The sequence below is a fragment of the Apodemus sylvaticus genome, chromosome 5 (genome assembly GCF_947179515.1).
Source record: "Apodemus sylvaticus chromosome 5, mApoSyl1.1, whole genome shotgun sequence".
NCBI classification, from domain to species: domain Eukaryota; kingdom Metazoa; phylum Chordata; class Mammalia; order Rodentia; family Muridae; genus Apodemus; species Apodemus sylvaticus.
This window is the reverse complement of record NC_067476.1, coordinates 71,298,299-71,370,387: the sequence shown is the minus strand read 5'-3', so window position 1 is coordinate 71,370,387 and position 72,089 is coordinate 71,298,299. Positions and strand designations below refer to the sequence as shown.

The 72,089-nt window shown below is 36.8% G+C and overlaps 3 protein-coding genes and 1 pseudogene across 3 annotated transcripts; 2 read left to right on the top strand and 2 right to left on the bottom strand.

The window, feature by feature from the left end:
• Positions 1-5,380: 5,380 nt before the first annotated feature.
• LOC127684431 (olfactory receptor 4C46-like) lies at positions 5,381-6,319 on the bottom strand (annotated as a pseudogene).
• Positions 6,320-25,195: 18,876 nt separating this feature from the next.
• On the top strand, positions 25,196-26,107 carry LOC127684430 (olfactory receptor 4C46-like). Its single transcript, XM_052181357.1, has one exon. The coding sequence runs from the start codon at positions 25,196-25,198 to the stop codon at positions 26,105-26,107; it is 912 nt and encodes a 303-aa protein (XP_052037317.1).
• A 7,890-nt stretch (positions 26,108-33,997) lies between these two features.
• LOC127684429 (olfactory receptor 4A47-like) lies at positions 33,998-37,101 on the top strand. Its single transcript, XM_052181356.1, has 2 exons — positions 33,998-34,893; positions 37,086-37,101. Exons 1-2 carry the CDS (start codon positions 33,998-34,000, stop codon positions 37,099-37,101), a joined length of 912 nt encoding a protein of 303 aa, XP_052037316.1.
• Positions 37,102-44,476: 7,375 nt separating this feature from the next.
• Positions 44,477-45,421, bottom strand: LOC127684428 (olfactory receptor 4C12-like). The gene has a single exon (XM_052181355.1). The coding sequence runs from the start codon at positions 45,407-45,409 to the stop codon at positions 44,477-44,479; it is 933 nt and encodes a 310-aa protein (XP_052037315.1). The 5' UTR covers positions 45,410-45,421.
• Between the last annotated feature and the right edge of the window lie 26,668 nt (positions 45,422-72,089).

Sequence of the window (72,089 nt, the reverse complement as noted above, 5' to 3'; positions counted from 1 at the left end):
AGGAGCTGAAGGGGTATATAGCCCATGGGAAGAACAATGACTTCTGACACCCAGATACCCCAAGACTCCCAGGGACTGAACCATTAACCAAGGGGTATACATGGTTCCAGCCAAAAATGTGGTAGAGAAATGCCTTTTTGGGCATTAGTGGGAGGAGTGGTCTTTGGTCAGGTAAAGGCTCAATAGAACAAAGGGAAATGGATGGGGGAGGGGGAGCTGGGGGGGGAGGTAGGACTATGTCCTGTAGAGGGGCATACTCATGGTGGCAGGGGGTGGAAGGAGGGGTAGGGAATCGTTGGGAAGGGAGGCTTTTGGGAGGGGGGAAATTGGGAAAGGTCTTACCATTGGTAATATAAATGAAGAAGCTACTCAATAAAAATAAATAAAAATAAAAAAATATAAAAAATTGCATATTTATTAAATTTGTTATAAGGTAAAATATCTTTTATTCATCTGACATAATTGTCACCTCTCAGACTTACTGCTAAATAAGCTCACCCTTTTTAACTCTTTCTGAATTCTGGTTGGTTGGTTCAATTCAGCTCTTCTGGCTTAAAATCCTCTTCCAGCTGACTGATTCAGACTGCTTTAACTTCTAAGTGAATTGCACAGTTTATCTTTATTTTTTTTAAAGATTTTATTTATTTATTATATGTAAGTACACTGTAGCTGTTTTCAGACACACCAGAAGAGGGCATCAAATCTCATTACAGATGGTTGTGAGCCACCATGTGGTTACTAGGGTTTGAACTAAGGACCTCTGGAAGAGCAGTCAGTGCTCTTAACTGCTGAGTCGTCTCTCCAGCCCACAGATTACCTTTAAAGTAACTCTAGCAATCTGTTCTAATTTTCTGGCTCCTTCTCATTCTCTGCTTCATTCTGTCTTCACTTGTATCTAGCTTGTTCTCTCTGCAACCTGTCTCTATAAAACTGTCTCTGTGAAAACTGCCTCTGAACTCCACAAACTGAACTGCCATGATCTCCACTGTACTGCCTTTCAACTCACTGACTCAACCAAACTGAGTAGAACAGAGATAACTACATGCTTCGGTATTCTGAATACTGGGATTAAAGGCGCGTGCTACTATACTTGGACCTAAGCTTGTCTTTACCTGAAACTTGCCCTATACCAGGCTGTCTTTGAACTCAATGGTCTGCTTGCTCGCATTTCCTGAGATTAAAGGTGTATCTATATTCCAGCCATATCATACAGTTCTGGAAGGTCTTTGGATATGATCTCTTGTCAGAGCAGACATGTTGCAATTTTAAAATTCCTCAACAATACATGCTTATTATAATATAATCATAACATAATAATAATATATCATGTGATTATATAACTTTCTTTTGAGTATTAAGGATTGAATTCAGGGCCTTGTGCATGAGAGGTAGGTACTGTATTCTGGAGCCATATTTCTTTCATATGGTTATGGAAGATAAACATTTACAAGATCTACAAATAACTAGAGACCTAGCCAACTTTGTAGCATAGTTATGGTCCAAGACTGATATGAGAAAAAAAAAAGCCAACAGTGTAGTTTCAAGGTGAATGCTGGTAGTGAAAGCTGCTGTTGCTGATCAAAGACAGGGAAAATAGCTGATGTCTCAGATCAAAGGAGGTCAGGCTGATGGACAAATTAATAATTAATCCTTTATATGTAGGCTTTTAACTAATTGACAGGGGCTTTTTCCATAGAATAAGAGAATTATTGTACCTTATCCCATATTTTAAGGTCTCTAATTTTCCAGTAATATAAACCAGAAGCTGTTTTATTTATGACTTTCTCTAACATTCATTCTATATCAAAATCTTTTGTTTATAATTACTACATGTTTCTTGAATTCTATCTCAACTATTAGTTATATGAATTCTAACTATTAGTTAGTTGAATTCTAACTAAACTATAAGTTTAGGTAGAGGTATGTAGGTGGAGATCCTGAGATGGGCATTTTGAGGAAAATGAATTATTAGGAGAATGAGTTGAAGGAAGCTGATTGTAGCAGGGGAAAAGGATGTGGTCTCAGCTGCCGTTGACTTCAGCCTGGAATTTGGGAATCTTTTTGTGTATGCTGCAGACCTGTTTCCCCTTGGAGACAAGGAAATAACTACTTTCTACTTTGTATTAGACATTTGGAACCTCTGAAATAGAATATTTCCTTACTTTTTTTTCACTTGCATTGTACAGATATGAATTGGGCTATGAATTGTCAGTAATGTAGACTTGTGATGCTTGGAGCATAGATGTGTTCTAGGCTGGGAGAACAGACTTAAGCTGGATGAAACAGAATCTGCCACACTCTCCATCTGTATTCTCTACAGAATTCACACGTTAATCCTTACAGTAAGCTGAAGCTACTCTCGTGCTTCTAATCTTGTTTCTTTTATTTCCTTTTCAATGCTGTGGTTAGAGTAGATCATGGGGAACCCAGCCTCAGTGGATGCATCTATATCATAGCTCCTGCATCTATGTCTCAGGAAACATCACAGAAGAGGGGGTGGAAAGATGGTAAGAGCCAGACATCAAGAAATCTTTTGCAAAACAGTCTCTCATAGAAAGGCCCTCCTAAGCAAGACCTAGTCTTTTAAATGTATTTCTTCTTGTTGAAATACTTTCAGATCAGCTTCATGCCCATGCATTCTTCTGACCTGAAATACTTTCAGATCAGCTTCATGCCCATGCATTCTTCTGACATTGTTCTGCGTGTGTTTAGTGTATGTTTCTGCATCTTTTTACATGTATATAGGTATGTGATAGATTCTCTCATTGAACGTGGAGCTATTTAGCTTGACTGGCCAGTCAATGAGCACTGATGACCCCTGGTCTCTGCTCTATCAGTGCTGAGGTTACAGAATCAAGAAATCACGTACATATGTATTATGCTGCTTCCCCCCTTTCTTTCCCTTCCTTTCCTCCTCGCAAGCCCTTCAAAATGCTCTGCCTTGCTTTTTATTTTTCACTATTTGTTGTTACATATATCAATGTATATACATATATATTCCTAAATTCATAAATGTAACCTGCTAAGTTGGTATAATGTTACTTGTATATATGTTTTCAGGGATGGCCATTTGGTATTAGACAATCAAAGGGTGTGATTTTCTGTGAGGAAATCTATTTCTCATGTTGCTGGTAGAGTTCTGGAGATATGGGATCAGGTCCTCATGCTTGCACGATAAACACTTTAGCAAGTGAGCCATCACCCATCTTCTGATTGTTCCTAACTCTTTGGCTCCTATTGTTTTTTCTTGACATAAGAATTCTAGGGCTGCCCAATTTTGTGTTAACATGCTTTCACAACATAATGTGATTTACTGTCTTATTTATGTTATTATTTGTATTTTTTTCTTCTTAGTATGTCCTAGTAGATTCTAAGTTAAGTCAAGCAAGGACCTGGAGTTAAGTCAAGCAGCAATAAAGATCAATGTTTCTGATAGATTTCTTGGGCTCAGGGTAATTGTTCATTAGTACATAAAAGAAATAAAAAACTAGAATGTATTTATTTTGGTGTGTGTGTGAGTATGTTTGTGTGTGTATGTGTTTATGAGTGTGTGTGTGTCTGTGTGTGTGTGTGTGTGTGTGTGTTTGGAGCTGTATGTGTCCATTATTTTTCTATTGGTGTGACCAAGTACAACTTGTGGAAGGCATAGTTTTAGTTCATAGTTCCTGAGGATAAGAGCCTATTAATGTGGGAAGGTATAGAATCAAGTGTTAGATAAGGCTACGAGAACAAGGAATGGGGAATTCACATCTTCATCTTCAAAATGGAGGTAGAGACAACAAACTAGAAGTAGGACAAAGCTATGAATTCTCAAACCCACTCCCCAAAATTTACTTAGTCTAGCAAGGCTGCATCACTTCTCTAAGCATCACAAACAACTAGGAACCTGTGTTCAAGTATCTGAGCCAATGGGAGATATGTATCATTTAAATTACCACAGGAGACATGCATTTTAAATGTATCTTAATTTTAATTAACACACAGTAATTGCACATATTTCTGGGATACAGTATGACATTTTAATACATGTATATGATATGCAATATCAGATTAGTATATCTCAGCTCAGAGATACATTATGTCTTTTTATTTGGATTGTTCAATTACTCTTTATTGTTATTTTGAAAAATTCAATTCATTTTCATAAACTTTCATAACCACATGATGTTATAGAACATAAGGAATTATATGTACCTCCAATTCAGCCTCATCTGTTTATCCATTAACCAATCGCCTCTGACTCCCTCCCTTAGACCATCGCTAGGGATGAGCATACTTTGAAAATAGCTTTCAATAATAAAATGTTATTAAAAAGTAAAGTGGTTAAAATAGGGAATATTATTCTTCTGAAAACAAAATGTTTCTGAGAAAGTAGGGAATATTAAAGCAAAATGTCAGTATGTTGTGAATCTAGGTTTATATAATCATTGTGTTGTCATCATGTCATCAGCTCATAAGAATAGTCTGGAAAATCAATCATGTTTTGGCCACTGTTTCATCAATAACAATGCTTAGGGTTTTGGTAATTGCCTTAGGGTTTACTGCTGTGAAGAGACACCATGATCACAGCAAGGTTGTTTTTTTGTTTGTTTGTTTGTTTGTTTGTTTATTTTTATTTTTTCTGAGACAGGGTTTCTCTATATAGCCCTGGCTATTCTGGTACTCATTCTGTAGACCAGGCTGGCCTCAAACTCAGAAATCTGCCTGCTTCTGCCTCCCAAATGCTGGGATTAAAGGTGTGTACTACAGAGCAACTCTTATAAGGACAACATTTAATTGGGGCTGGCTTAGAGGTTCAGAAGTTCAATCCATTATCATCAAGGCAGGAACATGGCTGGGTTCAGGCAGGCATAGTTCAAGAAGTAAAAGTTCTCTATCTTCATCTGAAGGCCAGTAGATAACTGGCTTCCAGGCAAATAGGACAAGGGTATTAAAGCCCAGACCCACATTGACACACCTATTCTAACAAGGTCATAGCTCCTAATAGTGCCATTCCCCAGCCAAGCATGTACAAACCATCACAATACTTTCAATTCTGTTGGTCCCTAAAAATGTGAAGACTATTAGTACGTCCCTTTGGATTGTCAGAGAGATTATAATCTCAGCACTAGTATTATTTCTTTCCATTTTACTATATGGTAACAATATGAATACATATATGAGGACAGTGATTGAAAAAAAAGTCTAATTTTGTAAAATTTCCCAAATATGCATGGAATAAATGCTGTCTTTTCTTGCACCCATTTCTACACTCTTTAGTAAAGAATTTGTAAATAATTTACATTAACTAGTTTTCTGATAAATATATCTTGTCAAAATTTTAGAAAGTAACTGTTTTATTTTCTGACTCAGTTTAACTCATGCTATGTTCCTGGTATGTTCATTTATTACTTGCAAGAATTTTAGGGCTACCCAATTTCTTAATGGCATCTTTCATCTGAGAATTTCTTAAGGTATAGATTAAGGGATTTAACATGGGAGTTATCATAGTATAGAACATAGCAACTGCTTTATCCATGGGTAAGGTAGCTACAGGTCTCATGTATACAAATATGCAAGGCACAAAGAACAAGACAACCACTGTTATGTGTGAAATACAGGTAGAGAGGGCTTTGCGCCTTCCCTCTGCACTGTGGTTCTTTAAGGAGCGCAGGATGGCAACATAGGAGACCAACAGAAGAAGGAAGTTTAGAAAACAAATAAAGCCACTGTTGGCTGCAACAAAGAGTCCAAGAGTGTGAGTATCAGTGCAGACTAGGTTGAGCAAAGGATTAAGATCACACATGAAGTGATCTATGATATTAGGGCCACAGAAGGGTAGTTGGAAAATGAACAGGATCTGTATGGTGGCATGAAGAAAACCTCCCAACCATGACACTCCCACTAGCAAGTTACATAGTCTTCGACTCATGATGGTTGCATAATGAAGGGGTTTGCAGATAGCCACATAGCGGTCATAGGCCATTACGGTCAGCAGGATGATTTCAGCACCTCCAAACAAATGCTCCCCAAAGATCTGAGTCATGCATCCATTAAAAAGGATTGTCTTCTTTTCACAAAGTGAATCTGCTATCAGTTTAGGGGTGCTAACAGAGGAATAGCAGGCATCAATAAAGGACAGATAAGCAAGGAAAAAGTACATAGGGGACTCTAATAATGATGTAGAAGTTATAGTGACCACAATGAGCACATTTCCTGTTATAGAAATGATGTAGATAAGAAAAAACACAATGAATACAACTTTTTGCATTTTTGGGTTCTCTGTGAGTCCCAGAAGGATAAATTCTGTCACATTGTTTTGGCTCCCCATTTATTTCATGTGATGGCTGGTTATATCACCTGAAAAAATATTAATGCAACCATGAATCTATTAAAATTCCCCAACCTAATAGGCTTCAAATCTCTTTGTATTGTTTGTCTATGAATTTTCATAAGACTCAGTTCTTCAAATTGCTTCTCAGGTGACAACTCTCTTTAGTGAATCAATATGAAGAACATTTATAAGTATGCAGGACAGGAGAGAACTGAATTATTACTTTAGTAGATTCTATGCTAGTGGCAGTTAAGCTTTAATGAAGAAGTAGAAGGTGTGTGTAACGGTCATTGAATGAAAAACTAAAGCATTTTTCTGCATCCATATGGAATAAGGAAACCCAGCAGGTGTAAGAATATAAGTGGAATGGTAAAGAGGAGATTGAAGAAGGGAAAATATTGAATACTAATGTAGTAAAGTTGTATATGTGAGGTGAAAGAGAAAGTCTGGGGTTGAGTACTAGAATGGAAGCAGGAGAAAGGAGTTCAAGGCCAATTGAGAATAGAGTGTAACTGATGACAGCATAGAGTATGTAAGAACTGTGGTGGAAGGTAAAGAGCAGGGGCAGAGGAGAAGAGAGGAGAAGGTCAAGAAAAAACATATTTTTTTTTGCTTGAAAAATGATAGGAGCCTGATACTTTGGGTTCTAATAAAAATCTGAACACTAAAAAATCAAAATGGTTATTAAATCTAATGATGTCACAGTAGTACTATATGCTTTCAAGTGATTGAGTTTTTATGAGGCATGACAGCTTCCTGTACACATGTTCCTTTCTTAATGTTTATAGCAAATTGTATGGCTGACATTGTTTTATCTGTTTTTCAAATGACTCCAGAATCATGAAGATTAAATGCTATTTAGTATAACAAGAACAACATTACTTAAATGACTGATCTCGTAGTGCTTTCATTAGATATTTTCCATTTTAATTCTCATTATATTTTACAAAGATGGTTAAATAGCTATTTTTACATTATTTAAAATACTAGGAACATAGAACCACATAAATTAGCAATTGAATCCAAAATTCAAGGAAATAATAAAGACCAGTCACATTTGCATTTTAGGTTAGTATGTATTTATTTTACTTTGAAATCTTGACTTACACTCTATATCCTTATAATAAGTGAATTTTAATTGTTTTATTTAATCTTTTTATTATGATCAAAATAACATAAATATTTTGAGACTAGTCTAAAATTAAATTTATGTGGAACATTTTGGTCTCTTTCATGGTCCCACTCACCTCTCCTTTAATATAAGTAAAAAATGAAGGCTCCAGGATTGTACTTCAAAACATTTATAAGGAGATAGAACTCTAGCTTAGAAACCTGGTTCTTCCATATGCAATTTCTTTTTTATCTTACGGGAATTCCTTGGCATGTTATATTCTTATTTCCTCTACTACAAAGTGAAAATATTATGAGACATTTTACAGATTGTTATGAGAATTATTGTAAAGAACAAATAGGTAATCACACCATAGTCTTGTACAGGCAGTATAAAAAGTATATTAATAGGATAGAGAAATACTTAATTGCCAGTAAGCTTAGGGAGCATTATTATCAATATTACTCTTCTTGCTACAATAAACTCATGTTATCCACCATGGTCCTCCCATGAAGGACTTTCTATATGAATGGAATAAACCTTTGATAATTTATGTCACCTAAAATTTGTATTTAAATCCTTTCTGCATTTGGAATATACTGAAAATTTCATAATTTGTCTGGATATTTTTAGGAGGTATTCCATGGTAAATTCATGATGGTTTGTTTCAGAATGTTATGTCCTGTAAATCCTTTAAAATATTAAATTTCAATTATAAAATCATGTGAGTGAAACTTAATACTTAAGTGTTATAGACTTAAGGTGAGGATACATATATTTGAAAGGCACTGAAAACAATTATTATCATACACATAAATTGATAATACTCTATAATTATCAATATCAATATAAATCTTACCTCAGTAATCTTAGTTGGTTCCAATGATGTCTGAAAATGTTTAGACACAATATCATCTTCAAACTGACCTTCTATTTAAATAATCAATTTCAATGTGAAACATATGCCTCACTTAGAAAAAGAATCAGTTTAATACTTTCATATAAAATCAAAAGTTGAACCTGTAAATGCAAGTCTTCTTTTTAGAGTAAAGTCTCAAATCAATGTTGCAACAATATAAATCTTACCTCAGTAATCTTAGTTGGTTCCAATGATGTCTGAAAATGTTTAGACACAATATCATCTTCAAACTGACCTTCTATTTAAATAATCAATTTCAATGTGAAACATATGCCTCACTTAGAAAAAGAATCAGTTTAATACTTTCATATAAAATCAAAAGTTGAACCTGTAAATGCAAGTCTTCTTTTTAGAGTAAAGTCTCAAATCAATGTTGCAACACACTTGAGATTTGAATTTTTAATAGATTTATATGGAGACATAATATTCCATGCAAAATTGTTGCTCTTGTATGGCATAAGGTAGAAAGAATGGAAGAAATAAATTCACACAAACCATTTTACTCATGATTAATCCTGATCTGGAGATATTAACAGCAAATCTGTTTTTATCATGGACTATATAAATATTTAAAGAGGACACTACAAAGATGAAGAGGCGTTGTCTTGTACCTGTTGTTTATTCTCCTGAGATTAATTATCTCTTTTGATGGAAAGGATTTGTCTTGGAAGCAGATATTCTGGAGAGACCTATTGGGAAAAAAAAACCTATTGAATGGGAGTTGCATTTTCTGAATTGGAATGAAAGTTGGTAATATTCCTTTCTTTATATTATCTCAAGTTAAGAAATCCAAGTGTCCTATCAATATCATGGTGGCATAACTTCAAGATATTTAACTGCGTTTTAATTTTGTTGTTGAGTTGTGCCACTGAAGCAGATTCAATTTTCTTATAAATATTAAAGGTTCTCAGAAAATTTACTTTGTCTTGCTAAAACAATGATGACATTAATAGAAGTCTTTAAACTACATCTCTAAATGCCAGTTTTCTTCTCAACCACCTCTTGATATATTTTATAAAAATATTCTAAATGTAAGATTTATGGATTAATTTTTATATGTATACAATATAACAGAACAACAACACGCAAACTTAGTAGAGAATTTAGTACCTTGGTTAACTATTTTTTTTATAGAAGTAACATCTCCCCTCATGGCAAATTTCAAGTATGTAATATAGAATCACTGTGTTCAGTAACTTGACTGTACATTGGATTTCCAGATTTTTCTCTATCTTAAGTTCTTCGCAATCACCTTTATACTCTTAATGTCTATGACATGGCTATTTTCTGTTTCCAGATTATATGTGAGATTATTAGTATTTGAATTATATCTGGTTTCTTTCCCTTAGTGTAATGCCCTCCAGGTCTACCAGCATTACTTCAAATGGCAATATTTCTTTCATTTTAAAGACGTATTGAAAATTCCACTTTGTATGTGGAGTCTCCTTTCAATCATTCTTTATTAATAATCAAACTGTTATTCAGATCATTAGTATATTTATTGATGTGGTAACATTTGTATTTCATTTTTACATTTTCATATATTCTACATATTAATCTTCTGATGCATAGTTTGCTGTAGGCTCTCTCTTTAACATGCTAATGGTTTCTGTTGCTTTTCAGAGATTTATCTTATACTTTGAAATCACATTAGTCAATCCTTGGGATTATTTCACGTGCTATTAGGATCGTTTTCAGAAAGACTTTCCTATGTCTACACCATAAAGTACTTTCCCCTCACAGTTTCAAAGTTTCATGCCTTACATTAACATCTGTGATTGAGAAGTTATCAATTTACTGACCCTTTAAGTTGTAAATCTTTGCTCTCTTTTATACCTATAATCCTTAGGTTTGGTCGTCTTATTGTGTCCTGGATTTCCTAGATGTTTTGGGTTACAAGATTTTTGCATTTTCTTTGAGTGTTGAGTCAATGTTTTCTATGGTATCTTCAGCACCTGAGATTCTTTCTTCTATCTCTTGTATTCTGTTATTGATGCTTGCATCTATGACTCCTGACTTCTTTCTAAGGTTTTCTCTCTCCAGTGTTGTCTCCCTTTGTGATTTCTTTATTGTTTCTACTTCCATTTTTAGATCCTGGATGATTTTGTTCAGTTCCTTCACTTGTTTGTTTGTATTTTCCTGTATTTCTTTAAGGGATTTTTGTGTTTCCTCTTTAAGGGCTTCTACCTGTTGACACATGTTCTCTTGTATTTCTTTAAAGAATTTTTTGTTTCCTCTTTAAGGGCTTCTACCTGTTGACCCATGTTCTCCTCTATTTCTTTAAGGGAGTTATTTATGTCCTTCTCAAAGTCCTCTATCAGCATCATGAGATGCGATTTTAAATCCAACTCTTGCTTTCCTTTGTGTTGGGGTATGTGGGACTTGCTATGGTGGGAGAACTGGGTTCTGATGTGGCCACATAGCCTTGGTTTCTGTTGGTAGGGTTCTTGCACTTGCCTTTCGCCATCTGGTTATCTCTGGTGTTAATTGGTCTTGCTGTCTATGGCTGGAATTTGTCCCTCCTGTGGGCCTGTAATCCTGGTGCGACTGCAAGCTGGTACAACCACTCTGAAAATCAATTGGGCAGTTCCTCATAAAATTGGGCATAATACTACCTGAGGATCCTGCTATACCACTCCTGGGAATTAACAAAGAGGATTCTCCAGCATGTAATAGGTACACATGCTCTACTATGTTCAAAGAATCCCCATTTATAATAGCCAGAAGCTGGAAAAAACCCAGTTGACCCTCAACAGAGGAATAGATACAGAAAATGTGGTACATTTACACAATAAAATTCTACTCAGTTACTAAAAATGATGAATTCATGAAAATTTTAAGCAAATGGATGGAACTAGAAAATATCACCCTGAGGTAACCCAATCACAAACGAACAAACATGGTATATACTCACTGATAAGTGGTTATTAGCCCATAAGCTTGGAATACCCAAGACACAATTCACAGACCAAATGAAGGTCAAGAAGAAGAACAAACAAAGTATGAATACTCTGGTCCTTCTTAGAAAGGGAACAAAATAATTACAGGAGGAGAACAAAGACAAAGTGTGGAGCAGAGACTGAGGAAAATCATCTAGAGGTTGTCCCTCCTAGGGATCCATCCCATATATAATTACAAAACCTAGACACTATTGTGGATGCCAACAAGTACTTCTGATAGGGGCCTGATATTGCTATCACCTGGGAGACTCTTCCAGTTCATGACAAATATAGAGGGGGGACACTCTCAGTTAACCATTAAACTGAGCATAAGGTCCCTAATGGATGAGCTAGATAAGGGACCCAAGGAGCTGAAGGGGTTTACAGTCCCATAGGAGGAACAACAATTTGAACCACCCAGTACCTCCAGAGCTCCCAGGTATTAAACTATCAACCAAAGTGTACACATGGAGGGAGCCTTGACTCCCGATGCATATGCAGCAGAGGATGGCCTTGTTGGACAACAAAGGGAAGAGAGGCAGTTGGTCCTGAAAATGCTTGATGCCCCAGTATAGGGGAATGCCAGGATAGGGAAGCAGGAGTGGGTGGATTGGTAAGCAGGGGGAAGAAAAAGGGGTTAGGAGATTTTCAGGGGTGGGGGAGAACCAGGAAACAACATTTGAAATGTAAATTAAGAATATATCAAAAAACGAAGTTATCAATTATTTTGGGTAAATGTCAAAATAGTAAATGAATGAGATAAAGAGTCATAAAAATTAGAAAAGCAATTCTAAGTAAAAAGAAGATGATGTAAAGTAGAGAAAAAGTTATGGAGTCTCTAGAAAAGAACAAGAGATAGAAAACATGTAAATAAAATAACACTAAAAAACAATTTTCCAAAAAGAGAAATTAAAATAAAATTTAATAAATGTCCAAAAGAAAAATATAAGTCAAGTGAAGAGGAAAGTCACCGAATAGGGGAAGAATCATTGACAGCTATCCAACTGACAGAGAGGTAATATTCAGAATATGCAAAGATAGCAAAAAGAAAAAAAAACAAAGAACCAAGAAAACAAACAACTGAATTAAAAATAGGCTATAGATTTGAGATGAGAATTTTCAAATAAGAAAAAAAAATGGTGAAGAAATACCTTTAAAATGTTCAACATACTTGGCAATCAGGGAGATTAAAAATGAAAAATACATTGAGATTTAACCTAACATTAGTCAGAATAGCCAAGATCAGGAAAACATGAGGTTAGGCATAGAGTAAGGGATTAGCATGGAGGGAAGGATTTCTCAAGAAGGGGAAATAATATTTAGTTAAAGAGAACCACTGGGGAGACTTGACCGGGCAGATTTAGTGTATGGGGGTGGATAGGGGTAAGGAGGGGAGCATGGGGAGGGGATGGCAACATGAAGGACCACTTGAAAGGATATATGGAAGCTTACAACAATAGAAACTTTAAAAGACATCTACACGGAAATGATAGAAATCTAACAAGAATCACTAAATGAGAGAGAAATCCCCAATCAGACATCTCTTGCCATCAAATGAATTCTGTAGCCATGGAATACATTATATCTAACTGAGTTTTTGCCAAAGGGGTCCCATGGAAACCCCAAAACAGCTAAGGCTATTGTCAAGACTATTGGTTGTTCTCTAAAAACTGATGGCAAGGCTATATTGCTAAAGACATTGCTGACATAGCTAACTGAACACAGAGATGTTGAGCTAGTGCCTATCTAGACTTTACCTCCTACTGAATAGTGTTCATGTTCCTGGAAGGTACTCTACATGATACCAGAGGGAAAAGAAACACCAACTTTGCTACAAACTCTTTTGTATATACAGGTGACCTGCCCGCTGTTACAGGATATTTTCTTACATTATCAATGCCAAGATTGTGAACTGGAAAAAAAAAACATGTTGTAGTGGTAGTCAGTCCTATCACACATCTTTAACCCAAGAGCTTTCTGTTTATTGTAAACAAATAGCTGGACTCAGCTCTTGCACACACCTGTAACCCTAAAGCCTTCTGGAACCAAGATCTAAATAAAGTCAATGATAGGTCTAGAGGTGTTGCAAGGAACCAGTTGACAGGGAGCAAACATAAGAAAACCTAAGAAAGCATAAGGAAGGTCATTGAGTTGAAGAGTATTTAAGACACTGAGGAGAAGGAGAAAGCTTATTCCTTCTACGACACTGGTGTAGTAGGAAGCCCAGCCAGGTGCTTTCTCTGCCTCTCTGAGCTAGCAGGCTTTCACTATAGCATCTGCCTCCTGAGTTTTCATTTGGTAAATGGAATGTTTGGGATTTTGTTTTTTTAAAACAATAGCCTGCATGTTACTCTGGCACAATAGCGGCACAAATGTTGTGGGAGTAACTCATCACTTTGATTAGATTTAGGGCCCACTATGTTAGAAGAAATCTATGCCAGATGCTCGTCATGTGGCTAAAAATCTGAGACTAGATACCATGTGAACATAGGAGAAAATCAAATATTATTATTCTGACAAAGGACAGTAGCAAGAAAATGACTCCCAGTAACATTCTACTATACCCATACATCCATTCATTCACTCATCAGAGAAATTTTTCTAGTAGTAGATTCAAAAAGAGACCCATTACTGGACAACATGTAGATAGTGAGAGACCTTGGACTGCTTAGTGTTCTGTTCCTCTCTTCTATGGCAAGTTTTGATTTTTGATGCAGATATTCAGTCATTGATTTTTTTGTTTTACTTTTCTTTTTCTCCTTTATAGCAATCTTTTTACTTTTCCTCATGTAATATACCCTGTTTATGATATCCTCTCTCTGTATTTCTCCATGTTCCTCCCTACTGCTTCTTCCATCTGGATCCATTCCCTTCCTGTCTTTCATTATAAAACAGGTATACAAGACATAGTTATAAAATAAAATGGAATAAAATAAAAAAAATGTAGTAAGATAAAAATCCAGAATAGGATGAAACAAATAAATAGAAGGAAAAGAATCCATGAGAAGTCACAAAAAAATACAGATACTGACTTGCTTGTACTCTCAGGAATCTCACAGAAACACTACACTGCACATGGTATACATGCAGAGGATCTCCCATATTCACATGTTTTTTTGTGTTGTTTTTTGTTGTTGTTGTTGTTTTTTAAAGCCCACTAAGTCCACTTAGTGCTGATTGCATGGGCATGAATGTGTGGTCATCCACTGAAGTATTGTCATCTCTCAGGGACCACACCCCAACAGCTCCTAATCAGACAGAGCCCACCCCACCTCATCCATGCTGGCATTTTGGCTGCCTTCATTTGTGCTGGTTCTCACAGTCACATGCTCGTAGTCACATGCTTTCATGCCCTGAAAGCTCTGTTTTATTATTACTAGCCGCTATCTCTAGTTCATGTATTCTTTCCATACCTTCTTCAGATGCAGTTCCTGTACCTTGTGGATAGTATGTATGGTATAACTGTTTGATTTATATCTATGCATTTAACATCCCCTCATTGTCTGCATGGTGACCCATTGTGAGTCTCTATGTTAATTACCATGCGCAGACAAAAATAGCCTTTTTGATGAGAGTTGAAAGGGAAATGCAAATCAAAACAACCCTGAGATTTCACCTTACACCAGTCAGAATGGCTAAGATCAAAAATTCAGGAGACAACAGGTGTTGGCAAGGATGTGGAGAAAGAGGAACACTCCTCCACTGCTGGTGGGGTAGCAAATTGGTACAACCACTCTGGAAATCAGTCTGGCAGTTCCTCAGAAAACTGGGCACATCACTTCCGGAAGATCCTGCTATACCACTCCTGGGCATATACCCAGAGGATTTCCCTAGCATATAATAAGGATACATGTTCCACTATGTTCATAGCAGCCCTATTTCCAGAAGCTGGAAAGAACCCAGGTATCCCTCAACAGAAGAGTGGATGCAAAAAATGTGATATATCTACACAATGGAGTACTATTCAGCCATTATAAACAATGAATTCATGAAATTCTTAGGCAAATGGATGGAGCCTGAGAACATCATACTAAGTGGGGTAACCCAGTCTCAAAAGATCAATCATGATATGCACTAATAAGTAGATATTAACCTAGAAAACTGGAATACCCAAAACATAATTCATACCAAATGAGGTACAAGAAGAATGGAGGATTGGCCCCTTGTTCTGGAAAGACTCAGTGAAGCAGTATAGGGCAAAACCAGAACAGGGAAGTGGGAAGGGGTATATGGGAGAACAGGGGGAGGGAAGGGGGCTTATGGGACTTTTGGGGAGTAGGGGTTCAGAAAGGGGGAAATCATTTGAAATGTAAATAAAAACTATATCGAATAAAAAAAGAAAACATAAAAAAAGGAAAAAAAAGAAAAATGTACTAATCAGTAAAAAAGAAAAGAACATTGGATTTGAGCTAAAACTCTAGATTCTTTTTGTTAGGATGGCCATTTTCCCAGTACTGATCTTGATAATGAGCATGGAAGGCCTTTCCATTTTCTTTTATCTTCTTCAGTTTCTTTAACTCTCTCAGCTTTCATCAAACAAGTCTTTCACTTCCTTAAGTATATTTATTTCAAGATCTCTCTCTCTCTCCCTCTCCCCCCCCCTTCTTCTCCCTCTCAGGTTATTGTGAATGATATTATTTCCCTGGTTTCTTTCTTGGGATGTTTGTCTTTGGAAAATCAGAAGGCTAATTTTATATCCTGCTACTTTGATGAATAGGTTTTTATCAGTTGCACTAGTTTCTAATGGGTTTTGGTGGTCTTTTATAAATAAAATCATATCATCTGCAAATAAGTATAATTGGACATTTTCTTTTTCTATTTGTATCTCTTTTTCTCTGCCTCTTTTACTGCTCTAGCTTAGACTTTAAGTACTATATTGAACAAGAACAGTAAGAATAGACATCTTTGACCTGCTTCTGAAGTAGTGGACATGTTTTGTATGCCCCTCCCCCATCCTTTAGCATAATATTGACTGTGGACTTATTGTATATTTTCCCCATGGCATGATAGACTCCTATTCTTCTGGAGCTATAAATGGAAATAAAATCATCTCCTCACCCCAAAAGTCTGTTTTGATTATAGTCGTTTATATATCTTTATTTTTAAATTTATCTTTTTTTATCATAGCAACATAAAATTAACAAATACATCAAATAGTCACCTTGAGGCCTGGCTAACTAACATTATATTCTGCAGAAGTCCAGCGTGCTGAGCTCTCCCCATTACCAAGATCGAGACACCCAAGTGAGCTTGCAAACCGGATTTAAAGCATATTAGGGAATTCCAGGCAGAAAGGTAGCTTAGAGAACGATGTGCTATTATGGTTGCACTGTTTTGTCCCATCAATTTTTTGAAACCTAATACTTTGAAGCTGACCTTAACATGTTTTATTCTATTATGGAATGCTTATTCCTCATATTCACAGGATTGTATGACCTCTGAGAGCAAAAGAAATCTGACAATTTTTTTTTGTTGTTGGCAATAAGTTTTGAGTCACTCACAAGGAAACCAAAGAAAAATGGGTACACTTGAGAGGAAGCAGCAATTGAAGGGTCAGGGAATGTTAACTCCACGGGAGCTAATCTCTGCCGAGAAACTGATTTGCTATGAAGTCAACTGTTGACCCCAAACATATTTAGAGGTAGGTATAACCTGCATTTTCCTTATGAATGGTCTTTGTTATCCCTTAGAGCTAGTGCCTTTGTATATGCGTCAGGTTGTTCTTACACTCACACCTCAAGTCTCAGGTTCTGTAGAACTCAGATTACAAGTGCTTGCCTCTATGGGTAACTTTTTCTGAATAATATAATATATTCAGTCAATATAGATTTAAATATGTATTTCTAATATTGTGAATTTGGTCATGAAAGAGACCAAGTCACCTAATCAACTAAGAAAGGATGACTTGGAATACCATGGACTCAAACCTGATAGCCTTGTCTTATCCCTGATTTTAGTGGAAATGCTTTAAGTTTCTCTCCATTTAGTTTGATGTTGGCTATTGTTTGCTATATATTGCTTTAATTATGTTTAGGTATGTGCCCTGTATCCCTGATTTCTTTAATGCCTTTAACACCAGATTTTGTTGGATTAGGGGTATTGGATTTTATCAAAGGCATTTTCAACATCTAATGACATAGATGTGATTTTTCCCAGTTTGTTTATATGGTGATTTATATTGATGGATTTTCATATATTGACTCATCCCTGCATCTCAGAGATGATACTTCCTTGATCTTGATGGATGATGTTTTTGATGTGTTCCTGCATTCTGTGTGTGGGTGTTTTATTGAGTATTTGTGCATCAATGTTCAAAAGAGAAATTAATCTGAAATTTTCTTTCTTTGTTGAGTCTTTGTGTTGTTTAGGTATCAGAGAGATTGTGGTCTTATAGAATGAGGTTGGCAGTGTTCCTTCTGTTCTACTTTGTGGAATAGTTTGAAGAGTATTGGTATTAACTCTTCTTTGAAAATCTGGTAGAATTCTACACTAAAGCCATCTGTCCCTGGACAATTTTTGGTTGAGAGAATTTTACTGGCTGCTTCTATTTCTTTAGGGGTTATGGTGCTATTTATATAGTTTATCTGATCTTTGTAAGTTTATCTTAACTTTGGTAAGTAGTACCTGTCTAGAAAATTATCCATTTGTTATATCTCCCTTTTCATTACTGATTTTGTTTATTTGAATACTGTCTATCTGTTTCTTGATTATCTTGGCTAAGGGTTTGTCTATCTTACTGATTTTCTCAAAGAGTAAGCTCTTGGTTTCTTTGATTGTTTGTATTGTTTTCTTTGTTTCTAATTGATTAATTCCAGTCCTGATTTTGATTATTTCCTGTTTACTCCCCTTTGGTGTGCTTGCTTCTGGTGTTTGTTTTTGTTTTTTATTTTTCTAGAGCTTTCAGGTGTACTTTTAAACTACAGATATGAGAACTTTCTAGTTTAATTATGGAGGAACTTAGTGCTATGAACTTTCATCTTAGCACTGCTTTCATTCTGTCCCATAAATTTGGTTATCTTGTGCCTTCATTTCCATTGAATTCTAGGAAGTCTTTAATTTCTTTCTTATTTCTTCCCTGATCCAGACATCAATGTTTAAAGAGTTGTTCTGTTTCCATTAGTATGTAGGATTTCCAGTGTTTCTGTTTTTGTTGAAGTGCACCTTTAATCCATGGTGGTCTGATAAGATACAAGGTGTTATTTCAGTTTTCTAGTATTTGTTGAGGCCTTCCTTGAGACCAATAAATAGTCAATTTTGGAGAAGGATCCATGAGTAGACGAGAAAAAGGTCTATTCTTTTGTGCTTTTGTGAAATATTTTATATATGTCTATTAAGACATTTGATTAATAATGTATGTTATCTTAATTATTTCTCTGTTTAGTTTTTGTCTGGGTGTCTGTCAATAGGTGAGAGCCAGGTGTTGAAGTCTCCCACTATTAATGGGTGGGGGTTTGATGTGCTATTTAAGCTTCAGCAAATGTGGATACCCTTGTGTTTGGGGCAAAGATGTTTGGAATTGAGATATCATCTTGGTAGATTTATTCTTTGGTGAGTATAGAGTGTTCTTATCTGTCTTTTTTGATTAATTTTGTTTGAAAATGTTTTATTAGTTATTAGAATGGCTACTCTAGCTTGCTCAGTAGTTTAGTTTTCTTGGAAAACTTTTTCCAGCCACTACTGAAGGTAGTGTCTGTCTTTGCTGCTGTGGTATGTTTCTTGTATGTAGCAAAAAGATTGATTCTTTTTTCAAATCCATTCTGTTAGCCTGTTTTTTTTTTTAAATTGGGGAATTGAATGCATTGATGATGAGAGATATTGATGGCCAGTCATTGATATATCATGTTATTTTGATATTTTGTGTGTGTGTGTGTGTGTATGTGTGTATTGTGTGTGATTTCCTTGATTTTGCTGGTATGGAATTACTTATTCCTGTGTTTTCTTTGATATATTTATCCTTCTTGAGTTGGAGTTTTCCTTCTATTATTTTCTATAGGGCTGGATTTGTAGATAGATATTGTTTGAATGTAGATTTATTTTGAAATATCTTTTTTTCTCCCTCTATAGTAACTGAGAATTTTGCTGGGTATAGTAGTCTAGGTTGGTATCTGTGGTTTTGTAGAGGTTGCAGGATATCTGTCCAGGCCCTTCTATCTTTTAGAGTCTCTGATGAGAAGTTCAGTGAAATTCTGATAGGTCTTTCCAGAAGAATCAACCCTATACAAAGAACCACAGACAACTAAGGAATGCTGAAAGCAAGAGAAATAATTTTCTCTAGGCAAGAATACGCCAATGGATTATCCAATACCAAATAGTCAGTAGTGAAAACATACATACAAGTAGCATATTTTTTAAAAGAATTTCACAAGTAGATAAGATAATGCTGCTCCCAGAAACCATACTTTAGTAAACAAAGGCTCCAATATCTGTATCAGCCTAGAGGAAAACCAAATACTATTGTTCAGTTAAAGGAATATAGCATACTGCCATACTCATAGATCCCTGTCTCACTCACTCATTATAAGAGAAGCTTCCTCCTGTAATAGGTGGGAGCAAACACATAGACTCACAATGGGACAAGTGGCAGAGAATGAGATGCCTCAGAACACCCAGTACTAAATTTGATATCTTTGTCAAGCCTTTCCCTTCAGGACTCAAAGAACTCTGTGGAGGAGGAGTGAAAGTGATTATTAGAGTCATAGGGGATAGACAGTATCAAGGAAACAGTGTCTTTCAGTCACAACGCTGATCACATATGAAGTCACAGAGGCCATGACAGCACACTCAGGGCCAGCACAAGCATAAACCAGAAAGAATCTCAGCATTCAGATGCTGAAGTTGGTATGAGATCTCATTACCAATCAAGAAACTATCTCCAATTAACAACTTCTCAGAAAAAAATAGTTATTTTTGAGGAATTCTCACTGAGTACAGAAAACATAAATCAGATGATAATTTTCGAATCATTTTTATTTCATTTTGCTTTGGGGAACATTTTAACTTTGCTTGTCTTTTATATTTATATTAAACTTCTCAACTTTGTGTCTTTATGGATTTTGTGTGTGTGTGTCTGTGTATTTATTTATTGTGTTCTTTGTTTATTCTTTTATTGTTTTTGTTTGTTAGTTCTTTCCTTTTAAAAAAATCTTTCTTTGTTTGTCCTTTTTGATTTACCTGTTTGTTTTCCTGAGAGAGAAAGACACCATGGTGTTAGAAGGATGAAGGAATGGGAATGATATGAAAAGAGATTAGGGAGGGGAAAGTGTAATCATACTATACTGTATGAACTTTTTCAGTAAAATATAAAATAAAAACTTATGAAAAATGCTGTCAAGGATATGGGAAAATGGAACTCTCATTAAGTGTTGGTGGGATTGTAAACTTCTGTAGTCATTTTGGAGATCAGCATGGGATATACTCAAAAAGATAAAAGTAGATCTACCATGTGACCTAGCTACACGACTCCTTGGCATATATTCAAAAGACTCAATAGCTTATCTCACAGGTACCTCCTAAGTTCATTGCCATTTTACTTACATAATTAGGAAATGAAAAGAACCTAAATTCTCTTCAACTATTGGATTGGTAATAAACAAGTCTAGTACATATATACTATGTAATTATTTTCTTCTTTAAAGAAAATGTAATAATGAAATTTATAAGTAAGTATATGGAACTAAAAAAAAATATTTTTCCAAGTGAGGTAATCCTGACTCAGAAAGTCAAATACCACACGGTCTGTCAGTATATCTAGATAATCTGGAGTAACCATGGAAACCAGGGAAATAGGAAGGGATCATGTAGGAGAATGACAGAAGAAACTTTAGAGAGGAAAATAATTTGAAGGAGAAAATGAGAAAATGGGATATGGATTTAACTGGGAAAGGGAAAGGAGGGCAATACATAAGTACAGGTAGGGGAGGTATAAATAACACTAAGAATGTTTGAAAAAGCCATAGAAAACATCATTTTGTAGTTGTTTAAAAATATTTATAATATGTAGACAATAGCCTAGCATATCTGATCCCTGAAAGGCTTCAGCCAGCAGCTAATGGAAACAGATGAAGAGACCTATAGCCAAAAATCAGGCAGAGCTTGGGAAGTCTTGTGGAAGAGTGGAGGATAGGATTGAACAGGCTGGAGAAGAAAAGGACATCACAAGAAGACTACAGTGTCAATCTGGACCCATGGAACTCACAGAGACTGTACCACCAACCAAAGAACATGTAAGTGCCAGACCTAGACCCCCATTACACACTTATAGTAGATGTGTAGCTTGGTCTTCATGTGGGTCTCCTAAGAATTGGAGTGGGGTCTGTCTCTCACTCTGTTGCCTGCCATTGGATTCCTTTCCCCTAACTGGCCTTGGTTAGATCTGAGTGAGAGAGGATGTACTTAGTTCTGCTGGAACTAGACATGCCAGAGAAGGGTGGTACCCAAGGGGGCTTTCCTTTCTCAGGAGAAAGAGAGGAGGCAATGGGGGGAGGAATTTGTAAAAGTGGGTCAGGAAGGAGAGGAGAGAGATGGAGCTGGGATCAGGATGTTAATTAATTAATTAATTAATTAATTAATTAATTAATGAAAAAGAAGACCAGGAACCACTTTTGTCTATGAATATGAATATAGGTATTTAGACAGTTTGCTTCTGTGCCATTATTTATAAGTTCCTCACATGGCACTACTACTTTCCCTCTCCAGACCTGTATTGTCCATCAAGCTGACCATGTCAGTCTGTCACAATAACAATCATTAGTCCTGCTTATCCTGTGAGAAGTCAGACTGGGCTCTCACCAAACACAGCTGGTTACTCACATCACAGTCACATTTAGCTATTTAAATAACATTCACTGAAGGAAAACTGGAGATAAATGATCCAGGTTCTGACTGCAAGTTGATTGTCAACTCCGTGCTGTAGATGAATTCCTAATCAGTCTTACTCACCTTCAGAGGGATAGTAAGAGGATGGGATTAGTGGTTGACATTTTTGGCATTGACACTTGAAATTAATTGCTCTTCCCCTGTGAAAATGGCACAGGGTGGAGTTATCTCTAGTATAAAATGAACATATTTATATTCTAAGAATTTAAGCAATTGACAGTGCAGGTTGATAGGAATTCTGGGTTGAGGCCACATCAAAGGTAGTGCCTTTCCTGTCAGTCACACTGTATAGTTAAAACTAGAATTCTGAGAGGAAGAAATCTGACTCTTAGGGACCAACTGTGCTGCTCTGAGTTCCCATGGTTGCTATAAGAGTCTAAAAGAATGCATGGAAGCAGTGGCTGAAGATGCTTCTCACCCTGTGAAATGCTTTACAAGCTACTGATACATGGAAGTCCCTGTTACTTTGCTAGATTTAAAAATGATGACTATTTGTCAAAAGAATGGATAAAATGTAGGTAAATTCTATGACTTCTCTGAGTTTCACAGAGAACCAGTAGATCACTGCTGCTGGAAACAATCTCTGTCTTTTCAAAATCAGAGGCCATGAATTTAAAAGAGTGGGGTGGGTTTAATGGGAGGGCCTGGAGGGAATAAAGAAAAGAGAAAATATGATTAAATTGTCTCAAAAATATGAAGAAAAATAAAAAATTCAGTTGTATTTATACAGTGTCACGATATCTATTATCTGAGACAGTGCATCATGGGCTGGAATGAGAAGTCTCACACCTGCAGAGGGCATCAATGGTGGTAAGTAGGATAACCATACATCTCGCTCCCCTTATTTTCAAATTTTATTTCACATTTTTTTAAAAATAGAAACACCATTTTTAAAACAGTAAATCAACATGACAATTACTTTGACTGCACATATTTTTCTGTGAGGAAAATTCTTATAGAATGGTGAACCAAGTAGAATGCTTGAAGTTTTAAATATTTTCACATCTATAACTGATGGCAAGATTGTTGTTTTTAACTATTTATCGAATTGTGCAAACTGAGCCCTTTTCCTTGCTAGTCTGTTAGAATGACCTATGATACTTATTTGTTGATGTTTCCTTCTGGCGTTCATCCTAACAGCCATAACTATCAAGTGAATTTGATAGAACTTTGGATTTAAAGTACAAAAGTTGCTTGAGATATTATCTACTTCAGAATAAAATCTTGTTTGGTAAGATGAAAGTCTGGAATCCTGAGTTTGATCCCTGGAAAACTTGTGTAAAGTGGAAGGCAGGCATGAATTTATTCCACAAAGCAATCCTCTGGTCTCCTTCTACACACACACACACACACACACACACACACACACACACACACACAGTATAGAAGAATATTTTTCTCTGATGACTCTGTTCCTTCTCTCATAATTTTCTTCATTTCTTTTCTTTTTCTTACTTTTATTTTCCCCTTTTCTCTCTTCTGTCCTTACTCTTTGTTTTCTTTGCTTCGTTTCTTCTTTCTCTGTCCCCTATCCATTACTTATTACTTGCACTGCCTTCAAGTGTTTTACAGTTTCTAGGCCAGCTGTGTAGGCACAGACACAAGCCAAGCATTTATCTGCAGAGTAAACTTGGCTTAACCTTCACCTTTAGCACAGTCACCAAGGTGGAAGAAATGCATGTACTACAGATTGGCATATGGCTTTAACAAATGAATCCAGAAATGCATAACTTCAACATAAGACATAAAAATAAGGCAGTTACTTTTATTGTAAAGGATGCTTTTTTAAAATTTTTATTGTAAAGGCTGCTTTTCTACTTTTAATATGATGAACTTTATTTTTGACTTTTATTCTTTTCTGTTTTGGTCACATCCCTTGATTAGGCTATATTTTCATATTTATCCTTCAGATACATTCAAAGACTTTTTTAAAAAAAATTCTATTAATACTTCCATGACAACTATACAGAAAATTATACAGCAAAATAATAGTAAATTAAACATAATTTTAATTTTTGCAGTAATTCTAAATTTAGGTATATTTGCCCTTAGGTTGATAGTGTTAAAACTGAAATATAAAGTTTTATGTAGTTAATAATAATAGATTCAGGACTCCAAACTATACACCCATTCTTTTTCTTAAATACATTTTAAAATTTACTGTTTCTTTTCTCCCTCATACTTTCTTTTGTGCCCCTTTTCTTTCCCTCTTTTTTAAATTAAATGCTTTGGGTATTTATGTTTTGGCCACTATTACAACTATACTAAAAATAAATGTGACTAGAATGCAGTAAGATTTTTCCTTCTTCTTCAAAGTCAATACTGCTAAATGTTGACAGATGAACATGAGATAATTTCAGATATTTAACATGGCCTCTGAGCTTGTGTATTGAAGATACCAAGAAACGTCTGGATAAGCAAAGCTCATGAAAGAATTTCAGAGTGTCCCTGAGTTTTTTATGAGGCAAAAAACTAGAAAAATGGATTTTTCTCTCATATGTTCACACACTTTTAGGTAAAATTCATGGTTTTTCATGTAGCTTTTATGTGTTAATATGTGGCTACACCATGAACTGGTTTTTTAAATTTTTATGAATGATAGTATGCTTTTTTGACTTTAAAAATAACTTTTATAGATATAAAAATCAAAAACATATGAGGAAATTATAAGTAAAATAAGCATATTTTCACTGTAACATGTGCAATGTGAAAAATGAAGTAGTTATTATAACAATGTAGTTTTTTCAAAATTTTTTCTTGAGAATTTCATATATGTACACAATGAAATCTGATCATGTGTATCTCCTTACCCCTAGTCTCTTCCATATCCTTCTCAGCAGGTTTCACTCCCAGCTTTATGCACTTACTACTTTTTTAATTACCCACTAAGTCCACTGAGTGGTTTCCAAATGTGTGTGAGTGTAGGGCCTCCTACCCGAGCATGCTTAAAGAAAGGAGGCAGCCAGGGTTTAAAAATGTGAGCATGTCATTTATTTTTAGGACACTCCTCTGCCAGATGAGCTGAATCGATAGAGAAGATGAATAATATCACCGAATTCATCCTCGTGGGCTTGACACAGAGCATGGAGCTTCAGATATTTTCATTTGTCATATTTTTCATCATCTATCTGCTCACCTTGGCTGGCAACTTGCTTATCATGATCACCATCAGCAGCAGCAGGGCCCTGGGATCCCCGATGTACTTCTTCCTCTCTTTCCTGTCTCTGATAGATGGCTGTTGCTCCTCATCCATGACTCCTAAGATGCTGGCTGACTCTCTCTCTGTGAGGAAAACCATTTCTTTCAGTGGATGCATGACTCAAGTCTTTGCTGAGCATTTTTTTGGGGCTGCTGAAATTATTCTTCTCACAGTGATGGCTTACGACCGCTATGTGGCCATCTGTAAACCCCTGCACTACACGACCATTATGAACAGATTTGTGTGTGGCCTCTTGGTGGGGGTGGCCTGGGCTGGAGGTTTTATTCATGCAACCATTCAGATCCTCTTCATGGTCTGGCTGCCTTTCTGTGGTCCCAATGTCATAGACCACTTTATGTGTGACCTGACACCTTTGCTGAAACTTGTCTGTATGGACACACACAACCTGGGCCTCTTTGTTGCTGCCAACAGTGGCTTTATCTGCCTGTTAAACTTTCTGCTTCTAATGATCTCTTATATAATCATCCTCGTTGCTCTGAAATCTCACAGCAAGGAGGGAAGGCGCAAAGCCCTCTCCACCTGTGTCTCTCACATTACTGTGGTCATTTTATTCTTTGTACCTTGCATATTTGTGTATTTGCGCCCAGTGATAACCTTCTCTATTGATAAAGCGGTGGCTGTATTTTATACCATGATAACTCCTATGCTAAACCCCTTAATCTATACCCTCAGAAATGCTGAGGTGAAACATGCTATGAAGAAGCTCTGTGTCAAAGTTGATTTAAATTGAGAAAGAATGAATCACATAACATAAATTAACTATATTTCAAATGGTTTAGAGGAAAAAACATCACTCTTAAGAGTCTGAATTAAGTGAATAGCCTATGCTAAAGTGTGTTGTTAATATGTTAAGTTTTTTTTTAAAAATGATGTGCTTTAAATATGATTATAAAAATATCCTCCTTAAATTTATCCATTGCTCATTTGCTTGACAACCTCAATGTACTATCAAAGTTGATTAGGGTTCTAATTGTAGAATATAGTCCAAGAACATAGCTCCAGTAGTTTAAAGCTGAAGGGCTGTTGTTGACAGATATACCTTCATTTGTAGTATATTTTTCTGGAAGTATTAAAGCAAATGCTCTATGTTTATACTTTGAGAAATCATATACACTGATTAAAATATATTATTAAATAATTTATTGAGCTACTCTTTTCATAGCAAAACTGATGACAGTTGCAAACTTTCAATTCTTCACGAAATGTGGACTATAAGGCTGTATTCTGAACTCTATTCTGTAGTTAGGATCTACTTCCTTAGTGTCCCTGGGACGCTCACGTACAGCCACTCTTCATTATTTAATGAAGAACGACTTTAATATTTTCTCAATAACATTTAACTATCCAAGTATCTTATATGGTTTATCAATTCTGTAAAAGGGGAAGCACTGCTTCATACACTACCACTTTTCTAACACCTGGACTTGGTATAGTATAGTTACTAAATAAATGACCATCATGTCATTTGACACTTGAGAATAAACTTATTTTAAAAAGAGATCTTCTTATGTATTACAATGACCGCTTTTGATTCTTGCTAATAAATTAAAATGGATACATTAAGCTAAGTTTTGCTTAGCAGCCATAGTTCTTATTTAATGACACAGGATCACCTGTAGCATTTTACACAGGAGTGGTTTATCATGTGCAACACATTTGCCTATGAAGCTACTAGGAGGGTTAGAATCACAGAGTGAAGTGAACTTCCAGAAATTACTTGCTGAGGGACATATGGTAGAGTAGGGTTTCTGGAGAATGTGTCGTTAGTGCTGAGACCATGAATGTGTACTCACAGACATGAATCTGAATGGGTGTGGGTTTTCTGATTTGAGTTCCAGAGATTAAAATAAGATCCAAATACAGACAATCAGCTTCCAAGTCATTTACACTTTTTTTAAAAAAAGGCAAAAACAAAACAAAACAAAAAACCCCAAATCCAAACAATAATGACATAACAACAATAAATAACAATAACATTCTGTGTCTCTGGCATAATATAAAGGGTTCATCTACATTATATAGTGTTATCATAATGACTTGTGTTACATGTTCTTTCTTGCTTTTATTAGGAACCCATTCACAATGCAATTCTAGGTTTCAGAGCATTTATTCATTCATTGACTTGTAACACTCTCACTTCTCAAGTGTGCTGCAGTTTCTAGTACATGAAATTTAGGGATCATTCAAACCATAGTACCCAATGTCTGTATCCAATATCACAATGGTTAGGCTTTAAATTAATGGATTAGTTCATAATAACATTATTTTCATTCATGATTCATAGCTTACATTGGTACTCATTTGTGGTGGTATACTTTTGTGGCCTTGAAAAAAATTATCATGATACATATCTACTACCATAGATAGTATCATAAAGAATAGTTTCACAACAGTGAATATCTTCTGTGCCACACCAGTTCACTTTTCCTGAGCCAGTGGTCCTCAACTTTCCTTTTTTTTTTTTTTTGTTTATTTTTGAGACAGGGTTTCTGTGTGTAGCCCTGGCTGACCTGGAACTCACTCTGTAGACCAGGCTGGTCTCAAACTAAGAAATCCACCTGCCTCTGTCTCCCAAGTGCTGGGATTAAAGGTGTGTGCCCCCACCACCGGGCATATTTTTTTTTAATCTTTTTTTTTGTCCGCAACTTTCCTAATACTAAGATCTTTTAATATAGTTTCTTATGTTGTGCTGACCCCTAACTATAATTATTGCTACTTCTGAAAACTGTAATTTTGCTGTGTTGTGAATAATCATGTAAATATTTGATAATTCTGATGCTATTAGGTGACCTTGGGGGTCATTCAACTCCTCAAACGGGTTACAACTTATGGGTTGGGACTCCCAGGGACTGAACCATCAACCAAGGGGTACACATAGTTCCAGCCAAAAATGTGGCAGAGAAATGCCTTGTTGGGCATCCATGAGAGGAGTGGTCTTTGGTCAGGTAAAGGCTCAATAGAGGCCCCAACAAAGGGAAACGGACAGGGGGGAGAGTTGGGGTAGTGGTGGGAGTGTGTCGGGTAGAGGGGCATATACATCGAGGCATGGGTGGGAGGAAGGGTAGGCAATTGTTGGGGAGGGGGGAAATTGGGAAAGGTTTTACCATTGGCAATGTAAATGAAGAAGATATTTAAAAAAAGATATTAAAAAAAAGATAAAAAAAGAGAGAGAGCTGTCCTAACCTGATCATATCTGTTGATGTTTACTTTCTTTAAAATTTTTCCTTTAAAAAGCGAGCAAGGAAATGGAAGCAGGTCAGATGTTCATCGATGGATGAATGGATAGTGAAAATATGGCATATACACACAATGAAGTTTTATTTAAACACAAAGAAAAATGTAATTATGCAACTTTCAGGAAGATGGACTGAACTGGAAAATACAATAAGGTGACTTATGCTCTGAAAGACAAGCATCAAGTGGTTTCTTTTATATGCATGGATTAGCTTCTGATATTTATAGATGTGTATACATGGGAATGAACATGAGCAGATCCCAGGAAACTAGAAACGAGCCAAGAAATGGTGGGGAAGCAGTCTTCAATGGAGGAGTGATTAGGGAGTGTAGGGGAATTCATGTGGTATGATAGTCAAAGGAGGAAAAGTGGTTTAAGTAGGGCTCAGGAACGAGAAGCAGGGAGATGAAGAGAAAAAGAGTCTGAGGAAAACCAACAGTGACAAAAACCCATATGGAAACATCATCAGGAAACTTACTAGTTTGTAAACCAATTAAAAGTATAAAAACCAAATCCTCCAAGCGGTCTGAAACATTTCTCTTATTTCTTCTTTTTCCCCCCTCTTGCATTTTCCCTTCCATTTCTTTCCTCTCTTCTAGTTCATCACTTTCTACTGTTTTTCTTCCATTATTTATCCTTCAGTGCTGGGAATTTAATCCAAGGCATTGTATTGGCTTACCTAATGCTCTACTGAGGTGTATACTAAGTCTTTTACAATGTTGGAGCTGCCCAAATAGATTATTCATATCTCACTTATGAATTGCAGCTTAAAATGACTTTTATAATGATCTTAATCACAGTTTATCTAATTCTTTTCTGTCATAATACTTGAAATCACAGTGAATTTCATTAAGAGTCAGTCTTGGACATGCTCCAGACACTATAGTCAATGAGTGCAGTTGTCAGATATAAAACCATCCAGTGATCTTTGCACCTGCCAGACAGAATGTGCAGCCCTCTTTGTAACTGACATAATTGCTAAGAAATGATTTATTTGGCCTAACTTATGATTTAAAAAACTCACAAGAATGATTTTTCCAAGTTTCAAGTGTATGTATTTGTTTATATCAACACAGAAGTGGAGGTAGGTTAAAACTCTGGAGGGGAATTCTTTATTGAAGTTACTAGAAATAAATTAAGAGAGAAAAATATTCCTTGTTATGAAGATTAGCTGCTATTTTTATTATGTGAATACAAGGTTTAATTGAATGTCTGTTGTTATTCTAATATAAAATATTAATCATTTACATTATGTAACTTCTTTGAAGTTGTTCTATAATGAAGACAATGATTTTTGAAATATTTAGAAGTCCATAAAACAAGCCACATTGTTTGAAAAATATCAAGAACCAATTTGGCTTTTTGGCTTCTATGTGCATACTGGATGTAAGAAGATTTCTAGTATGAAATAAAAAGTCCTTCAAACTGCAGAGAAACTCTCAAAAGGTAAGATTTTAGCTATTAGTAGTACAAATCAGACTTTATAACTGAATACATTTAATTACACAGTTATATTAATCAAGTTTATTATAATTAATATGACAAGTAAACTTCTGCACCCATACAGTTACTGGCTGATTACGTGTGATATATAATGAATACAGTTTTAGAAAACCAAGGAAATTGTTAGGACTTATTTTATGTCTTTAAAGTTATATTTCCAACTTGAAAAGTAGAAGACTTATGCTGAAAGTGATTCCTCAGCCAATACAAAAGCTCCTGCCTTTAGATATGAGCCCCTGGTATAAACCTTGAGCCTATATAAGACATTGACTCTTTGTGATATATGCAAGTCTATCTTGATCATCATCATGTAATAAGTGTACCTATGGCCATTTGTTGTGCATTGCAGACTGTACAGTATTTACATGTTTCCAGTCTCTGAAATTAGTCTATAGAAAGGAATAAATGAACAAGGAGAGCAATGGGATTTCTTAAACTGATGAATAAGTAATATAAAAATAACAAAGGTGTAGAGGATAGTTATAGAATTTGTATTGACATATACTAAAGAGAACAGCATTATTTCAGTAGAGAAAACCTGGAGCAAATGGATTCATCTAAAAAATTTCAGATTTCCTTTTGCTAATACTCAATAGATATATAATTAGAAATATATACATCAGGAGAGAGAACAGTGAGATGTGCTACTTTGGAGTACTTTACACATTTATTTATGTTGGGAAAGGAAGGATACTAAGATGCTAAATGGACTTCTCAGTGACTTTGTTAGACATATGAGAATGGATTAGTTTGGGTCACACATTGTATCACATGAATTATCACAGTTTTGTTATTATTCATTCCATATATGTATACTTTGAGGCCTTTTTTTCTTTTTTCATATTTATTTATTTATTTATTTATTTATTCATTCATTCACTTTAATCCTAATCACAGTATCCTCTCCCTCCTCTCCTCCCACCCTTACACATCCCTCTCACTATTACTTCCCATTGTGCAGCACTCCAACCTGGGACATGAAGTTTCAGCAGGACTAAGCACATCCTTTCCTATTGAGGTTCATTCAGGCAGTCCAGCTGGGGGGAGGTGATCCAATGGCAGGGAGCAGTCAGAAACAAATGCCTTCTTCAGTTGTTAAGGGATTCACATGAAAACCAAGTTGTGCATCTGCTACAAATGTGTGTGGGTCCAGCCCAGCTCCAGGGTTCTGGTTAGTTAACTCTGTAAGCCTTCTTATGTATCCTTGTTCCCTTCTGCTTGCTTATTTTTATCCCCCACTGTTCCACAAGAGTTCCAGACCTCCTCCTGATGATTAGCTGTGGGTCTGTGCTTCTGTTTTTATCAACTGCTGGATTAAGCCTTTTAGAAGACAGTTATGCTAGGTTCTCCTCTTTTCACAGTAATCAAAAACTCTTTTTCAGGTGATTAGCTCCTAAGCAGAGCTTCTTTGATTGACTAGGTTTGTCCAGTTGAGTCAAATATTTCTCCACCAAAATGCTGACCTGGCAACTTACAGAAGTTTCAGAATGTGAAGTTCTTTTGTGATAGAGTCACAGATAATCAAGCTTAATGTTTTATGGAACGTAACCATTTTTTATGATTTGATGTCTTTATTATAAAGGAAATTTTGGATAAATGTGGTGGCACACTCTTACAATACTAGAACATAAGGATGTAGGAGGATCTTGAGTTCAAGTCCATTCTCAGACACATAGCAAGTTTGGGAACAATTTAGGCTACATGAGACTTGTGAAAAACAAGTAAAAATTTTGGTACAGGGAAAGAACTATATGAATGCAAAGTTATTGGTGGATATACCAGAGAGACAAATGGATCAGATGGTTTCATAATGGTCTGCTGAAGATCCTATCACCATCTCTACTTGATTTTGATTTTCTAGCATGCAGAACTTAACAAATCCCAGTTTGTGTTTCTTTTAATTTTCTTTTCCTTTTAACAGAAATTCTTGCCAAAGGATGATGATGATTTAGGTACTAAAAAGCATTGCTCTTTTTTCCCCCCTGTATTTCCCAGGGAACATAAAATGACACATAAAAATTAATTGCTACACATTCAGCTAAATGTAAATGTTTAGTATTTTAAATATATTATTTGCACTTGATAACAGCTACTTAAAAGGAAAAGCATACTTGAATCACAATTTTTTTCACAAATAAAAATAAATCAATCAATTTATATATCAAAGGTTCATCATTTTTCAGAAATAAATTTATTTCATAACCTAGTCTCAGTGACTGTTTAATACATGTGCAATGAGCAAGGGGAATGGATAATCCCAATTTCTGCTTAAACATCTCCAGGCTCTTTATATAGGATTTGTAATAACTAGGTCATCAATGTAACATGCAACAAGCTAAATGCTGATCGCATATTACTGAGGATTAGCAAATACGGCAATATAATAATGGCATCAGATAATGAAAAACTTCTAGGAAATACAGCAAAAAGAGAAAGAGTCATTGGTCCATGTAAAGGTATTGATATTTTAGTGTATTCTGAAAACATTTGTTTATAGTTCAATAGTTATAAAGTTTAATAATAATAACAGAAAAAGAATGAAAAGTTTAATGAAATGCTATAAAGCAAATATTTCTAAACACCACAAAATTATCAGAATAAAATCCCTAAGAATTCCTCTTCCTAATTATAATGTCATATTCTTGCATACCTGTGTTTGAAGTGAGATAACTTGAGTTCTTGGGAAGAACAGTGACTGCTCTCAACTGCTGAGCCATCTATTTACCACCTAATTCTATATTATTTAATTGAAACTATTATTCTATGTCTTTGATATAATTTTTAACAATTTACTAACATCTAATCTGTCTATGCAATCTTAATTTAGCCATTTCTGAGTTTTATATCAGTGGAATCATGTTGCATTTTAAAATTTGTATTTAAAATGAAATATAAAAGAAAATGATTCATGTTTAGATTTGAAGAAAAAAGTTTCGCTGCAATAAATATATAAAGCTGTAGAAGTAGCTTTAAGATTGGATCATGGGTAGATGACAGAAGATTGTTAGGACTCATGATTAAAACAAAATAAAACAAGACAAAACAAAACAAAATAAAACAACCAAAAAGCAACCAAAAAAACCTGGAGCTCTTTTGAAGAAAGACTGCTTGCTTGTAGAAGAATGGACATGGAAAGGTGACTGTAGCTAAGGGTTTCAAAACGAAAATGAAGGCTACAGAATGTACAACACACACACACACACACACACACACACACACCTTGAACAACATGTCTCAGAACCATGATGTTAAGGTAATTGTGCCTGAGATCTCATAAAAATGAACATATTTATTGTCTTATATTTGTAGTTCATTATTCTTTGAATATACAAATCACCCTAAGTGTCAAAAGTCTATTTTGTGACTTAACATAAGGGAAACCTACTCATGGAATCTCCTTTCTGTTCTCTGTTATCTCTACTTTTCTTTTAAACTTGTATAAACTTGCTTCCTCTGAGAAGTTTTCCAGTTCGTGGTAGATTTAGAATTCCCAATACTGTGACTCTATGGCAGAGCATAAATAAATGTTTGCGATGGTGCTTATGAAGCCAGGCTTTAATGACTGACCCCACCATTATGCATCAAATTACTTAGGGCATGGAACCTTGCCTTAAATGACTTGGAAATCCACAGGGAAATAAGAGGGATCTTCACACACATCTCTCTCTCTCTTTCTTTCTCTCTCTGTCTCTCTCTCCCTTCCTCCTTTCTCCCTTCCTCCTTCCCCCATCCCTCTCTGTCTTTCTCTCTTTCTCCCCTCTCTCTATTTGTATATTTATATAGATGAATAAGGAAGCACTGATATCATAATACTCTAACGATATTCTGTTTGTTTTGTAGGTAATGTCCTCTCACATGTGAAATCAGAACCAATAAAAGTAAATGGAACCAAGGAACAATGTAACCTACTTTGTCCTCTTGGGGCTTTCAGAGAATCCAAAGGTGCAGAAAGGACTTTTTGTTCTTTTCTTGCTCTCCTATATTTTGACCATGGTGGGAAATCTGCTCATTGTTATGACTGTAACTATCAGTAACAGCCTGGGCTCACCAATGTATTTCTTTCTTGCTAGCCTGTCATTTGTGGATATCATTTATTCGTCATCCATTTCTCCCAAATTGATTTCAGATTTGTTCTTTGGTCAAAATACAATATCCTTTAAACTTTGTATGATTCAACTCTTCACAGAACACTTTTTTGGTGGATCAGAGGTTTTTCTTCTCCTGGTGATGGCCTATGACCGTTATGTGGCCATATGTAAGCCCTTGCATTATTCAACTATCATGAGGCAATGGGTTTGTGCTGTGCTGTTGATATTATCTTGGATTGGAGGATTTTTGCACTCAGTCATTCAGCTCAGTACTATTTATGGACTCCCATTCCGTGGTCCGAATATAATTGATCATTTTATGTGTGACATGTACCCCTTACTGAAACTTGTTTGTATTGACACCTATGTCATTGGCCTCTTAGTGATGGCCAATGGAGGACTTATCTGCATGGTTGTGTTTCTGCTGTTACTCATTTCTTATGGCGTCATCCTGTACTCTCTAAAGAACCTTAATCAGGAAGGGAGGTGGAAAGCTCTCTCTACCTGTGGCTCTCACATCACTGTAGTTGTTTCATTCTTTGTTCCCTGTATTTTCATGTATGCACGACCTGCCAAAACTTTCCCCATAGACAAAATGTTGAGTGTGTTTTACACGGTCATTACCCCCATGATGAACCCCTTGATATATACTCTGAGAAACTCAGAGATGACAAATGCTATGAAGAAGCTGTGGAAAAGAAAAATTATTTCAGGACACAAATAAGTGAGTCTTCTACAATGAAGTTATCTGTGATGTTGTCTTCTTATGATTCGTATCTTCTAAATTGTGATGCTACCTTCCCTTATTTTAAAAACACTTCCTAAAAATGCCAATGAACTAAGTGGTTGAACTATTAATAAAATTCAATGCCATAACATAACTTCTGCAATATCTTCTTTATCACTGTACATGGACAGGTATAATGCACAGCAGGACCAATGAATAAGTAATAGATTAATGAATGAAACCTTTATGGATTGCATTGACCTGATCTGTATTTATAGTTACATCACCATATCTTGTTTTATTTTTGTCTTGGTTAATTTTTGTAGCCGTTAAATATTTAAATACTATTAGACTCTTGCCAATTTACATTACATATAGAATTTTGAGTGTCATAATTTTGTAAAATAAATATACTAGAAAATAGTAGAGGTAGAAGCCATAAAAACAGTAAAAACATAGAATCAGTGTACTTGTCCCTCATCTGGATGCCACAACTCTCAGATGCTAAGGCTGTACTGTGCTTTAAGAGTCCTTAAGTGAGAACTCTCATCATTCATGGAAAGGATGAGCCTTGAGGACAGTAGCTGAGTAATATAAGCCATAATAGGAAGACAGCACACAAAGCAATTTATATGTGGAATACAAAACAGTCATGCTTACAGGAGCAGAGACAGGCTGATGGATATTATGGAATAAGTAAACAGAAAGTGTCTGGAATGTGGAGATTTATTATGACAGACTAATAATTTCCAGAGTCTATACCATGGCATATAGTTGATCATATGTACTGCATACTTGAAATTTTGTAAAAGGGAAGATCTTAAATGTTCAGATAACAACAAAATTAAGAAAAAAGTAATCATGCAAAAGGACTGATCTTTTAGTTAGCTTAGTAATGATACATTTTGTATAGTGAACATGAACTGATTACCCCTTTACCAGTTCACTCTTAGGTGTACCATGGCACCTGAGCATATGCACATACACACAAACCAATAGATAAATAACCAAATAAATAACCAAATATATACATGCATGTGATAAAAGTTTAAAGTTATTTTATGTGACTTTAAATCTCTCAGCCATACATAATATACTTTTGATGGCAAAAGTTATGACTAAAAGTTTGAACTGCTTTTATTGTCTATGTTCTCTTTAGAACATAAGATCCCTGTTAAGATTCATGATAGTGATAGATTTAGTAAATTATTTGATAGACTGCTTTATAGAAGCAAATAATTTCAGTTTTTAAAGCAACATGTTTTCTGACACATTTGGAGTAGAATTTTGATATTTTCTTTAAAGATTTATGTGTATCAGCCATACCTAAAATTTACAAAATTTGTGCTATTTTCCAGGAATCACACTATACACATTGTTTGTGTTTGGTTACTTATTTTGAACTTTGACCTCATTATGTATATGATATTTTGAACTCAGTTTTTACATGTACAAACATCCTTCACAAAGGTTCAGAACCCTCCTCCTGGTTGTTTATATTGAGAAAAAAATGTTAAAAGCTGAGTTGCCAAAGACCCTTCTCTGTTAACATATGGGAAGTCTGATTATAAGGGGAAATTGGCTAGGACTTTTGACCTACTTAACTAAACTAAGACAATTGCCTCATTTATACATACACACTAGTGACACAATGCATCATACCACACAGGATTCCAATTTTCTATGAAGTGAACTTTAATAAGAAAAATGATGAAATGGTAGGCTGTTTAATTGCAATTATTTGTGTTTGTGCAAAATACATATTTATTTTCCCATGCTTATATGCTTATATGTTTTAAGTGCATAATTAATTTAAAGAGATAATTTTAAGTGCCAGAGAGAGATGGTTCAGAAAATAAAGGCACTTGCCACCAAGACTGATGGACCCAAATGAAATCCCTGGGACTCACATAATGGAAAGAGAGAAGTGACTGTCATAGGCTTTCTTCTATCCTCCTTACATTCACCACAGCACCTAAGAACATGAACATACACACAAATCAATAAATAAACTAATGAATAAGCAAATGAATTACCAACTGTCTTAATAAAATTCTTCTTGTAGCTAAACGGAACTCTGCCTCTAATCGTGCACAACATGGCATGCAATCCATTACATGAAGCTATTTCCAACTCTCCCTTTAAATTTTATCAGATGGATATCTGTGTAGACTATAGACCAGTTATTTTGTAGAACACACTGTGTGTGTGTATTCCAAATTGTGTTTGTCTCCTGATCCATATCTTAAGTTCAATTTTGCCTATAGCAAGAATATCTAACTATGGACATTTCTCAGCTACCAAAATAGGAGGCCCTGACTATTGTCTATATGTGAGGCTAAATTTTATCATTTGGTGATGCTGGTGTTTCCTTATTCCCCTCATTGTTCTTCTGTCATTCAGAACTTTAACCTTACCTACAAAACACTTTTGCAGGAGCTTTTGAGATTTGGTACTATTATCTCTTTTGGGGCTTCTGTAAATCTCAAGTGGTAGCCCCTACAGAATATATTGTAGTCTATAATATTTGTGAAGAAATTGGTTAGAGACAGTTTCTCAGATATGGTTGGTATATGGAGCCATATTTACTCCAAATTTTGAGCAATAAAATTTTAATAGATCACAGGCTACCTATATTGGAACATACAGGGCTTCATTTTACCTTTAATTGATACTTGTCTCCAAAGGTTTCTATCAGGTTCATCTAGTATGAAATATCAGACCATGCAGCTGGTTTGTAGTGAGCCAAAACACACAGGCAGAAATGCCAGTCAGACTGTTAACTTGGTGACATTCATTATGCTAGTGTTTCTCCTCACTCAAAGAAAAGGATATATGTCCTTAATTCATTTATAGTGTAGAAGACTTATACCAACAGAATTCTAATTCTGTTACTACATGAAGACTCACACGAAGAGGGAGAACATTCTAGTCTTAAAACGACCTTGGAGGCTTGGGTTATTTGATACAACAGGGCTAGCTTTGGACTTTACTAGGAAACACAGTCTCATAGAAAACTAGGAAAATACACAAGGTATCAACTTTACACAAAGAACCACAGGAAACTGGAAAGCTTCTGTAAGGCAAAGAACGTAGTCAATAAGACAAATCAGCAACTTACAGATTGGGAAAAAAAATCCTTCACTAGCTCCAAACTCGATAGAGGGCTAATATTCAAAATATATAAAGAACTCAAGAAGCTAACCACCAAAAAACAAACAACCCAATCAAAAAATGGGGTATAGAACTAATCTGAGAATTCACAACAGAGGAATCTTGAATGGCTGAGAAGCAAGCAACTAAAGAAATGTTTATAGTCCTTAGTGATCAAAATGACCCCGAGATTCCACCTTACACCAATCAGATAAAAACCTAAGGTGACAACACATGTTGGAGAGGATATGGAGAAAAAGAAATGCTCCTCCATTGCTGGTGGGATTGAAAAGTGGTACAACCACTCTGGAAATCAACTGAGGTTCCTCAGAAAATTGGAAATAGGTCTACCTGAAAACTCAGCTATTCCATTCTTGGGAATATACCCAAAAGATGCCTCTCCATGCTACAGGGGCATGTGTTACACTATGTTCATAGTGGCCTTGTTTGTGATAGCCAAAAGCTGGAGACAACCAAGATGTCCCATGATAGAAGAATGGATATAGAAAATGTGATTCATTTACACAATGGAATACTACTCAGCTATTAAGAATGAGGACATCCTGAATTTTGCAGGCAAATGGATAGAACTAGAAAATACCATCCTGAGTGAGGTTACCCAGACCTAAAAGGACATGCACGGTATGTAGTAACTAAGAAATGGATATTATTAAAAAAAGTACAAAACACCCAAGATACAGTCCACAGACCTCAAAATGGTCAACAAGCTGAAGGACCCATGTGTGGAAGCATCAGTGCCACTTGAGAGGGATAAGAAAGCAATCACAAGCGGGCAGGGAGGGACCAGGGAGGAAAAGTGGACAGGGGGAGGGGAAGAGGGGAAACTGATCTTATATTGGGTGAGGGAAAAGGACTGAAGCCCTGATGGCCAGAAGAAATCTCTTCAAGAGATAGGAGGTTGATGTGGGGGACCCTCCAGAATGCACCAGAGACCTGGGAGATGAGAGACTCTCAGGACTAAAAAGGGAGGGTCCTTAGATGAAATGTCTAACAATAGGGACAAGGAACTTATAGAGCCCACCTCCAGCAGAAAGACAGGGTATCAAATGAGAGAGGGAATTGCCATCCTATAGTCAAAACTCCAACCCATAATTGTTCCTATCTGAAAGAATTACGGGATGGAAATGGAGAGGAGTCTGAGAAAAGAAGGTCCAGTGACAGACCCAAAATGGGATCCAGCTCAAGGGGAGCTCTCAAGGCCTGACACTATTACTGAGGCTATGGAGTGCTCATAAAACGGGACCTATAATGTCCTATGAAAGTCCCAACAAGCAGCTGAAAGAGTCAGATGCAGATATTTACACCCAATCAATGGACAGAAATGGCTAACCCCTGTGGTTGAATTAGGGAAAAGCTGGAAGAAGCTGAGGAGAAGGGTGATCCTGTAGGAGTACCAGCAGTCTCAATTATCCTGGACCACAGAGATCTCTCAAACACTGGACCACCAACCAGGCAGCACACATCAGCTGATATGAGGCCTGCAAAACATATACAGCAGAGGACTTCCTAGTTTGGGTTCAGTCAGAAAAAATGCACCTAACCTTCCGGAGGCCCCAGGGAATTTAGAGGTCTGGTGGGGTGGGTGGTGGGTGGTGGATAGTGGGGACATCCTTGTGGAGACAGGGGGACGGGAGGGGGTATGGGATGTGTAACAGTCAGAGGGTAGACTGGGAGGGGAATAAAATCTGGAGTGTAAATAAATAAATAAATAAACAAAATGAAAGAAAGAAAGCAGTGCTAAAAGGGACAGAAATAGTGTTTTCCAGGGACAGCACACCAATTGGTTTGTCCTGAAAATATTCATACAAAAACTATATGAAATGAACAATATATACACACACACACCACCACCACCACCACCACCACCACCACCACCATCACCACCACCAATTAATTTAAATAGATGTCATGAATTTGAAAGAGAACAAGGAGGAGTATATTGGAGAGTTTGGAGGTAGGAAAGAGAAGGGGGAAATGATGCAATTCTATTATAATCTCAAAAATAGAAAGAGCATTTATAAAAAACACCTGGGAAAATAAAGAGAAGTTGTAATGTTTCATTATTAAACACAACACTTCTTTGAGTTTAAAATCTACATATTCATATTAAAATCAATCCTTTTTCTAAAATGAGAAAACAGTTCTAAGAATATGATATTTTCTGTGAAACATAAGCATGATTTGAGGATATAGTTCATCATGTTCTAATTACTACTCAGGCTTTCAGTGGGACAAATTGTTGCCAGCTGTAAGTAGGACTATTAATGTCATTAGTCATTTAAAGTCTGCAAATGTAAGCCCAAGGGAAATAGGACCAGAGAACTGCTGGTTCAGTTCAGCCAGCACTAAGTAGAGAAACCTTGTCTCAAAAAAATTGAAACACAGCATATCAAAATTACAGAATATAGAAATAAGAACACTGGGAGGAAAGTTTATGTCAATAGACATCTATTTCCCCAAATAAGAAATATTTCATGTGAATAATATAAAAATATATCCCTGAGAACCAAGAATGCAAGAACAAACAGAATCAGCTAGTGTTAAGTAAATTGGTATAGCGTACAAATCAATAAAATGAACAATAAAATTATAAACCCTTTATGATATGCAAAATTTAGGGACACAAGAAGAGATAATGATATTTGAATAAATAAAATCATAGAAGGGAAAGAAGGGAAGACAACTAATGCCAAAGGAATAGAAACACCCTTCAAGGACTTAATACACAAACATACAAAAGTAGCTTTAAAAAATCTAGGATTAATGAATTATTTTCTCCCCATATTAAAAATACGGAGACTTGACAATTATCCTTTCAAGGTCTGCAAAGAATTGTGTTGAATTTTGATGGGGATTACAGTGAATCTGTAGATAGCTTTTGGTAGGAAGACCAGTTTTACTATGTTAGTTCTACTGATCCATGAACAAAGGAGATTTTTGTGTCTTCTAATATCTTCTTCAATTTCTCTTTTCAAAGACTTGAAGTTTATGTCATACAAGTCTTGGGTAAAGTTACCTCATGATATTTTATATTATTTGAGGCTATGATAAAAGGTACTGTTTTCCTGGTTTATTTCCTAGTCTGTTTGTTATTTGTGTATGGCAGGGCTATTTTGTGTGTGTGTGTGTGTGTGTGTGTGTGTGTGTGTGTTAGTTTTGTATTGAACTACTTTGCTGAAAATATTTATCAGCTATATGTGTTCTCTGGTTGAATTTTAGGGTCACTTATGTATGGAATCATCTATTAATAAAGATAATTTGACTTCTTCCTTTCCAATGATATCCTTCATTGTCTCATTGTTCTGTAATGTGGCTATTTTCTTTCAGATTCTTTATATGGTAGACTATATTTATTGATTTCCACATACTGAACAATCTTTTCATCTCTGATCATGGCAGATCCCACTGGAGGGAGATGAAGGGGTGTAGTAGCTGGAGTAAATGGAGGATACTAGAAGAATAAGGCTTTTAAAATCAACTGAGTGAAGTACATATGAACTCTCAAAGACTGGAGCAACAAGCACAGGGTCTCCATAGGTCTGCACCAGGTCCTCTGCAAATACAGTATCTCTTTCACTATAGTGTTTTTATGGAACTCCTGAATATGTAAATGACTGGGTCTCCAATTCCTCTGCCTTGTCTTTTGTTCTGTTAGTATGTCTTTTCCAAATTCAATGTTATGGTTTTGTTTTATCTTATTAAATTTTACTTAGTTCAAAAACACTATTGAGACAAAAAAGGAGAACTTGTTTCCAGAATATTAAAATGATATATTTTAATTTTCAAAAAACACTTGCACAAAACCCAAACAAACGTAAAACTAAAAACAAACCTAAAATTCTTTTTAAAATGCTAATATATATTATATACACACACAATGTATACATACATTTTGAATTTATAAACCAAATGCCATTTATCTGTTTGAATAAAAAAATTAAAGTTGGATATATATGTTTATATTTTTCATATATATATATGTATATATAGTAACAATGTTGTAATAATAATAAAGTCTCCTAATAAATAATATCCAAAAAATAGATGCCTAAACCTCAGATTCATACCAAACTTTTAAAGTACTAATTCCTGTATTTCAACACAAAACAACTGACAAAGAAGGAATGTCTAATACTAGTGCTCTTTTGATACAAAGCATATACATCCATAAAAAGACAAAAATGAAAGTTACAGAGGTATACAACAGACCCACAGCAGCTTGAAGTAGAAGTTGTAGAGCCAGTGTGGGGACAAGATCTGACCCAGTGTGACACCTACATATGTGTGAAAGTGAACAAGGTTTGGGGAATCTAGTGTACATCAGGACCAGTGATGCATGTGTTCATTTGCCTGTTATCATCTTAATTCAATGGATATATACATCAAATTGTTACAGTTAATTTATAGAGCAATTTCCATTTAGCTGTTTGGAAATAAAATTAAAATGAGAAATCAATAAGTAAAATCACTGCAATAAAAATTATGGCAATATTTTTCTAGATATCAGGTAATAATGACTTTCAAGAAAAGGCTTAATATTGGGACCAACCAAACGTTCTGTAATATGAGTCAACTGAGAAACTATACCCATATCTACATACTGGACTTAGGGTACCCTGTGATCCATGTGGCATCAGCTTTCCTAGTAACTCATATTCATCTTGAAAAAGACAACTTTGCATATTATGGCTATTTTAATATTGTTAACTTATAATTCATTGACATGTGATATCTTTTCATTTATGTATATTACTTTCAATGCCATATATAAATATTTGGTAGACTTCATTATACATATATTACTAGCTTTCATCTCTTTAATTAAATGTCCTCCTGAATATTTAATTTCTTATGCTTCAATAAATAAAACTTATTTTGTCATCCACCTGATCTAATTTATGTTGCCTATAAACTCATATTTTTTTAATTCTTTGAGAATTTCACACATACATAGAATGCATTTTAATCATTTTACTCTGTACTCACTTCTCTAACTTAGACCATACTTATCTCTAATTCTTCCATTCATTTCAGTGTCATATTCTCTATCTACCTGCATTGGACTGGGCATGTTCTGTCATTATTAGTGCACTTGTATCTTAGACTGTCTGTCAGTCTAGGACATAGCTTCTTTTCATTATTCTCAGTTCATCATTATCCTAATGAAAGGTTCACATCTTGCAGTAACAGAATAATTTCTTATGTACAAGCTTCTGACCAAGAACTATAAACTAGACCCAGAAAAAGAAACTATATTGAACATCTCCACTAGCTCATAGACAAATATGTATTTCTCATATATTGGAATGCCAGTGTTCAAGGAAGAACTTTCAAAAACATATACCTGACTTAGATAACCATATAATATACTAAAGGTATATTCTTGTCTCCTATCATTAATTCCATAGTAAAATAATTCACTGTGTGTAAAAGTCACTTTTAGATCAAAGAATTGAGTTGATTTATTCTAATTGGCTCCTAAATGATAAAATATATAAATAATGGCAGTCATATTTTTGCTGTACAAATAATGTTTAATAAATAATAAACTTCATAAAGAATTTATGTGAAGCCCATAGTCCAAACTAAAATAGTATAGCTACTATTAGTTATACTATTAATATACATATTACTATTAATATATATACTTTTAGTATATTTTAATATATATTATAATTTATATTATATATTATATATTAATTTATAATATATATTATAATATATGTTATAATATATATTAAAATATACTAAAAGTATATATCTACTATTAGTGTATATAATAGTATATATTAGTTATATAATAGTATAACGTATTCTTTTCAGTCACATGTAATAAGCAAAAACTCAATATTTCATTAGATTATTTTAAATATCAACCTATTATTCTAGATTTACCTTTTTTAGAAAATCGAGAGTTTTTTTCAGTTAGTTTATATTTATTTACTAGAAAGCAATCAATTGTGGATGAAGAAATGATTCATCAATTAAGAACAGTTGATCCTTTTGTACAAGATGAGGGTTTTCTACTGATAACTCATGAGTGGCTCAAAACTCCTTATAACGTCATTTCCAGAGACATCTAAAGCCTCTCTGTCCCCCATGCACAATGGCTCCTACCTTGTGCACACACATGCATTCAGATACGCAGACATACTCATAAAATAAATACAAAAAAGAATAAGGCATTTGTTTATGATGATAAAAGCATGAGAGAAAGAAGAGATTTGAATTACAATCCCAATACAACTTCTGCCCTAGTAACTATCTCCAAATAATATTCAACCATGTATTATAGTTGACATCCCCATCTATACATAAAAAGTCCAAAGAGATTTAATGTTTCCTATGTATGTAATGTCTAAAGACCCTTGTTTAATTATTATTTGAATTTACATTTTTTTTCCTCCAGAGCTTCCTTATTGCATTTTTTACCTCAGAATTCCTGAGGGTATAGATTAAAGGATTCAGTAGAGGGGCCACCATAGTATAAAAGACAGCAACAGCTTTATCAATTGGCAGAGTGGTCACTGGGCGTAGATATACAAATATGCAAGGAATAAAGGATAAGACAACTACTGTGATGTGAGACACACAGGTGGAGAGGGCTTTGCGCCTGCCCTCTAAGCTATAGTTCTTTAGAGAGTGCAGGATGATCACATAGGATCCCATCAGGAGCAGGAAGTTAAGTAGGCAGATTAACCCACTGTTGGCAGCAACAAAGAGACCAAGGGTGTGTGTGTCCATGCACACAAGTTCCAACAATGGGTACAAGTCACACATAAAATGATCTATGATATTGGGGCCACAGAAGGGCAGCCATACTGTAAAGAGGATCTGAATAGTTGCATGGAGAAATCCTCCAGTCCAGGCCACCCCTACCAGGATAGTGCATAGCTTGTTGTTCATGATGGTCATATAGTGTAGGGGTTTGCAGATGGCCACATAGCGGTCATAAGCCATCACTGTCAAGAGGATGACCTCAGTAGCACCAAAAATGTGTTCTGCATAGACTTGAGCCATGCATCCATTAAAGGAGATGACTTTGTTCTCTTGAAGGGAGTCCACAATCAGCTTTGGAGCTGAAGAAGAAGTATAAATTGTATCTATCAAGGACAGGTGGCCCAGGAAGAAATACATTGGGGAACTCAGAGCCTGGCTGTTGATGACAGTGACCACAATGAGCAGGTTGCCTGAAATTGTTATCATGTACAGAACCAAAAATGTCACAAACACAACTTTCTGCATTTGGATGTTCTGTGTCAGACCTATCAAGATGAACTCAGTCACATTCCTTTTATTCTCCATGTGTGCAGTATAGTTTATTTGTTTTGAAATCCAGAAAGAAGTATTTTAGCTTTATGAAAAAAAGGAATAGACAGCTTGCTCCGGTGGCACGGAGCTTAGGGTCCAGTCCTGAGGCCTCTGGTGGGAGCCCTCAGATCTCTCTGCTTCCAGATCGAGATCAGCCTGGGCAGCAACACCACACCTCCAGGTGCTGCAAGAGGCAAGAGGGGCTTCCAGGAGGCTGACTGGGAGGAGTCAGTGTGCTCTGGTGAATCCACCAGGCCCCATCAGGAGCCTTCAGGTGTCTGCTTCCGGATCTGAACAGCCTGGGCAACAGCACCCTGTCTCCAGGCAGTGCAGGAGGTCAGCTGTGCACCAGAGGTCACCTGCAAAGAGGCAGCTTGCACTGGTGAGTCCAGCATTGACAAGACCAACTAACACCAGTGAGAACTAGATGGCAAAAGGCAAAGGCAGGAATGTCACTAACAGAAATCAAGGCAATATGGCAACATCTGAACCCAATTCTCCTTTAATAGCATGTCCTGGATACCCCATCACACTAGTAGAACAAGATTTGGATTTAAAATCACTGGTCATGATGCTGGTACAGGAACACATGAAGGACATTCATAAAGAAATTCAGGAGAAAATGGATCAAAAGTTAGAAGCCCTTGCAAGGGAAACACAAAAATCATTGAAAGAAATTCAGGAGAATACAAAAGCCAATAAGGAGGAAACACAAAAAAAAAAAAAAAAAAAAAAAAAACACTTAAAGAAATACAGGAGAACTTTGGACAAAAGGCTGAGGTCATGAAAGAGGAAACAAACAAATCTCTTAAAGAATTACAGGAAAGCACAAACAAGCAAGTGAAGGAGCTAAGCAAAACCATCCAGGATCTAAAATCAGAAGTAGAAGCAACTAAGAAAACTCAAAGGGAGACAACTTTGGAGATAGAAAGCCTTGGGAAGAAATCAGGGGACATGGATGCAAATATCAACAACAGAATACAAGAGATAGAAGAAAGAATCTCAGATGCTGAAGATTCCATAGAAACCATGGACTCAACAGTTAAAGAAAATGCAAAATGCAAAAAGCTTGTAACCCAAAATATCCAGGAAATCCAGGACACAATGAGAAGAACAAACCTAAGGATTATAGGCATAGATGAGAGTGAAGATTTGCGACTTAAACGGCCAGCAAATATCTTCAATAAAATTATGGAAGAAAACTCCCCTAACCTAAAGAGAGAGATGCCCATGAATATACAAGAAGCCTACAGAACTACAAACAGACTGGACCAGAACAGAAATACTTCCTGTCACATAATAATCAAAACACCAAATGTACTAAACAAAGAAAGAATATTAAAGGCAGTAAGAGAAAAAGGCCAAGTAACATATAAAGGAACATCTATCAGAATCACAGCAGACTTTTCACCTGAGACTATGAAGGCTAGAAGATCCTGGGCAGATCTCATGCAGACTCTAAGAGAACACAAATGCCAGCCAAAACTATTATACCCAGTAAAACTTTCAATCACCATAGATGGAGAAACTAAGATATTCCATGACAAAACCAAGTTTACCTAATATCTATCCACAAACCCAGCCCTACAAAGGATAATAGGAAGAAATCACCAATACAAGGAGGGAAACTTCACCCTCAAAAAAGCAAGATAGTAACATTTCATCAAACCCAAAAGAAGTTAACCAATCAAATTAAAAAAAATAGCGTCAAAAATGACAGGAAGTAATAATCACTATTCCTTAATATCTCTTAACATCAATGGATTCAATGCCCCAATAAAAAGACATAGACTAACCGACTGGATACGTAAACAGGACCCTACATTTTGCTGCATACAGGAAACACACCTCAGGGTCAAGACAAAAACTACCTTAGAGTAGAAGGCTGGAAAACAATTTTACAAGCAAATGGTCTCAGGAAACAAGCTGGAGTAGCCATTTTAATATCAGATAAAATTTACTTTCAACCCAAAGTCATCAAAAGAGACTCTGAGGGACACTTCTTGCTAGTCAAAGGAAAAATACAACAAGAAGAACTCTCAATCCTGAACATCTATGCTCCAAATGCAAGGGCATCCTCATTCATAAAAGAAATTTTATTAAAGCTCAAAGCACACATTGCACCTAACACAGTAATTGTGTGTGACTTCAGCACTGCACTTTCCTCAATGGACCGATCAGGAAAACAGAAACTAAACAGGGACACAATGAAACTAATTGAGGCTTTGGACCAACTAAATTTAACAGATATATATAGAACATTCTATCCTAAAGCAAAAGAATATACCTTTTTCTCAGCACCTCATGGTACCTTCTCCAAAATCGACCATATAATTGGTCACAAGACAGACCTCAACAAATATAAGAAGATCAAACTAATCCCATGACCCCTATCACATCACTATGGAGTAAAAGTGGTCTTCAATAGCAACAAAAACAACAGAAAACCCACATACACTTGGAAACTGAACAATATTATACTCAATGATACCTTGGTCAAGGAAGAAATAAAGAAAGAAATTAAAGACTTTTTAGAACACAATGAAAATGAAGACACAACATACCCAAATCTATGGGACACAATGAAAGCAGTGCTAAGAGGAAAACTCATAGCCCTGAGTGCCTCCAAAAAGAAAATGGAGAGAGCATACACTAACAGCTTAATGACACACCTGAAAGCACTGGAACAAAAAGAAGCTATTTCACCCAGGAGGAGTAGAAGGCAGGAAATCATCAAACTCAGGGCCAAAATCAATCAAGTAGAAACAAAACCAGGAGCTGGTTCTTTGAGAAAATCAACAAGATAGATAAACCCTTATCAAGACTAACCAAAGGACACAGAAACAGTATCCAGATTAACAAACTTAGAAATGAAAAGGGAGATATAACAACAGAAACTGAGGTAATACAAAAAATCATTGGATCCTACTACAAAAGCCTATACTCAACACAACTGGAGAATCTGGAGGAAATGGACAGTTTCCTAGACAGATATCTGACACCAAAACTAAATCAGTATCAAATAGATCAATTAAACAGTCCCATGCCACCTGAAGAAATAAAAAGGGTCATAGAAAGTCTCCCAACCAAAAAAAGCACGGGACCAGATGACTTCAGTGCAGAATTCTATCAGACCTTCATAGAAGACCTAACACCAATACTCTTCAAACTATTCTACAAAATAGAAACAGAAGGAACTCTACGCAACTCGTTCTATGAAGCCACAATTATGCTGATACCAAAACCACACAACGATCCAACAAAGAAAGAGAACTTCAGGCCAATTTCTCTTATGAATATTGATGCAAAAATACTTAATAAAATTCTTGCCAACCGAATCCAAGAACACAACAAAACGATCATCCACCATGATCCAGTAGGCTTTATCCCAGGGATGCAGGGATGGTTCTATATAAGGAAATCCATTAATGCTATCCACTACATAAACAAACTCAAAGAAAAAACCATATGATCATCTCATTAGATGCAGAAAAAGCATTTGACAAAATCCAGCATCCTTTCATGCTAAAAGTATTGGAAAGAACAGGAATTCAAGGCCCATACCTAAACATCGTTAAAGCAATATACAGCAAACCGGTAGCCAACATCAAACTAAATGGAGAGAAACTTGAAGCAATCCCACTAAAATCAGGGAATAGACAAGGCTGTCCTCTCTTTCCATATCTTTTCAATATAGTACTTGAAGTTCTAGCTAGAGCTATTAGACAACATAATGAGGTCAAAGGGATACAAATTGGAAAGGAAGAAGTCAAATTATCACTATTTGCAGATGACATGATAGTCTACTTCAGTGACCTGAAAACCTCCACCAGAGAACTCCTATAGCTGATAAACACCTTCAGCAAAGTGGCTGGTTATAAAATCAACCCAAGCAAATCAGTTGCCTTCCTATACTCAAAGGATAAGCAGGCTGAGAAAGAATTGAGGGAAATGACACCCTTCAAAATAGCCACAAACAATATAAAGTATCTTGGTGTGACTCTAACCAAAGAAGTGAAAGATCTATATGACAAAACTTCAGGTCTCTGAAAAAGGAAATCAAAGAAGACCTCAGAAAATGGAAAAATCTGCAATGCTCATGGATTGGCAGGATTAAGATAGTTAAAATGGCCATCTTGCCAAAAGCGATCTACAGATTCAATGCAATCCCCATCAAAATCCCAACTCAGTTCTTCACAGAGTTAGAAAAAGCAATTCTCAAATTCATCTGGAATAACAAAAAACCCAGGATAGCTAAAACTATTCTCAACACAAAAGAAAATCTGGAATAACAAAAAACCCAGGATAGCTAAAACTATTCTCAACAACAAAAGAAATTCTGGGGGAATCAGTATCCCTGACTTCAAGCAATACTACAGAGCAATAGTGTTAAAAAACTGCATGGTATTGGCACAGTGACAGACAAGTGGACCAGTGAAATAGTTTAGATCTGTATTTCTCGTGAAATAGAATTGAAGATCCAGAAATGAATCCACACACCTATGGTCACTTGATCTTCGACAAAGGGGCCAAAAACATCCAGTGGAAAAAAGATAGCCTTTTCAACAAATGGTGCTGGATCAATTGGAGGTCAGCATGCAGAAGAATGCGAATTGATCCATTCTTATCTCCATGTACTAAACTTCACTCCAAGTGGATCAAGGACCTCCATGTAAAACCAGACACACTGAAACTAATAGAAAAGAAACTGGGGAAGATCCTTGAGGACATGGGCACAGGGGAAAAGTTCCTGAACAGATCACCAATATCTTATGCTCTAAGATCAAGAATTGACAAATGGGACCTCATAAAATTACAAAGTTTCTGTAAGGCAAAGGACACTGTTAAAAGGACAAAATGGCAACCATCAAATTGGGAAAGGATATTCACCAACTCCACATCTGATAGAGGGCTAATATCCAATATATACAAAGAACTCGCGAAGTTAGACCCCAGGGAACGAAATAACCCTGTTAAAAATGGGGTACAGATCTAAACAAAGAATTTTCACCTGAAGAAATTCGGATGGCCGAGAGGCACCTTAAGAAGTGCTCAACATCATTAGTCATTAGGAAATGCAGATCAAAACAACCCTGAGATTTCACCTTACACCAGTCAGAATGGCTAAGGTCAAAAACTCAGGAGACAGCAGGTGTTGGCGAGGATGTGGAGAAAGAGGAACACTCCTCCACTGCTGGTGGGACTGTAAGATGGTACAACCACTGTGGAAATCAGTCTGGAGATTCCTCAGAAAACTGGACATGTGACTTCCAGAGGACCCTGCTATTCCTCTCCTGGGCATATATCCAAAGGATTCCCCGGCATGCAATAAAGACACATGCTCCATTATGTTCATAGCAGCCTTATTTATAATAGCCAGAAGTTGGAAAAAACCCACATGCCCCTCAAAGGAGGAATGGATACAGAAAATGTGGTATATTTACACAATGGAATACTACTCAGCAAAGAAACAATGAATTCACAAAATTTTTAGGCAAATGATTTGATCTGGAAAATATTATCCTAATTGAGGTAACCCAATCACAAAAGCATACACATGGAATGCAATCTCTGATAAGTGGATATTAATTAGCCCAGAAGCCCTGAATACCCAAGGCACAAATTGCATAACAAATGATGCCCATGAAGAAGTATGGAGAGGGTCCTGATCCTGGAAAGGATTGATCTATCATTGGAAGGGAATATAAGGACAGAGAAAAATGAGGGCGGTGATTGGAGAATGGATGGAGAGAAGAAGGCTTATGCGACATATGGGGAGGGGGAATCCGGGAAAGGGGAAATCATTCAAAATGTAAACAAAGAATATAGAAAATAAAAATATTAAAAAAAACGAAAAAAGGAATAATAAAATAATTAAATATTTCTGAAATTACGCATCTTTATTACCTTCTTGTTTCAAAGATAAGACCCCATTTTTTGAATTTCACATTTTTTATTTGACTTTTCTAGTGTTTTACTTTTTAAACTTTAAATTATTCTAATAAGACACAAGACATCAAGAAGAAAGGAATCACATTTCCTTGGGGTAAAGGAGGAATTGTGATCTCTAGTTCACTTCAGGATGATGGAGCAGTATAATTAATAGAAGGAATAATTTTAGAAATTAGAAACATCTAAAATTATATATGAAATAAGATGAATTAGAACAACAAAATAGTTCCTTTTCCCCATTCATAAAAATATAAATATAAGAGAGATAAAAGTGATAATGATAACTTATCACTATAGTGAAAAAGTAATTCAAAGACTTCGTGTTTTGCATGTTTATTTCAAGAATTAAATAAAAATTGAAAAATTTCCAATCAATTTGTATATATATATATATATATATATATATATATATATATAATTTTATAGATGTTAAATTATATCTATATGAGTTTTCTTTTCTTTACATCTTTACTATAATGGGTGGCACAAACATATCATGTTTTCTCCCATAATTGAGTACTAATATTAAAGTCACTATAAAGGTAGAATGATTACCAAGACTGTTGGGTGTAGAGATAGTAGTGATGTGGGCTTCACAGTGTAGTTCATAAGGAGAGGCAAATAATTACATTGATTGGATGACTACATACTGTGTGTTTATGTTGAAGCATCACATCATGACATACACTAGAAAAAATTAGAAAATAAATTAATATAATTAGGATATTATCTCATAATATTTCTATGATATAATACTTATATACTATGGGTAACATTTTTATATAAATAAGTTCCTAAATTTCTTCAGATTTTTTTTACTAATTTTAAAATAGGAAAAAATATAATCTCTATATTTTTCTTGGAGTCCTGTAATTGAATTCATAAACATTCAAGCTGGATAAGATTTGAGTTATGAAACAGTCGAAATATTATATTGGGATATTATGGCAGCACAGAAAATATCCTGACATGATTAAATAACATCATATAATTAAATCAGTGCCTATGAAATTATAATTACCAATTTATTAACAGCCTTGAAGTTTATAACAGAGCTATTGTCATGACTGTCCCTCACACTACTTAGCATTATCCAGAATACCATCTTTTTTATTAAAATATTTTATACCATATATTAAGATTAAATTTTTCTCTTCCTCCATCTCTTCCAAGATCCTTTTCCCTTTCCTATCCCCCCAAATTATGTTCTGTCTTTCAATTAACAGCATATCAACCTCCCAAACAAGGAGAAAACTGAAAATAACAAATGCTCAACAATACCTAGACCCAAAAAGAAAAATGCATGTTTCTTCTGACATATGGATGATAGGTTGCAAGATTTGATATGTGTGCTGGATGTCACCTTTATTATACTAGCCAAATTTGCTCTTTCATTTTAACTAATATCAGACAACAATTTTCATAGGTGACAATTAATTCTACTTTGAGTAAACAACCATAGTGGCTTGATATAAAATCTTTTATTTACTCAATGAAGATGCATATATCACTGAGACTTCAGAATAGTATTTAAAACTTCTTTGTCATTATTAAGTCTTACATTTTCCTTAACTTCAAATTCAGTACATTTTTTCTGTGTTCCTAACACAAAAGAGGAGTAGTGCAATTTGCCCCCATCTCATGTGAATGTGAAATACAATTAAGACCTTGGAAAGGAGACCATATTCTATTTGATCCCATAAATGTATCTTTGACACAATAACCTTACAGCACTGAGACCTCCCTTCTAAGTAGCCAAAAGTTTCAGATAATCCGCCTAGGAACAATACCCCCTGAGAATAAATAAAATGGAGTATATTTCCAATTGGCAGATCTTCTCTAGAGCAGTTAATCCTTGGGATAACAAAGACTGGACTAAAATGCTTTTATAGTCACTCAATTGTCTGTACCAATGTCATATTTTTTTTAATTTCTCCTGAATATATATTTTTTAATATTTTTATTTCCTATATTCTTTGTTTACATTCCAAATGATTTCCCCTTTCCTGGATCCCCCCTCCCCATATGTCCCATAAACCTTCTTCTTTCCATCCATTCTCCAATCCCCTCCCTCCTTTTTTCTCTGTCCTTATATTCCCCTCCAATGCTAGATCAATCCTTTCCAGGATCAGGACCTTCTCCATACTTCTTCATTTGTTATGCAATTTGTGCCTTGGGTATTCAGGGCTTCTGGGCTAATTAATATTCACTTATCAGAGATTGCATTCCATGTGTATTCTTTTGTGACTGGGTTACCTCACTTAGGATGATATTTTCCAGATCAAACCATTTGCCTAAAATTTTTGTGAATTCATTGTTTTTAATTGCTGAGTAGTATTCCATTATGTAAATATACCACATTTTCTGTATCCATTCCTCCTTTGAGGGGCATCTGGGTTTTTTCCAGCTTCTGGCTATTATAAATAAGGCTGCTATGAGCATAATGGAGCATGTGTCTTTATTGCATGCCGGGGAATCCTTTGGGTATATGCCCAGGAGAGATATAGTGGGGTCCTCCGGAAGTGTCATGTGACCAAAACTACATATAAAATCTAAATCTTGACTGTCCATCATTACTTCTGATAATGATGTTACATTTTTGTAAGTCTTCAAGTATTCTGAATACATTTTAATTATTTTTTTAAAACACCCGGATTCCTCATTTCCCCTCATACCATGTAGACACAAAGACAAACTAAGCAACTGAGTCATATGTCAAAACTAATGTCTTTAGTGCTTGATGGAAGAGTAAAGGAATAACTGAGTTTCATTCACTATTCTGGTTCAAAGATTAACAACATACCCTTTGGTATTTGCAGAGGAGCAAGGACAGATTGATCTTCCATAGAAGACTGTAAATGAAGAGGCAAAGATCTAAATGGATAACTTCACCGCACACTGAGAAAACCTGGTCATGCACTTAAATTCCTGTGCTCAGATACCTTTGCTTTGCTCTGCTTTTCCATATTCTTTGTGCAGGATGCTGAGGCTTACTTGCCATATGCCTGCTTCGTGTGGGACATCATTATGCTAAGCACTGGCAGTACATTTGGCAATGTACCAAATTATTGGTGTGTACCATTTCACCCATTCCTCACAGCAATGTTAAAATGTTTAGACATTATTAAATGTGCATTTTTAAGAAAAGAAGACTTACCTAAACTCCTATGATAAAATGTAGAAGATCCTGAATTCAAATCCAGGATATCTGTCTCTCGCTGTGTAGCATTTGCTCAGCACCCATGTTTCCTACACAGATCAGTTCACTTTGAAGGTCAGCATTACAGAGAAGTGAGCTAGTACCTTAAAGTCACCAGCTGAATTCACAGGAAACTCCATAGTCCTTTGCTAATCTCCAAAAGAAAGCCTTGGGTATCTTGTATTTTATCATCTTACACACATGTTAAAGTTGAGGAGCTATGTACTAGGCAGGGTAATATCAAGGAACCTGAGCTCTTCAGAGCATGACAGAGGACAAGATCAGCCTAGGTCTGCTAAACTGTAATGCTGTTATCTTCTGCCTCAGCATCTCACTTTTCTTATGATGTCAAGGTATAGATATATACAAGTACTTCATAGTTATCAATAGTCGCCTTGATTCTTTTAAAAAAAGCAAAAGTTTAGTTTAAGAAATGTGGAAATTCTACTGTATAGCAAGCGCTTTATCTGCTCTAAGAGAAATACTTCTCCACATCTAAAAATGTTTTAAACGAAATTAAAAGTGTTTTTGATCCTGAATTTTAGTATTACTTTCCATTCATGGTTGAAAGTGTATACATTCTTTTAACAATATGAATTTTTAAAGCACTAATTTTTTGATTTTAGCTTCAGAGTTGAAAGGGTTCCTTTGAGAAAAAGAGTTCAATTAGTTCATCTTCCTATTCCAATCTGTTCTCAGGGCAGTGAAAGCTAGACCTCGGTCACAGATTATTTCCAATGAGTATTTTAAACTTCTCAGCTGTATCCTGTATGTACCTCTATGATGTAAGTTGAGATTTCCCTTTTAGGCATCCTAAAAATTACTAGTTTATTTTTTAAAGAATAGGTATGACTTTGTATAAACTAATAAATTACATGGAGTACCACAAATACATGGAGATCACATGCCATACATAGGAAGAATGCTCTGCAACTCATCTCACTAATTAATTGTCTTTGTACCCTATGTGTAAAAACATAGATTCCATAAATGATATCTTTATACATATCTATAGTTAGAGGATTTAATTATATTAATTATAAACTTCTTGCAGTGAAAGAATGAAAATATGATAAACTATCTTAAAAATCAGAATTCTGGGAACCCTACCTTGGATGCTGCTGTCGTTGAGAATGTGCAGTGTGCTCAGAAATCATTACATACAGATACGTAGACAGCATTTCATATAATGCATGCATCCCAAATCTATAATGATTAATGATACTCCAAGAGGCAGACTGTCAAATAACATAAATGTTTTCAAATACATTTAACAAGTAAGTTCAAAGCTCTGATGTCTTTGTAATTATAAAAATGAAAAGAATAGAAAAAAGAAAGGAAGAAAAATGTTATTTTGAATTTGAAGCTGAAAGTCCTGAGGAAATACAAAGAATCTTTTGATTTTCTGTTCTTATAACAATTGCAGAACAAGAGGCACAAATATTTCTAACCCTTAATTTAATTTGGTCAATGAAATAAAAATCCAGCATGTTCTGGAAATATTGTGTGCAGAAAAGCTACTGAGGACATTATTAATAGATGAGTCTTTCTCACTTGTGCCCTCCCAGGAATTAATTATTTATTGTTTTTGAATATTTTATTTTAGAAACAGATATTTTCTATATTTATTTATGCAAAACTCACTGGTTAATTCTTTTCAGTGCAGTTGAAACTAATTTATCAAAAGTCAGAATCTCTGGTTTTGGATATTTTGGAATGAAGTATGTATCTCATAAGCCCTTGAGGACCATGAATGACTCCCATTACTGTATAGATAACAAGCTGGAGGTTTGTTTAGGTTGAGTCCCTGAGGAAGTTTTCTCATTCTGAGGTCATGTAGAAGACAGAGATACTTATTTTTGAGGTGAGCTAAAATGTACCAGGATTTATTCTATCCCTAGGAATGAAGTTTAGAAACTGACACACTTTCAATAAATGTGTAATCTGCCCCAGGCCACTCCCCTCACCTTTATTGGCAAATCTGTTGATGTTGTCATTGTTTAGGTATTTTTTAAAAATGTTTTATTGGTTCTTTGTGAAATTCACTTCATGCACTCCAATCCCACTCATCTCCCTGACTCCTCATACTCGCCCTCCTCTCTTGCAACCTTCCCCCCCCCCCCCCAAATAAATTATCACTTTCTTGTTGTGAGAGTGATAATGTGTCACAGTGTGTCCCACAGTACATCCTTCGGACAATATTACTTTGCTTACAAATGTTCATTGCAATAAATATTGGTTTGATTTGGACCTTTGCCTTCTGCCACACTACCAATACTGGAACCTCACTGAGACTCATATTGTATATTCTGCTATTTCCCTGTGTCATGGAGATCCTGTGGTTTTGGATATATAGGACTGGCCCCTTCATATATTCCAGCAGTTCATCATTGGGGTAGGTGTTGGGGTGAACCAATTTAAAGCCCACCAGCTCCGAGAGATATCTGAGCTACTCAGCCCACCCTATCTCCTTCACCCAGATCAACAGGGCAAACTATCGCAGCTAATTCATCCAATACTGCAACCAGCAAGGGGCAGAGCCAGGTTTCCTGTTCTTACGCCCTTGGAGCCAGATCATACACTCCCAGCTGTCAGGGCTATCTATACTATGCTACTCAGACAAAGTTTAGGGTCTGCTATCCCAAGTAGTGCAGCTGATGAGGGGCAGAGCCAGTCTCCCACTCTCACGATCCTGGTGTTGGCCCTCTCACATGCCATGGATGACTGGGGACTATGGAGAGGGTTGAGATGAATCTCTCCCTTGTTACTGAACTACTGCATAATGACAGACACATTACAGAGCCAGTTCTTCTACACTCCAGCCCTTGGAGCCAGCTCACCAGTGCCCCTGCCACCAGCCTCAGCTCTCCTGGGCTACCCAGCAGAGGTATAGAGCCTGCTCTTCTGAGTGCTACAGCAGGTAAGGAACAGGTAAGGACTTTGTGCCAGCTCTCCGGCCTACTGCAGCTGGCAAGGACAACAAGGGGGATAGGAGGGCAGGGGGCAGGAAGGCAGGAGGGCAGGAGGGCAGGGGGGCAGGAGGGCAGGGGGGCAGGGGGCATTTCTTTCTTGCTCATGTCATTGCACAGCAGATAGGAGGCAGGGATAGCTATCCTGTGCTCATGCCCGTGGTTTAGGCATAATAACTAGCCATATTGTGTAGGCTTGCATTTTTCAAAATGTACTTCAATATGGTTTTTTAAATGTTTTAACCTCTCTTCTAGCCCATCACCCACTAGAGGTAGTGGGGAAAAAAAGGTTAACAGGGCAAAGGACTTGTTTGTGGACTTGTTTAGAAATAATTCTTTGGGGGTAATTCCAATTTTTGTTGTCAGGATAGCAATAGTTTATTTCACAGGATTAAGGTAGATTAGGTAGCTTGATCTACTCACAAACACTATTCATGAATCACCAACAGCAATTCAATCCTGAAGAAACCATGAGGCTCTGCCAACTGACCTAAGTCTATAGAAGCTTCATGAAGCTACCAGAAAACCACCAGAAATCCTTTGGTGTGTTTCTCTCTACAAAGTCACTGCAATACATATCACTGCATTGAGGATAAGCAAAGAAGGCAAGGTTATCCCATGCCACAGTATCATCAGTAAAGACCAGTGTTGTTGTAAGATATTCCCTGTCCAATCACATTGAGGCAGTGAGAGGTCTGTTATTGGGCAGGAAAGAGGAGGCGGAGCTAGGTGTTGGGATGTGAGAAAGCAGATGTGTGGGTGAGGGAGAGATCAAGATGGAATCAGATGTTAGACTATCTAAAGGTTAGAAATTGGGATAAGACTTTTATCATTGTAAATTGACATCTTGTCTTTGTGAGATTAATGTACATAAATCTTTGGCTAACTATTTAAGATTAGGAGTCATGCTTTACCTTGTAATTAGTGGGTAATGAGTGGGTGCTGGGTGGAAGTGCGCGATGAACATGCGGGAACCACACTGGTTGCCCGAGACCCCCCCCCCTCGCTGTCAGGACTGCTGGGGAGCTTAGGTGATGCAGAATGGGACACTGCCAGGACATAGTGTTAGAAATTGTCATGCTGGTAGATCTTGGAAGCATGGTCTGGTGCCTCTGTGGAGAGTTGGCGGGTAGGTTCATTTTTACTTATTCATGGTACAGCTGGCATACCCAACATGCTGGCTGGACACATATCCACTAGAAATCTGAGATTATTAACCTGAGAGTTATAGTTTTATTTTGTTGTTGTTGTTATTAAATGGGTAATTAAAGAGCACTAAAATCAAGTCATGTGACTCAGGCATGCCAAGTTGAAATAAAGAAAGCAGCTCTAAGGTCTCCTGGGTGGAGAGTTGCAAGCTGCTCTGAGTCAGGAGAGAGAGAATAAAGGTGATATAGCTTATTTACTTATCAGAGAAAGCTCATATTCTTTCTAAAGTGAACTGTCATGGGAATTTTGGGTGACATTTTCCAACATGGCTAAATACAAATGCCTAAGTAGAGGCTCATACAGTATCTTAATTTATTTCATTGGTTTTAGATTGTTTTAATTTGAACTCAGATAGAAAAGTAGTCACTGACTTCTAGAGTAAAGAGTGTAGTGACAACAATTGCCTGATATCAACAGGTATTAATCAAATAAATATCTGAGGCTCCAGGTAGAGAGCACAAGAGACAGATGGTAAAACAAAATGGCTAATCTGGGCAGAGAGCCAAATAATAAGAAGGTATGAAGATAATTTACTTAACTAGCCAGAGGAAGCTCATATTCTTTCTAACATGGTCTCTGACGAGAATTTTGGGTGACGTTTTCCTACTTGGCAAGATAAAATTGGCCTAAGCAGGGGTTCATGCAGTATCTTAGTTTGATATGGCTTGTTTACCAGGCACAGGAAGCTCATATTCTTTTCATGTGACCCACCGGTAGAATTTGAGTGTCTGTTCCTGCTTTGCAAGATAGTAATTGCCTAAGTAGAGGCTCATACCGTATCTTAGTTTCATTAGTTTTAGATTCTTTTGATTTTCACAATGGGTGTGATGTTGAGTTTTGTAGTTATGTTATTCCTTTGTGGGAGAGGTCAAAACAAAGGTTTTTCTAGTTACTAGCACAGTGATATGCTGATTTGGGAAAAAGGTTTTGTCTTTGTGTTTTTAAAAAGGGTGATTAGACTCAGGATATCTTCCAAGCTATTTGGATCAGAAATGATAGAGGGAAACCTCTAAGAATCCAGATCAAACGGAAAATCTATCTTTGTGATACTAAAATTTTGTTTTGAGACTTATATATTATAGAATATAAAGACTTGTCGAGTTTCCTCCTTAAGCATGCTGTGTCCTGACCTGCAGGACAGTCAACAGGGTTCCTGGAACTACCTAAGAAGAAGGCGAGGGGCAAGAGACACAAAAGGACTGACAGCAAGTCAGTATTCTGATCAAGCTGTCAAACTTTAATTTTCACACAAGGCCTTATAAAGGCAAACAAGCAGTTGTGTGTGGGGGAAAGGGGGAAAGTCATTGTATTCGGGGAACAATCTCAGGGGGCTAGCATCATTTCTCAGGAATAGTTTCTCAGAATCGTCTCTCAGGATATCAGGGAAGATTTGGCAGGTGTTGAAGGAACTTGGCATCATATTTAGATCATGAGGAAGTGAAGTGGAAAGGAGTTGCTATGGTAACCTAACCACAGGTGAGCTTGGTTTGTTTGAGCCCACTTGGGTGAGCTCTGTACGTACTGACTATCTAGCGTACTTGGCTAATCTTTAAACTAGTACATTTCCTTCTAAAAGCAGCCTAGAGAAAGCAGGCTAGAAATGGGTGAGAGGAGGGGGTTTCGAGATCTCTGTGAGAATAGCTCCTGGCAATGCTGAACTGACCTGCTTGAACTCCTGAGGTCCTGGACTTCAGATGGATTCAGTCAAGACACAGACACAAGAGTCTAATCAATCCTTCCTGTTTTTCTGAGAACAGACATGTGATGTTTTTCTGGAAGTTGCCTGGAAAAACATCACATGCCTCCTTTCCTCCCAACATAGTGTTTCTACTAATTATTTGGGAATTTTATGCAGTGCATCCCAATCACACTTGTTTCATGTTCCTCTGAGGTCCACACTCCTATTCTCGTGCCCTCCCCTGAAAACAAAGATCAACTAACAAGGCACCATGGCCAATTTGTGTTACCCATATACTCATTAGAGCATGCTCAAACTCCCAGTGACCAGTTCCTTAACAAAAACTGAATCCTTTACCCCTCCCCCCCACTAGAAGCCATGAATTGTAAAGAGGTATATACTTCAGCAACTGCATCACAAATGTTTTTAGGTTTTAGAGAAGATTTAATATTATTTTCCTCATTCTTCTCTCATATAATACATTCTGACTGCATCCTGTCCTTCCTCCCTCTTTCAAACCCACTTCTACTTCCTCTCTTGTTCAGATCCTCTCCTCCTCTGTTTCCATAAAGAAAAGAACAGTGATATTAACTGAGTACTGCATAACATGACACAGTAACAGAAGGTATAAACTCTCACATTAAGGCTAGAGGAGACAACCCAGTAGGAGTAAAAGGATTTTGTGAGTAGGAAAAGAGTCAGAGTCTTCCTCACTCTCACTGTTTAGAGTCCAACAGAAATCCTAAGTTAAGAAAACCATAGTATATATGCAGAGGGCTTAGTGGAGGCCCATGCAGGTCATATAATTGCTGCCTTACTCTCTGTCAACCCCTATGAGCCCCGCTTATGTGATTATTTGGACCTTGTTCTTCTTGTGACTTTGATCCCTCTGGCTTCTAGAATTCTTCCCCCTCTTTTGTGGAGGTTCTGAGCTCTGCCTAATGTTTGACTGTGGGTCTCTATATCTATTCCCATCAGCTTCTGGAGAAAACCTCTCTGATGATGGGCTAAGCAGCAATCTATGAGTATAGCAGAATATCACTATAATCATTTTTGATTCTACTCTAGGTCTCTGATCCATCTAGCTTCTGGATCCTGGCCATCCAGGCAGTGTAAGGCATGGGCTGTTTCTCCTGACATGGGCCTCAAGACAGCTCAGTCACTGATTGGCTACTCCCACAAGATGTGAGCTACTGTTGTCCCAACATATCTTGTAGGTTTTGTGGCTTGGTTGGTCTCCCAGTTCCACCACTAGGGACCTAGTCTGGTTACAAAAGGTGGTTAGTCCAGGTTCCTTATCCTCCATTACAAGGCGTCCTCACTAGAGTCACCTTCATAGGATTAAGGAAGTTTCCATTGCACTAGGTTTTCACATCACCCCTAAAATGTTCCTTTATTCTAGTTGTCTCTCCATTTACTCTCTCCTTCTGTTACTTCCTTCCTCACCAGATCCTTCCTGTTTCCAATCCCACCTATCTCCAGGTATCTCCACTAGACCTCTCCTCTTTATCTAGCTTCTGTCTGTGGATTGTGTTAATTATCCTTTGTTCAACAGCTAATGTCAACTTATAAGTGAATGCATATCATAATTGTCTTTGTGTGTCTGAGTTGCCTCCCTCAGGATGATTTTTTCCTAGTTATATGCATATACTTGCAAATTTTATTATGTCATTTTTAGCTGTTGTAATTCTCCATTGTGTATATATACCAAATTTTATTTATCAGTATTTTAATTGAGGTACATCTAGGTTGTTTCCAGTTTCTTGCTATTATAAATAAAGTCTCAGTGAACATAGTTGATCAAGTGTCCTTGTGGTAGGATGGAGTATCTTTTGGGTATATGTGTAAGAGTGGTATGCCTCGATCTTGAGATAGATCAATTCCTAAATTTCTGAGCAACCTCCATATCATGGCTACCCATGGAATAGTGAAGGCTCTACAACTAACAGTTAATAAATGGGCTCTCACAAACTGAAAAGACTCCCTTCTTTCTTCTTCTTGGGAGTCATTTGATATGTGAATTGTGAATTACTCAGAGCTTCTGAGTTAATACCCACTTATCAGTAACTACATTCCATGTGTGTTCTTTTATGAATGGGTTACCTCACTTAGGATGATTTTTTCCAGATCCAACCATTTGCCTAAAAAATTAATGAATCCATTGATTTTAATAACTGAGTAGGATTCCATTGTGTAAATATACCACATTTTCTGTATCAGTTCCTCCATTGAGGGACATCTGGGTTCTTTCTAGCTTCTGGCTATTATAAATAGGGCTGCTATGAACATAATGGAGCATGTGTCCTTATTGCATGCCGGGAGTCCTCTGGGTATATGCCCAGGAGTGGTATTGCAGGGTCCTCTGGAAGTGTTATGCCTAATTTTCTGAGGAACTGCCAGACTGATTTCCAGAGTGGTTTTACCAATTTGCATTCCCACCAACAGTGGAGGAGTGTTCCTCTCTGTTTGAACTTTTATCATACAAGTCTTTCACTTGCTTGGTTTGGATTATCAAAGGTATCTTCTATTAGAAGATATCTTGGGATATCTCAAAGTAATTTCTATTAGTATTTTCCCGATTGCTAAAGATGCTAAACATTTCTTTAAGAATTTTTCATCCATTGCTGCCTATGCCTCTGGAGCCATGGGTAACTCCATGTGTACTCTTTGGTTGAAGGTTTAGTCCCTGGGAGCTCTGGGAGTACTGAGTGGCTCATATCGTTGTTCCTCCTATGGCACTGCAAACCCCTCCAGCTCCTTGGATCCTTTCTCTAGCACCTCCACTGGGGACCCTGTGCTCAGTTCAATGGCTGGCTGAGAGTGTCCCCCTCTGTATTTGTCATGCACTAGCAGAGCCTCCCAGGTGACAGCTATATCTGGCTCTGGTCAGCAAGCATTATGGGCATCAATAATAGTGTTTAGGTTTTGTAACTGTATATGGTATGGATTCCTGGGGGGCGGGTTAGTCTCTGGATGGTCTTTCCATTAGACTCTGCTCCACACTTTGTCTGTTTTTCCTTCTGTGGGTATTTTGTTCCCCCTTCTAAGAAGTACCAGAGTATCCATACTTTGTTCTTCCTCCTTCTTGGGCATCATTTGATATGTGAAATGTGTCTTGGGTATTCTAAGCTTCTGAGCTAATATCTACTTATCAGTGAGTGCATACCATGTGCGTTCTTTTGTGATTGGGTTACCTCACTCAGGATGATATTTTCCAGTTCTGCCCATTTGCCTAAGAATTTCATGAATTCATTCTTTTTAATAGCTGAGTAGTATTCCATTGTGGAAATATACCACATTTTCTGTATCCATTTTCTGTTGAGGGAAATCTGGGTTCTTTCCAGCTTCTGGCTATTATAAATAGGGCTGCTATGAACATAGTAGAGCATGTCTTCATCAAAGGAAGGAGAAGCCCTTGGTCATGGAAATGCTCAATGCTGCAATATAGAGGAATACCAGGACAGGGAAGTGGGAGAGGGTTAATTGTAGAACAGGGGGAGGGGAGATGGCTTATGGGATTTTCAGGGGAAGGGACCAGGAAGGGACAACATTTGAAATGCCAATAAAGAATATAATAATAAAAAAAAGAAACAGAAATTTTTTTTTCATCCATTTCAAAGTCCTTTAATGAGAATTCCTTGTTTAGGTCTGTTCTCCAGTTTTTAATTGTAAAGAGTGTTGATTCCCTGGAATCTTTCTCTGTTTTCTGTTTTTTATAGGAGGACTACTTTTTTTTAAGTTAAACTTGTATCCAACAACATCACTGAAGGTGTTTATGAGCTGTAGAAACTCCATAGTGGAATTTTTTGGGTTGCATATGTGCACTGTCCTATCATCTGCAGAGTACAATTCTTTGACTGCTTGTCCAACTTGTATCACTTAGATCGCTTCCAATTGTTTTCTTGCTGTAGCTAGAACTTCAAGTATTATATTGAATAAATAAGAGAGTGAACAGCCTTGTCTTGTTTCTGATTTTAGCAGAATTCCTTTAAGTTTCTCTTCATTTAATTTGATATAGGCTATAAGCTTGCTGTAAATTGCCATTATTATCTTTAAGTGTGCCTCCCCTTTTTAATCTAATCTGTCCAAGACCAAGATTTTTATCAGAAAGCGGTGTTGAATTTTGTCAAAGGAATTTTCAGGACTTAGTGAGATGATCATGTATCTCTTTTCTTCCTTCCTTCCTTCCTTCCCTCTTCCCTCCCTTCCTCCCTCCCTCCCTCCCTCCCTCCCTCCCTCCCTCCCTCCCTTCCTCCCTCCCTCCCTCCTTCCCTCTCTCCCTTCCTCCCTTCCTTCCTTCCTTCCTTCCTTCCTTCCTTCCTTCCTTCCTTCCTTCCTTCCTTCCTTCCTTCCTTCCTTCCTTCCTTCCTTTCATATGGTAGATTACATTGACTTATTTTTATGTTTTAAATCATCTCTGAATCTCTGGGATGAAGCCTACTTCATCATGGCAAATGTTTTTCCTGAGGTGTTCTTGGATTCATCTTGTGAGTATTTTGTTGAGTATTTTTGTCCTATGTTCATAGGAAAATTGGTTTGTAATTCTTTTGTTGTTGCTGAATCTCTGTGTGATTTGTGTGTCAGTGTGATTGTGGCTTCATGAAATGAATTTGGTAATGTTCCTTCTGTTTGTATTTTGTGAAATAATTTGAGGAGTATTGATGTCAACTCTTCTCTGAGGAAAACCACTCATACACAAAAATAAATAATTAAATAAAATAAATTGTGAAAAAAGAAAAAAAGGGTGGTAGAATTATGTGCAAAAAGTATCTGGCTCTGGATTTTTTCTTTTGGTTGTGAGGCGTTTAATGAGTGCTTTTATTTCCTTAGGGTTCATAGGTTTATTTATTTGATATTTATCTGATCTTGATTTAACTTTGGTAGGTAATATATATCAAGAAAAATAGCATTTAAAATTTTCAATTTTGTGAAGTACAGGTTTTTTAAAGTATGAGCTAATGACTTTTTCGATTTCCTCTGTGTCTGTTGTTATGACCCCCTTTCATTTGTGATTTTGTTAATTTAGGTCTTTCTTTTTGCTCTCTTTTTAGTAGTTTAGATAAGGGATTGCTTATCTTGCTTATTTTCTCAAATGAACCAATTATTCATTTATTTGATTCTTTGTATTACTGTTTTTGTTTCTTTGGTTCTACTATGTTTTTCTTTTAATACTAATAGCTATTATTATTATTATTATTATTATATCCTCTTCCCCCACAGTACAGTCACCATCCCCATCTCTATCTGCCCTGGGACAGTTTCCTATTTCACTCCCCCTCCCCTGTCTCCAATAGGATATCTCCACCCCTATCCTCATCCCACCAGACTTTTCTGCTCCCTGAGGCCTCTAGTCTCTTGAGAGTTAGGTGCATCTTCTCTCACTGAGGCCAGACAAGGCATTCTTTTCCTGTGTATGTGCTGGAGGCCTCATATCAGCTTCTGTATGCTGCCTGATTGGTGGCACCATGTCTGAGAGATCTCAGTGATCCAGGTTCGTTGAGTCTGCTGGTCCTCCCATTGTGTCTCCCTCCACCACAGTTTCTTCCAGCCCTTTCCCAATTCAACCACAGGTGCCTCCTGCTTCTGTCCATTGGTTGGATGTAAGTATCTACATCTGACTCTTTAAGTGGTCTGTTGGGCGTCTTGGAGGGCAGCCATGTAGTGCCATGCCTTGAGGTTTCTCCCAGAGCTGCATCCCAATTTGGGCCAGTCACTGAGCCTTCTCTCCTCAGTCTCCTCTCCATCTCAGACCCTACAGTTCTTTTAGACAGGGACAATTCTGGATCATAACTCTTGACTGTGGGATGGCAACCCCATTCCAAAATTGAAGCCATTGTTCAGCCTCTTGGCAGGTGATTTGGCCTTCGATTCACTCTGAATATTAACACAGGAGGCTAGAGTAGCCCTCAAGAGAGTAGAACAAGGGTTGCAAGACGTAGTGTTGTCTCACTGCAAGGAAGGAGAGAAAATTGTTTTATGCATTTTGTCTATCTTTTTGCAGCCTACAGGCCTGCTATGGCAGGAAGGTCCCCTGTTGTGGGTGCATCCTAGAGCCTCACCAGTAAAATCTATTGATCATTACTCTACTACGGTTGCTAAATTGGCCCTCCCAGGGATGCAACAATGTCTACAGTTTTTTGGGAAGAATCCTGCATCACTGATCGTTCCCTATACTGCCTCTCAGGTGCAGCTTTTGTGTGGGATGATTGATGACTGGGCCATATTGTGCTGCTGCTTTGATGGATTAATAGATAATCATTATCCCAGACATCCTTTGCTTTCCTTTTTTAAGGAACATCCCGTGGTGTTTCCAAAAGTAACTGCACAAGCACCCTTGCCGGGTGCCCCCAATATATTTACAGATGGATCAAAAACAGGCTGAGGGGCTTATATGATCAAGCATAATGAGCCTGTTTTGTGCCAATATCAGCCTGGCTCCCTACAGGTGGTTGAGTTGCAAATTGTGTTAGAAGTTTTCAAAAAATGCTCCTTTCCATTTAATTTACTTTCGGATTCATCTTATGTGGTGAATGCTGTTAGGATATTAAAAGTAGCTGGCTCGATAAAACCTACTAGTACGGTGAGCTATCTAATGAAGGAATTACAGAAAATTATCTGGTCCAGGGATTCAAAATTTTTTATACAACATATTAGAGCCCATTCTGGTCCGCCAGGCCCACTGAGTGAGGGCAATGACCTTGTTGATAGATGCACCAGAATGGAATGTGCCTTCCTGGCCTCATCCCTGGAAGCTGCACAAAAGTTCCATCAGCAATTTCATGTTTCAGCTAAGACATTACAACGAAAATTCCATCTTTCCCATGCAGATGCACTCCAGATTGTGCTGCAGTGCCAACAATGTGTAGTTTTTCACCATCCCCCAGGTCTAGGAGTTAATCCAAAGGGCCTATTGCCCCTAAAATTATGGCAGATGGATGTGACTCACATATCTGAGTTTGGAACCTTAATGTATGTTCATGTCTCTGTGAATACATGCTCTTGCATTATCCATGCTACTGCCATGAGTGGAGAGAAGGCTCACAATGTGATTGGACACTACCTTGAAGCATGGGCTGCCTGGGGGCAGCCTTGTCAGTTAAAAACAGATAACGGTCCAGCTTATACTGCTCAGTCATTCCAGTCTTTCTGCAAACAAATGAACATACAATTAAATCATGGCCTTCCCTATAATCCCCAAGGTCAGGGCATTGTTGAGCGTGCCCACCGCACCTTGAAGGAATGCTTAATAAAACAAAAAGGGGGAATAGGGAATGGCAGAACACCAAAGGAGCGACTTTCATTAGCTCTCTTTACTTTAAAATTTTTAAATTTGGATCATGACGGCTGCTCTGCCGCTGATCGACATCAATGTTATGATAGCTCATTGAAGGGCTATGTAAAATGGAAAGATGTGCTCACTGGTCTGTGGAATGGCCCAGATCCAGTTTTAGCATGGGTGAGGGGTTCTGTTTGCGTGTTCCCTCAGGATTGACAAGACCCGGTGTGGATTCCTGAGAGATTGATCCAGAAGTGCAACAAGAATGAAGATCCTATTGTTGCTACTGATCCTCAGCGGGAGCCAGACGATGGTTTGGATGGAGCAGAGATGAGGAATACTCTCCGTGTTTCCCAAACCCATGCCGATATGCCACGATGCCAAATTGTTTCCCCATCTTTTTAGTGCTAACAAAACTTTTGATATTCCCTATTTACCTTTAGATAAAGAAATAGCTGGAATAGGTGAAAATAGAAATATGACCTTGCCTGGTAGCCTATGCTTTGCATTTGGAGATAATACGTTACCTGATGGCTCATGTGTTAGCCTGCATTTTCAAAATGCATCCGGGCACTATTTTGATTTAAACAATGTTGAGAAGCCGGTGGAGAGTTGTGTGGATGGTCTGACTACATGGTTTGCTGGCTGGTGGCCAAAAGAGACCACTAATAAGACCATATGGAGGAGAGGGATTGGCCAGCCAAAAATGGCACTGTTATAGTCAGGACTGGGTACATCTATGGCCCTGGACAAGGTGCCAATCTACAAGAGTGAGTCAGATTAATGAGTTTTTTACATTTTCCCCAGGAGTGAAGACTATCAGGTCATTGATAGTTGCTGTAAATTTAGGCTTTAGAGCTAGGGAAGAGGATTGTGTTGGAGGTTTGTGCAAAATCATTTATTCTACTAATCCCTTTGATGATTGGCTTTTGTGTGGCATTAATGGTAGTTGTATGAATTTAGAGCCCATGGCTATGCTTGGTGGTGCTGAACATAGAGTAGTCAATTGCCCCATAAAAAAAGGCAGAGAAGACAGTTTCAATAATAAGAGGGTTGTTTTTAAGCCGACCCCAGTGTGTGTTTATCCTCCTTTTGTGTTTATTGTTGGTAATGCTAGTAGTGTTTTTGATGGAATTTTATGCTGCTTTAATGATACTTGCTTTTATAGCCAATGCTGGGATTTAAGAAGGTTTAATATTGCTATGGTTGCTCGCATGCCCAGATGGGTACCCATTCCTGTGGATGCGCCACATGCTATGACTTTGTTTGGACAGAAGAGGGACTTTGGCATCACTGCGGCCATTGTTACTGCCATATCCCTCGCTGCTGTGGGAGCCACTGCTGCTGCTGTTGTCATGAGCCAATCGGTACAGACGGCTCATACCCTAAGTAATCTGTCATCTAGCGTTGCCCATGCAATTGATGTGCAATCGAGCCTAAATGGTCAACTGAAAGGAGGCTTAATGGTTATAAATCAAAGAATTGATTTAGTACAAGAACAAATTGAGACCTTGTGGCAGCTAGCCCAATTGGGATGTCAGTGGAAGTATTCTAGTTTATGTATTACCAGCATTCAGTATGAGAATTTTACAAGAGCTGTGAATTTGTCTAAACAAATGTCTAAGTATCTTTTAGGAAATTGGACTGGTGAATTTGATGCCTTGATGGACCAACTCCATATGGCCATCATGACAGTGAATTCCACTCAAGTGGATGTGTCTTTGGCTGAAGGACTGTCATCATGGATCAGCTCGGTGGTGAATCATCTGAGGGAGTGGGCGGGACTTGGAGCCCTTGCTGTTCTCATGATTTTAATAGCATTTGCTTGCCTATGGTGTATCTGTTGGATGAGGTTTGTCCAACAGAGACAGGCTGCAATGATGGTGCAGTCACTCACTGCTATTGAAGCTGGGCAGTCCCCCCCAGGCCTGGCTGGCAGCCTTAAAGGCCTAATAAGACGATTTCCATGCTCAGGATGGGAGGCTAAGCACTGCACTCAGGGGACCATGATTGATGAGCCCTTGAGGGGAGCACGTTTGACTGCATACGGGTTGGTACCCCAGAACCCGTCCCTGAGCAAAAGGTACCGGACGGGCTTGAAATCCATTGGGCTGATGGCTCAAAAGGGCATCGAAACAAAGTCCATGAGTCCACTCGATGGGCTGAGAACATCAGGGGTCAGACCTCTACTCTTGCCTGATAGCGTGTTTAAAATAAAAAAGGGGGAACTGTAGGAAGCTGCTAAGTGCTGCACCTTAAAGTTTCCGCCTTCTTCCCCCTCGCTGGCAGAAGCCCCCTGAGATGAACAACACCTTATTTGGAAAGCCTGCTGCTTCTTGCCCCTTCTGCATAGAGACAGCCTACCAGCAGTTCCCACAGGGCTTAACCTGATTTGATCTTGGGACAGCATGAAAAGTGCTGGTGGGCACTCCCTGGAATAAGAAGAAACTTTGTTCAAGGTTCCCGAATAAACTGCTTGGAGGAAGAAACTCCCTGGTGTCACGTTATCTCTTGCTGGACAAGGGGGGTCGCGACATGTATGGAAAAACCAAAAGCCCAGGATAACAAAAACAATTATTAAAAATAAAAGAACTTCTGTGGTAATCATTATTCTTGACCTCAAGCTATACTATAGAGCAATAGTGATAAAAACTGCATGATATTGGTACAGAGACAGACAGGTTGATCAGTGGAATAGAATTAAAGACCCAAACATAAATCCACACACTTTTAGACACTTGATCTTTGACAACGAAGCCAAAAATATACAATGGAAAAAAGAAACCATCTTTAATAAATAGTGCTGTCTTAACTGGCAGTCTGTATGTAGAAAAATAAAAAATAGATTCATATTTTTCATCTTGCACAAAGCTCAAGTGCAGTTGGATCAAAGACCTCTACATAAAACCAGATATACCAAATCTAACAGAAGAGAATGTGGGTAAAAGCCTTGAACTCAAGAGCAAGGGGAAGGGGTGGATGTCCTGAGCAGATCTCCAATGGCTCAGACTCTAAAATCAAGAACTGATAAATGGGACCTCATGAAACTGAAAAGCTTCTGTAAGGTAAAGGACATAGTTAATCGGACAAACTGGCAACCTACAAATTGTTTCTATTATTAATGATTTCAGCCTTTAGCTTTATCATTTCCTGCCATCTAACTCATTTGAGTGTGATTGCTTCTTTTCATTGTAGAACTTTCACATGTGGTGTTAAGTTGTTAGTATGAGAGCCCTCCCATTTGTTTTTTTTTTTTTTTTAATGTAGCCACTTAGTGCCATGAAATTTCCTTTTAGCACTTATTTCATCATGTCTTATAAGTTTCATGTTCTGCAATTATTTTTGTTGAATTATAGAAAATCCTATTTTTCTTTCTGTCTTGATCTAGTAGTGATTTCATAGAAAATTGTTCTGCTTCAATGTGCTTGCTTGCTCTCTGCTGTTTCTCTTGTTGATATTCTGCTTTAATGCATCATGGTCTGCAAGGATGCTGGGAATTATTTTAATTTTCTTGTATCTGTTTAGACTTGCTTTGTGACTAAATATATGATCAATTTGTGGGAAAGTTCTATGAGTTGTTGAGAAGAAGGTATATTCTTTTGTGTTAGCATCAATGTTCTGTAGATATCTGTTAGGTACAATTGGTTTATAACATCTGCAAGCTCCAGTGTTTCTCTTTTTAGTTTTCTGGGCACTGAAGTTTCTCACTATCAATGTGTGGTTTGAGTTTTAGCAATGTTTCTTTTACAAACATGGGTGCCCTTGTGTTCAGGGCATAGCTGTTAAGAATTGACAAATAATCTTGATAAATTTTCCTTTGATGAATATGATTAATATCTTTTGATTAATTTTGGTTTAAGGTTTATTTTGTCAGATATTAGAATGGCTACACCATTTTGATTCTTAGATTCAGTAGCTTGGAAACTTTTTTCCAGCACTTTATTCTTAGCTAATGTATATATTTGATGTTAAGTTGTGTTTCATGTATGTAAGAGAAGGAAGGATCCTGTTTAATATCCATTCTGTTTTAATATTAGGGAATTGAGTTCACTAATATTGGGAGATATAAATGACCAATAATTATTAATTATGTTTATATTTTGTTGTTATTGTTGTTTTACTGTGTTGTGTGAATGAGAGAGAATGATATGAATGTATGTGCATGTGTGTATGTGTGTGTGTGGGGGGCTCCATGTGCTTCCCTTCTCTTGGTTTTATTTTTTTTGAGGTTATTTATTTCCTGTATTTCATGCATAAAACTAACCTCCTTTTGTCAGAATTTTCTTTTGAGTGTCTTCTCTAGGGATAACCTTGTAGATTGGTATTGTTTAAATTTGATTTTATCATGGAATGTCTAGTTTTTCCCTCTATTATCTTCATAAAGTTGTTTT

Bases quoted from the DNA above. Each gene is read 5' to 3' on its own strand.
- LOC127684428 (XM_052181355.1), bottom strand. From the start codon at position 45,409: ATGGAGAATAAAAGGAATGTGACTGAGTTCATCTTGATAGGTCTGACA.
- LOC127684429 (XM_052181356.1), top strand. From the start codon at position 33,998: ATGGAACCAAGGAACAATGTAACCTACTTTGTCCTCTTGGGGCTTTCA.
- LOC127684430 (XM_052181357.1), top strand. From the start codon at position 25,196: ATGAATAATATCACCGAATTCATCCTCGTGGGCTTGACACAGAGCATG.